The sequence below is a fragment of the Typopeltis vanoorti genome, chromosome 15, assembly GCF_054136105.1.
Source record: "Typopeltis vanoorti isolate ZY-2024b chromosome 15, IOZ_Tvanoo_1.0, whole genome shotgun sequence".
In the NCBI taxonomy this organism is placed as follows: Eukaryota; Metazoa; Arthropoda; class Arachnida; order Uropygi; family Thelyphonidae; genus Typopeltis; species Typopeltis vanoorti.
The window spans coordinates 35,775,480-35,847,568 of record NC_143563.1 but is presented as its reverse complement, the minus strand read 5'-3'; the positions used below and the strand labels follow the sequence as shown (position 1 = coordinate 35,847,568).

The 72,089-nt window shown below is 34.9% G+C and overlaps 1 protein-coding gene and 1 long non-coding RNA gene across 2 annotated transcripts; both read right to left on the bottom strand.

Annotated features, from left to right (window-relative positions):
* Positions 1 to 33,152: 33,152 nt before the first annotated feature.
* Positions 33,153 to 37,806, bottom strand: LOC150098615 (uncharacterized). The gene is made up of 2 exons (XR_016549535.1): positions 36,547 to 37,806; positions 33,153 to 33,403 (listed from the first exon to the last, which is right to left on the bottom strand). It is a non-coding gene; the product is annotated as an uncharacterized LOC150098615 (long non-coding RNA).
* Positions 37,807 to 43,940: 6,134 nt separating this feature from the next.
* On the bottom strand, positions 43,941 to 71,823 carry LOC150098614 (uncharacterized). Its single transcript, XM_090405666.1, has 2 exons — positions 71,711 to 71,823; positions 43,941 to 45,414 (listed from the first exon to the last, which is right to left on the bottom strand). The coding sequence occupies exon 2, from the start codon at positions 45,256 to 45,258 to the stop codon at positions 44,080 to 44,082; it is 1,179 nt and encodes a 392-aa protein (XP_090261792.1). The 5' UTR covers positions 45,259 to 45,414; positions 71,711 to 71,823; the 3' UTR covers positions 43,941 to 44,079.
* Between the last annotated feature and the right edge of the window lie 266 nt (positions 71,824 to 72,089).

Below are 72,089 nucleotides of genomic sequence, written 5' to 3'. Positions count from 1 at the left end.
TATTGACATCTTTCTGACAGCGAGATGTCGGAAAAATACATCGACTTCGTGTAATCGATTTCTTTGTAATTTATATATTAAAAAGGCATTTGATAAAATAAATAGAGAAAAAAGATTAATGGTCTTAAAAGATAGGCAGTGACTGAAGTAACACTGGAAGGGTCTAAGGAAAGGGTTAACATACAAGGCGAGTTAAAAGATTCGAAATAAGTTTAGAGTGAAAGGGAAGTTCGTTATCTGCAAGATCGTTTAACTTGATACTTCAATATATTATAACAATCACTGAATATAAAAGGCTATACTGTTAATAAATCTGTACAGATTTGGGCAGATGTAGATGATATTGCAATCAGTAGTCGTACCAAAAAGATTTAGAAAATAAATTTAAATACAAAAGAAATTGACTTAAAAATTAATGAACTGAAAATGAAATATACGCAATATGGATGAAATAGAAATAGAATGGCCTCTAAATTTATTATAGGAAGCTATGATAAATTTAGTGGCTATAATTTTGAATCAGTAAATTTAGATATCCCCTAATAAACAATAACGAATAACAGCAGAAGAAACAAATAATAGAATAATAGCTGGAAATAAATGCTACCACAAACATAAAGGATTATTGGGTAATAAAGTTGTAGATAAGAATTCTAAACGGAAAATTTATCCACCGATTGTTAGACCGGTAATAACATATGGATGTGAATCATGGACACTACCCCAAAGAGAAGAGAGCAGGTTAAGGATTTTTGAAAGGAAAATAATGAGAAAAATTTATGGACTTAAAGAGAAGAATGACAATTGGAGAATGATAATAAAAACAGTGAAATTAACGAATCAATAAAGGGAGAAGATAGAGTTATAAAGGAACAAAGAATAGCATGGATAGGCCACTTACAAAGAATGGAAGAAATTAGAGGAATAAAAAAATTTAAATTGAAAATAATTGGACAAAGAAGAAGAGGAAGACCTAAAAAGAGATGGCTAGATGGGGTTGAGAAAGAAATTGAAATTCTTAAAGTTAAGGATTAGAAAAGTACTGCTCTGAAAAAAGTGGAATGGAAAATATTGTGAAGCAGGCCAAAACCTATAAAGGGTTGTAGAGCTAAAGGAAGAATAAGAAGAGGAATTATAATATCGAAAATAATTTACTGAAAACTATACAGGGGCCATTAGATAATAGTGACTGTTGCACTAAATTGTATATTGAGGCGATTAATGAAATATATTGAAATTAATAAAAACCTTTAAGTAAATAAACGATTTAATGCATTCTGTAGCTTATATAATGACTTCAAAAGTCGCCCACTCGATGCTGCAGGGAATGGATTTAAAATGGCAGACGATGTAATGTTGATATCGAAATTATTTTTGGAAAGATGTTAAGAATCCAGAGGATGAGAGTGAAACGTAGTAGAGTGTATAATGAAGTTATCGTTACATTTTATGCAAACACAAACGATTTTGTTTTAATAAAGGCTTCTTCATTAATACTTTGTTAAGTCAAAATAAATAAATAAACAATTTAAGGATTGTACTCATAAATTTAAGTTAGAAACAATAAAACCAAAAAAACAATACTAGGTTCTTGGAATAAAAATGAAAAGTTTATGCAGGTAGTTGAACAATGTTTTTGTTAAACCATATTTACAAATTGACCAAATTTTATTCATCACTTCATAAATTTATTAATTAGAAAGCACGATTCGATACTTACTTCAAGTATTGGCAATGATATTAATTCGAATTATATGTCAAGAATTCCTACTTTATTAGAACTGTTAGATAGACAAATTAGAGTTTATTTTGATTCGAGTATTATCTTAAAAGAACATTTTTTAGAACAAAAATATTGTAGAACTTGAAGAGAAATATTATTAGAATCTTAGATGACAACATCGAGAATTTTAACCAAGATCTTTAAGAGATGTTGGATATCTCATACAGATCTCGTAAATGGGATATTAGTTTTCAGAAGAACTGAAATATATTTCAAGCGTTTGCGGAATTTTAAAAGGAAAATTCCACAAATTTTAATTTTAAATAAACAAAAGTGGAGAATGGAGAATTTGCACAAAAAGTGAAAAATATTCACTTTTTGCGCAAATGGATACTCTACATAAGATTATTTAATTTTTATATAAATCTTCATTTTTAGATAAAATTCTGAATTTTTGGAAATTTGAAACTCTGCATTTGTCCGACTGTGTTGCACTGTAATATTCTAGACTACATCGGAACTGTAAGACCTCCCTATCTTTGATGCATATAAGAAACTTTTGATACGTTTTGATCATCATGGGGATATATTTCAGAGAATTTTCCTTCAAGATAAATATTATTTTTTAATATATTATCGTGTATTGGTTAATTTACTGAGAACTTATTTATTTTCATCATTATTTATTAAATCCACGGCTAGCTAAGTAAGGAACGATCCTGATCTGTATTAGTAAACATAACCAGATTCCTTGACAAGAGAAACAAAATGGGTACGAAGTATTTTTTACCTGGAAACTAGAATGCAACTCATTAGCAAATAAAGCAGTTTAATAGTATTAACGCTGCATAATAGTGATTGTAAAGGAAGTTTTGCTGTTAATAATACTTACATGTATATATTAGAATAATTTCTTTACCTCTAATGAAAATGACGCAGAAAAGGAATTCCACTTAAGGACATTCTGATATCACAAGTGCGTTTTATAACTTTCTCGAACACCGATAGCGCTACTCTGATCACATGTTTACATATGCGCAGTAGTTGGGATTAAATGACTACAGTTTATCTGAAAATTGCCTAATGATTCATTTTCCGCTTGTTGTGGCTCTTCACTGAGATATGAAAGTGATATAAATATTAAGTTCAATGTGCTCCTCTTTATTTGGTTTATTATCATTAAGTATTTCAACTATTTAGGCCTATTCCTTTCTCCTGTTGATTGGTACGTGTCTTTTTTGCACTATATTACATAAATGCTCATTTTTGCCTCATTAGTTGCTTTTTAAAACCAATAAATGAAATGTCCATATTGTATTCCATTCTTTTTCTATTACTAATTATATTGAAACAGTTCGATCTACACATGAATGACCTTTCTTAAAACAATTCCGTGCTTTGAGAATAAAGTTGTTGTAATAACACTTTGTAAACCTTTCATTTAATATTTTGCTAAAGGGATTCAGAATGCTTGTATCTAATTTTAGAATCAAAGTTTGTTACAATTTCATACACAGCAATTATATTTTTCTTTGCTTGTTGAATAAAATTTATTTACAAATAATAACAGCCTGTTTCTAAATCTTAATCCGGCTTATTTACAGAATTCTGTATTACGTTATCGTCTCTGGTTGATCTTCCAATTTTTGTTAAGTTAAACTAGTTTGTTATTATTTGTTATTTTTATATATTTCAAATTGTATTATGCGTTATCCATATTTTTGTATAATTATCATCCCTTCATAATTCTAATTAAAAATTACTCCTTATATTTACTATATCTCTAATATCTAATTAAAATGCTCCGAAATTTTGCGTGAATTATATCTCATTTTTCATATCGAGTCTCTCTCTCTCTCTCTCTGTTACCTAGAGTTGTTATTTCTTTGTATTATATTTTGTTTTCCGACAGTTTACCGCTTAATTCATTTCTAACTTGTGCCCATTTTTTATCATCATCATCATATTCATCAAATTCCTAACATGTACCCTCGACGGGGGGGGGGTGTACAGGATATGATAGTACTACATGAAAAATTTACATCATTATTAATTTCCTATCTACAATTTTCCTCCAAATCAGTCTGTTACTTGTCAAGACCCTAACATTATCAGATCTTATATTTTTACCTTCCAAGACACGTTTACTTTATCAATACACCCAGGAACAAGGCTACCACTTCGGCGAACTGGGCAACCGCCTACAGCGCAAGCCATGAAAGGGCGCAAAACTTCAAGTTATGCTTTATTCATACTTTACTAAAATATCAAAATTAAATAGTGATTTATGATTTAGGTATCGATTCTTTTCCTTATCCTTCCCACATCACACTATTTTACTATTTAACTCTTGGTTTTTTCTCGTTCCTTACTAAATGATTTGAACTTACCACTATTTAAAATTCAGTTAAAATAAATATTTTAACACGTTAACATTTTGAAATATTTAACTTCGATATTTTATAACTTTTTTTTTGTAAATGAATTATAACAGAGAACTTAAAAGGAAATGGTAGAAAATTTTACAAAATTGAAGGCAAGAAAAATTAAAATTTGATTTTCATACATTATTCACATTGGATATTACTCTGTATATTATTAATAAAGTATGCCAAAATCCTTTTTATTTTGATATTTAAATTTTCGTTTTAAAAAATATCCAACTTGTGAAATAAGGGGTGCACTTGTAAACTTTGCCTAGGGCGCAAAATAACCTGGCACCAACAGTGAATACATCTATACATTGGTCTTCCTCTGGTTCGTTTTCTGCCAACCTGACATGGAACACTTGTTTTGCTAATCTCTACTTTCCCATTCCGTATAAGTGACTATACCACCTGAGATTAGCTCTGTTAACAATGTCAAGTTCTTTCCTAATATCTTCGTTTTTAGTATGATATTGCCATTAATACAATCTGTTCACGCCCTTAATCTTTCTCAAGATTCTCATATCCGGTATCTAGTCTTTAGTACAGTTTTTTACTTATAATTTAGCTCTCTGATCCAAACGTTAAAACTGGTTTGAACACTGTCTTGTATATCCGCTAATTTAGTGTTCCGACTAATTTCTCTCTCATTCCAAATGAAGTTATTCAATTGACTTCCCACCATACCAGCTTTGTTGATTCTGTTGTCTACTTCCAGATTTAGTTTACCATCTTCGCCAAAAATCCTACCTAATATAACAAATAAAATAAATAAATAGATAATAAATAACAGAGGGGATAATATATATCCTTTTCTAACAACAGATTTAACATTAAACCATCTTCCTGTACTTCCTTCAATTCTAACTGCTGACTTACAACTCAAATAAAGACTAAGTATTGCTTGATATAATGCCCCATTGACACCATATAACTGTAGCGTATTGAATAGCTTCTCACTTGGCACATTGTGATATGCCTTTTCCAGATCGATAAAACTTAAATACAGATCTTTGTTATATTTCCATGCTTTCTCGACTATTTGTCGTAAAGTGAAAATCTGATCCTGACAGCCTCTATTTGGCCTGAATCCAGCTTGTTCTTCACCAAGCCTTCCTTCTACAATTCTTCTCAACCGTTTCTCAAGTATACCTGCATAAATCTTACCACGAACATTTAGTAGAGAAATACCTCTGAAAATCTATCTTGCATTCAGTTTTATTTCCCTTATGGGTGCTGTGAGAGCTCTACCCAATCATCTGGAATTCACCGCTATATCCAGACCTTCTGATCTATGCAGTCAGTCACTATAAGAAATTTATACCTCCTTTCGTGAGCATTTCTGGTCGAATATCATTTACTCCAGCTGTCGTTCCGCATTTCAAGCCTTTTATGGCCTTTTCTACTTCAGGTATGGATATGTATTCCTGATTGCATTCCTGGTCAGTGTTTTTTACCACTGTACTGTCACTAATGGTTTCATTTAGCAATTTTTTGAAGTAATTATTCCATAGAGCAAGGATATACTTGCTTGAAAGGATTTATCATCTCTAATTCCTTTTAAAGCACTCTTTCCTCCATTTCTTAGCTTTTTCAAGAGCCTCCAGAATATTTTTCCACCTTCTTGATATTTATTTTCTATATTATTACCAAAGTCTTTTGACTTTGAACAATGACTTTTATTTGTCTCTGTATTCTCTGAGAGCACAAGCTGACATATTTGTCGGGAACGTTTGATATGCTTTCTTCTTTTCCTTCACTGCCTCATTAACTTCCTGTGTCCATCACAGAGTTCTGATTTTTCTATCCTTGCAGACTACCTCCCCAGATTCCTCTATGGCTGAATCAATCAATGTTTTCTTCAAGATTTGTCACTGAATGTCCGAGGTTTGTTTCCTGTTCTCAAATTCTTTCATTTTGTCTTGAATAATGTTTGTGTTTTTTAGTCTACATATCTGAGAGCTGCTCAACGTTTATTCGCATCAAACGTTTCTTACATACTCTTCTTTTCAATATGTAATTCAAGTTTATCGTTTTATCTTGCTTAAGACTAAATAGTGATCACTTCCAGTTTCAAATCCTCTGTACACTCTGGTGTCCTGCACCAGGGAGAAAACATCACTATCAACAATAACATAGTCAATGAGACTTTTCTTATTCCTTGCCTCTTCTCTCCATGTGAATTCATTTTCATGATTATTTATTGGAATTCCTTTTCTCATATTTTCAATCTTTTCTTTTCATATTTTACTTTTCTTGGTATTTCCCAGACGTTCTTTTATATTCTGGTTTGTGTTGATTTTAAATTATCCCATTCTGTTTCTACTTGGTATTTTTTCTATTATACCTAAGCATTGGTGAATTCTTTCTTCATATAGCTACCGTATCTTTGTATCATTAATAACATTGTTCTATAATGAATGTTATTTTTGTATGATCATTAAGTGTAGTCCTTTAGGAGGTAGTCTTTATTTTATTTTGATCAATAAGTAATCAAAGAGACTGTTTCATCGCCTCTATGTATGCCATCATCTAAAATATTTTAATTAAACTAATCTATAACTGATTACATGGCTAAGCAAGTTAATTTACGTATCTTCATTTTTATAGGAGGATTTCACTATTTTAGTATTATTATGTATTACACAATATATGTAATCTTAATTTTTTTTATTAATTCTTGTTAGAGTATTTTCTTCATGGATTTCAATATATGATTATAAATGTAATGTTTTCCTATAATCGTGTATAAATCTCTTGCTAATATCGCAGTTATTTTTGATTATCATGTTATATATATTTTATAATTGTTAGTAAAATTAAATGCTATGAGATTATCTTCCTTGTGGAAGATTCTTTTTAAATCGAACTTGATTCTTTTTCTATTACGAGTTTCCGACCAGTTCTCGTCACTGTTTTAATCGTAATTATTATAACTTATGCATTGGCAGAGTTACACACTCAATGAATTTAGTTTTTACTGGAGGTTTCTGTCTTCTCTTTCGTAAGAACCAACAGTAGGAATCTGGTGTCGCGAATCTCCGTCCAAAGTGCAAATAGGAAAAAAATGAGTAAACAGTCTCGTTGGAGAGGGAAAGCGTTTCCATTTATGGCATTTAAGGTTAAAACTCTTTCAATCATTTCTAGGTTACATAAATAATTTCACGAGAAATAGTCTTTTGAAAGTAAATATGCGCTTTGTTGGTTTCGATGCACTGTGCTCCTTCCGAATAACTTTGAAATGTAGGGAAATATTATTATTAAGTAGGGATAGAGTAACCGATGTAATTTTAAAATATGTATTTGTGATGCGGTAAAATAAAGTAAATGCATTTGAAGTAGGTTGGATTAGGCCAATACATATCTTTTATATTTCTCATGTTAATGACAGGAAATGACGTAATAAAAGAACTGGCTAATCAAGCAAGGTCATCTTAGTATATAAACCATCACCACTTCCGGCAGTACCTTCTCATACTTCCTATACTTGTTATTATTATAATAAATAATGTTTAATATATAAAAATTATTGTTATTTATTTTTACCTGTTATGATTATTATTATTCACTCGTATTATTATTATTATTATTCACTTAACAGAGTTCACAGAGAAACAAGAAACATGAGATATAATAATGAATTCTTTGACTTGCAAATGGTTCTAATTCGGGTCCCAGATATGAAGTTTGGAGATGATGGTACGGTCCAGTTATTCCTGGTTTGGGCTGGAACTTGTGCTGCTGGTGGCTGCAATATTTAAATCCGTGAGTTATCTGAACATTCTGGACAATGCAATTCTCCCTGCTTTGTGGCGTCTTTATAATCACTGTCTCGTTCAGAAACACGTCTTGGCATGAGGCTACTGTTGAAACGGAGTGCTTTGCGAACGTGAATGGCACCACACTTCACTAGAGCCTTGATCACTACCCAATGAACATGTGTGGGATGGAACTGGAGAGTTGGGTGAAGTCAACGGACATTTGCCACAGAACAGCACAGGACCTCATTACATGCGTACATGAAGAATGGTCTAAAACTCTTGATCGCTATCGTGCCCATCTGGAAAGTATGCCCCGTAAGATTGCCGCAATCATCGCTGCTAAAGGAGACCCTGCATCTTATAATGTGGGTACCACGTCTGTTTATTTCTCACACTATGTTATATGTTGACCTCTTTTCAAGCAGTATGATAAGTAACGAAGGAATTTCAATTAATATTGCTTCTGAGTGTTATAAATCATTTTTTGTCATACTTCAATACTAATTCCCTCAAACACAAGTACAAATTCCAGTTTATCCTTGTAGTCTGTGCTTGCAACTGTTCTCTGATTCTCAGTTTATACTTTTTTACGACTTATATTTCATAAACAATTCCTGCTTGATTTCCTTAATCATTATTTTACGTTTTCTGTTGACTCTTTGTATGCAATTTGCTATTTCTGTTCAACAAATATTCGTTAACACAAGCATATATCAGACAATCAAATTTTGTGGCGCTGTCCATAAATCCAAAAGATTTGCTCTTCGAGTTCAATCCATTAAATGATACGTAAGCCCTTATCTCTATAGAATTCCAAAAACCGAATTCCTTTATTCCAATATGTTATATCCCATAAGCAGTCGTCTATGGTACCATAATTGAATCTCCGAGAAAGATCATTCACATTCCTCACAAGTTACTTTGTTTAAACATTTTCTGCTCATCAACGATCTAATGATTCTATTTTTGCAATTTGTTTTATTATTTTAGGTATAGATCACTTTCGTCTTAAAAATCCGACGAGAAAGGTGTTAAATCTTTTCTTGAGTGATGACAGGGATCTGCGAAAGAAGAATGGATAATAATTGCTAGGAAAAGCGTGAAGTTGCATCAGTTCTAACGACCAATTTCTAAAAGTGAAAGAAGAGAACCAGATTAGGAAAAAACATGAGGGATTTCGAAGTAAACAGCCTACCAGTTAATTCACTTCAGTTCACAACAAACAGAATTATAATTCACTTGAAAAGGTTATAGAAAAAGATTTAAGTGTGAATTAGTATGCACCTAAGTATATGATCAGTCTGGTAAATGCATTGTTTTAAAGACGATTAAGTAATCCACGTATTCACTGTGATGTGACTAGAGGAGTAGAAACAGATGACATATTACAATGACATGCAGAGTAAATTTTTATAAATTTCTCTAAAGGTTATTCCGAATCAGTAGCTACCAACATGTAATTCTATACTGCATGAGCATAAGCAGATTAAAGATTTATTTTTTCTGATGGAGTAAAGAATCACACACACCAGGAACTTTACTGAGATAACATCTCTTTTACCAGGATTAAACCTAAGTACCTCATAAAATGAAGAATTCACTAAAAGATGGATACTAACAAAAATAATAAATTTACGCTGTGGATCTGATTAACACCATTAACTGGAATCTCTATCGATACCAGAAAAATAATTTGAAAAACCAATGATAGATTCGTTTGTTTGTGTGAAGTAGAACCATCATTGCAAATGTTATTATATATGAAATTAAAATATATTTCTCATTCCGCACTATATGGAAAGAGAAAGTGATCAAACCCGACTATAATCTGCTCCGTCATTTAGATTTCCTAAGAACATGGCTGAGGAAAACTATCCAGTAGATGAAGCAGGTTGAGGTTATCAAAGCTTTAAAAATAAATACCCTATCCGTTTATTAATGTTGTTCCCAAATTTCATGAATTCTTCGTATTAAGGATCTTATAAATTTCCTTAGTTGTTATTCATGCGAAGGCCTGAACGTAGGATTCAAATTAAGCGATGATAATTATAATATTGAACTCCGCCTGCAGTATTCCATTGGTGGATTGAGTAACGCATCGATACCGTTGCCGGTCTCAAGCCCTGATAAAGGACGAGGGTTTGCTAAAGGGCTAAAAATCCATTATAAGTAAAAATATTTCGTTGAGAAGGCTAAACAATATGAAAACGGACTGACTCTACGAAAACGATGCATGCAAAGGAAAAGGTTGACGAGAAATATTATAAAATTAGGAACATGGAATGTCAGGACGTTATTACAGGCTGGTAAAATACAAAATATAGCAGAAGAATAATTGAAATATGGTATGGATATCACAGGCATGTCCGCACTGTTAGCCTAGTGGCTTTGCGCTTTGCAACCATATGCCGGGGGAAGGAGTGTCCTAGGTTCGATTCCCGTCGGAGACGTGAGGAGCTTAAGGATCTTCCTCAGCCAAGTTAGCCGGTCTTGGGCATGGGCAGCAGGGTTTTTTCGCCAGTTTATCTGAGGTTTTTCATCCCTCAAACAGGCAAACCAGCCTCGTGAACACACACGGATAGAGTCAGGAATACTTAGAGGCATGGGGTGACCATCCAATCCTCGTACTTCGGTTACGAAATCCAAACACGCTTGGAAACATAATAAGTTATACTTTAGTGGACCCATAAAACAAGGAGAACATGGCTTATTAACAAATAAAGGTCTATATATCAATATTAGGATTTAGAACAACAAATGAGATAATATCTAAAATATGTGCAATAACAAATAAACTTAGAATAATGAGTACATGTTTTCAACATAAGAAGTTGCATTTGGGGACCTGTATTATTCCAACAACCAAAGAGAATGTAATCAAATAGATCATGTCCTGATTTCGAAAAGATCGATAATTTCGGTGAATAATGTTCGAGTATATAGAGGAGCAATTTTAACCAATTTTAACTAACATATGATCATATGTTAGTTAAAATTAAATTTATATACAGAATATCAAATGAAGTCCAAACGAAAACAGAAAAGATAAAGAAATGGAACACTGACACATTGCAAAATAGAGATATAATAATAAATGTCAAAATAAAATAAAATACAATATTAAAACAATAGAAAGAATATAGAGGAAAAGTGGGGATTGATCCAACAACAATCATAAATGCAGCTGAAGAAAGGGATGGTATAGGAAAAATAGAAATGAATGGTTCGATGAAGAACGTAAGGAAATAATTGAACTGAAAAACAAAACGAGGAACAATTATTTAAAAGGAACACAAGATATAACAGAGAAGAATATGAAGAGGAAATGAAACATTCAAATAAAATTTGTAAAATAAATTAAATGGAACAAATAGTGCACTGTAATGAGAAAAGAGAAACTAGAAAATTTTATAATGAATTCATAATGAAAGAACAATTCAGATTCCACCCGAGAATCTAAGAATAGTCCGCCAGGTAGCGTCGTAAAATATGGATTATTCCAAATAGTGCTGTTTTTTTTAGGTCATATGGGGTCACTTCGTTGATGTTTAATTGCTGTAAATAGTTGGACAGCTTCTTTGAAGTTGCAACAAGGGCACCGATAACTATTGGAATGACTTTGGTGTGTTTAAGCCACAGTCGGCCAACTCAGATTGCCAGATCTCGATATTTTGTAATTTTTTTCAATTCTTTGTTGTTAATGTTGTTATCACTAGGTACTGCAATATCGATAATCCAAACCTGTCGATGTTCTATAATTGTGATGTCAGGTCTATTTTGTTCCAAATGCCGAACAGCTTGTATTCTAAAGTCCCACAGAATTTTTGTTGTTTCGTTTTCCAATACTGTCTCTATTTTATGCTGCCACCAGTGATCAGAAGTAGGAAAGCCATATTTTTTGCATACATGCCAATGAACTATTTTGGCCACTTGATCATGGCGGTATTTATAGTCAGCTTGAGCTATTTTGCTGCAGGCACTGATTAGATGTTTGACTGTCTCATCTTTCTGATCGCATCATCTGCATTTGCTGTTATTATTGATGTTGAAAATTTTTGCTTTGATTGCATTAGTTTGTAATGCCTGTTCTTGAGCTGCTAGAATAAATCCTTCTGTTTCTTTTTAATGTATCCGTGTTGTAGCCATTGCCACGTCTTCTTCACATCAGTTCTGTCCTTAGTATCTCGAAGAAATTGGCTATGCAAGGGTTTATTTTTCCAGCGCACATATCGGTTATCTTGCTGTTCCTTTTTGTAATCGGATTTGTTTCCTGTTGCTTTTAGAAGGCCCTCGTGTGTAATTGCTTGAAGCATTGGCTCAGAACTATTGTGGATTTAACTTCTTAAACTAATTTCTTCTTCTTCCACGGTCTGTCTCACATGCAGCAGACCGCGTCCACCTACGGATCACTCGTGTAGCCCAAGAATTCATTGCCCTAATTGTGTTTAATCCATTTAGTTTTGTTTTCATAATATATATAACTCTATTGATGTATTCTGATGCTGCCTGTTGTTTAACTTTCGAGTGGAGAATATCATTGGCTTCTAATATTCCGAGGTATTTATAGTGTTCGTCAGCTGAAATTGCTTTTATATATTTCTCTTGAACAAAATTAAAATGGCTAGTGTCGTTAATTTTTCCTGGTTAAATAGATAAACTTTATCTAAACCGAATTCCATTTTGATGTCCTGACTAAAAATAAGGACTGTGTTCAGTAAAGAGTCTATTTGCTGGACCGATTTTCCATATAGCTTCAAGTCATCCATATACAGCAGATGGGAAATTTTAATATTGCATTTAGGAATTTCATATCCAAGTTTTGTTTTCTTCAGAATCATCGACAAAGTTATCAAAGGAATGTTGAAGAGCAATGGTGACAAGGAATCACCTTGGAAAATTCCACGTTTAATGCTGATATCTCCAAAATCGTTCATTATTCACTATTAACACTTTCATTGTCAATCACGCGATATCGCGTAATGCGAATTCTCACCAAACGGCCGATCACGCGTTATCGCGTGGCCGTCGCTAACTAAATAAAAAAATTAAAAAAATTTGGCCACCACACGAAATTCCAATTTTCAGCTTGGCAATGAAAGTGTTAATGTTGTTTTCCATGATTTCATAGCAGTAGCCAGAAACGAACATATGTTTTTGCTGATTCCCAATATTTTTAGTGATTTACGATCTAGGAGTGTGGGAGGGAATCGAATTCTTTCTTGTAATCTATCCATGCCATGTTGAAATTAGTTTTTCGTCTTTTTGAGCTTCTGAGAATCATTTTATTAATAAGGATCTGGTCTTTTGTTCCTCTAGATTTTTGAAAATTGCCTTTTTGTTCAATCGGATAAATCTGATTATCTGATAAGTAACGGTATATGGAATTTGCTATGAATGCAGTGAACAGCTTAAGCATAGTTGGTAGGCATGTTACTGGACGATAGTTACTTGGGTCTGCACCCTTATCCGTATCTTTCATGAAAAGAAAGTTGCGCCAAGATATCATCCAGTCTTACACTGAGCCTGACTGCAACAAATAATTAAATTGTCTGCCATTCGTTCATGTAGATTGGTTAAGCAAAATCCATGTAGTTGGTCTTTGCCAGGCCAGGTGCAATCCAGTTTTTTAATTTTCTTACTTATGCGGTGACCATTTCTTTAGTGATCATGGCATTATGCATTTGTTTTTATTTCTATTTCCTTAATCCATGAGGCATCTTTATTGTGTTCAATAGGATTATCCCAGATTGACTTCCAAAATTTGAGTGTTTCTTCTCTTTCTATTGAATGATTCGAATGGAAATACAATACATTTGTATTTCTCTGGAGAGACTGAAAGAAATGACGTTGGTGCTGTCAAAATTGCATATTTTCCAGCTATTGGTTTTTCTCGCTTCATAGCTTTTAATTTTCTGTGCAGTCTCTAGAATTCTTTGTTTTAGCGCTTCGGTAACTTCAGTAATTGTTATGTTGGCCAAATTATATGTGTTAATCAGTTTGTTTTTGATGTTATTATTTTTCAGCCGTCCTTCTTTAAAACACTTTAAGTTGCTTTATTATTATTATTATTATTATTATTATTATTATTATTAAAAAACCTCTAGGGAGTCAGAGACTTATCGAGGGAAGCCACACATATTACACACTCCAGCTATCATACTTATTCCTGAACTCATTCACGCTGTTTTCACACCCACAACATCCAATGGCAATCCATTCCAACCACTCACACCCTCTGAGACAAAAATCTAGCCCTCAGCTTCCAAGGATGCTCTCTGGTCCTTTTTCCACCCTCATAAATTGAAAAATTCCATCAATTGAAAGAATGTATTGCCCTTTCGGAAGTTCGGAAAGTCTCAATCATATCTCCCCTCTTTCTCCTGTTTGTTAGTATCTGCAGACTACAAACTCTCAATGTGTCTTCATAATCAGCATTCCGCAATCCTGATATCAGTTTTAACACTCGCCTTTGTACTCTCTCCAATATATCACACAAAACCAGGAGACCAGACCTGCGAACAATAGTCCAAGTGAGGTCTTATCAAGGCTTTGTAAAGAGGCAAATGACATCCTTATCTTTACATGTGAACGTTCATTTCGGCATTACAATTATCTTTTGAGTTGTATTTGCAATTTCGGCCACATGGCGCCTAAACTTCAAATTCCTATCTGCTAACACTCCAAGATCCCTAGCCTCATCAGTTTCTTCTATCCTAATCCCGCCAATATAATACGACATTGGATATATAATCATGACGAAGTGAATGACATTACCTTTACTCACATTGAACTAACACCCATTTTCCCATGCCCACAATTCCAGCCTATTCCAACCATTCTGAAAGTACTGCATATCAGTAGCATTCCTTATCCTACATAGCTTTGCATCATCAGCAAATAGCTGTATGTCGCTTTTCAAATCCTTCCCAATAGCATTAATGTATAGATTGAATAACACTGGACCAAGCACTGATGCTTGTGGTACACCACTCGTTACCTTAAACCTTGCAGACTCTGATCCCCCATATACCACTTATTGATATCTGTCAGTTAGCCGTCTGTTATCTATGCTAATATTATATAACCCAAACCCATTTTCTCAAATTTATGCAACAGTCTAATGTCAAATACGTATTAAAGATAAATTTCATAACATTACATTTATAAATATGTTTGCGCTGATTATTATTATTATTGTTATTATTATTATTATTATTATCAAGACATTCCAAGTTATCGTGTGTGTGTGTGTGTGGGTGTGTGTGTGTGTGTGTGTGTGTGTGGGTGCGTGCGTGCGCATTGAGAATATATATATATAACAGAAGGAAAGCAGAAAGAATTACTAGTAGTTGGTCTTATATATATAAAACAGAAGGAAAGCAGAAAGAATTAAGAAAGGGAATACTAAAAAGCTTTGACGAATAAAGAGACTGTGAATTATGCAAAGAAAAAACAGAGGACATTAAAGAAATTGAAAATCAAAATAATATGGAAGATAAACGGAAGATAATTAAAAAACAATTATAAATGCAGCTCAAGAAATAATAGGAAATATAAAAGAACCGAAAAGGAATGGTTCCATGATGAATGCAGGAAAACAAATAGAAATTAAACATAAATCAAGAAAGAAATATACACAAAGAAAAGAGAAAGGAAAGCAATTAAAATATGGAATCAAAAGAAAAAAGAGATGATGATGATGAGAAAAGAGAATTAAGAAATGAATATAAAAAACAAAGAGATAAGAAAATATTATAAATAAATGAAATCCCATTACAAAATTTTAATCCTCAAATAACAGGATGTAGGAATAAAGAAGAGGAAAAATAAGTCACGCAGAAATGGAAAAGTATATTGAAGTCTTATGAGAAAAAGAAATTAATGATGATGAAGATGAATTTGAACGAATTAAGAATAAATGAAGAAAAATAAAATAACCAATTTATGAAGAAGTAGTCAAAATTACAAAACAGGAAAAAAAACTTTAAAGCACCGGATGTAGATGGAATAAGAAGGGAGATTATCAAGAATGCGGGAAAACCATCAGGGAGAAAAATCTGGCAATTAACAATTGAAATACCAGATGAAGAAAATTACCAGAGGAATGGAAACTAGCAGTGATTCAACCAACATATAAAAATGGAGATAAACTGAATTGCACTAAATAGAGGAATCACATTGCTAAATGTGATTCCTCTTGATAAAATTTTATCAAGTTTAATAAATAGTAGATCAGAACCACATACTGAAGAAAGTTTAGTAAATTGGAATATAGCAAAGAATTATATTATATAATTTCTATATTGACTTTAAACAGGCATTTGATAAAATAAATTGACAAAAAATTATTATTAATCTTAAAAGATTGGGAATCCTACAAAAAGTGATTATAATGATTGAAATGACGTTAGAACGGGCTAAGGTAAGGGTTAAAATACAAAGTGAGTTAACAGAATCATTCGAAATAAGGTTGGAGTGAGATAAGGAGATGTGCTGTCTGCAAGTTTGTTTATTTTGACGCTTGAATGCATAATAAGAAGACTCAATATAAGAGAATATATTACTAATAATTCTGTAGAGATTTATGCATACGCAGATGATATTGCAATAATTAATAGTACCAAAGAAGATTTAGAAAATAAGTTCAGAGAATTAGATTTAAATGCAAAAGAAGTGGGCTTCGAAATTAATGCACAAAAAATAAATATATGCAACACGAAAGAAATTAAATTTATTTATTTCATTATATATATATATATATATATATATATATATATATGGGAAATATATGGGAAATAATTGGAATAAAAGAAGAGGAAGACCTTAAAAGAGATGATTAGATGAAGTTCAGACAGCCTTTGGAATTCTTAAAGTCAAGAGTTGGAAGAGTGCTGCACCAAATAAAGTGGAAGGAAAAATATTGTGAAACACGTCAAAGTCAATAAAGGGTTGCGCAGCTAAGAGAAGAAGAAGAATTATAATACTGAAAATAATTTACTGAAAACTGCACAGGACCCATTACATACTAGTGATTGTTGCACTAAAATGTATATTCAGGAGACTATTGCAATGTACTGAAATTATTAAAAAAACCTTTAAGTAAATAAATAACTACCGGTCATTTTGTAGCTTATATAATGACTTGAAAAGTGGCCCACTCGATCCAGTAGGGAATGATTTAAAATGAGAGATGATGTAATTATGATATCGAAACAACTTAAGGAAAAATGTTAAGAATCCAGTAGATGATAATGAAACCTACTAGAAAGAACGCTGATTTTACATTTTATGCAAATACAAACTATTGTGTGTTTACGTCTTAATTCAGTAATTCTCTATTTGATCAAACTAAATAAATAAACAGTTTAAGGAATAGTAATCACAAATTTAAGTTATAAACAGTAAAAGGAAAACAGGACTTATTTCTTGGAAGATACATGAAATATATATGCAGGGAGGAGAAGAACCTTTCTGTAAAACCGTAGTTACAAACTGACCAAATTATATTCATGACTTCATAAAATCATTCTTTTTTAAATTAGGAAGCTTGATTCGATACTTACACCAAGTATTTTCAAAAACATTAATTGGAATTATATGTGAAGAGGTCCTACTTTATTAGAACTAATAGATGGGCAATTTAGAGTATATTTTGATTAGAGAATTATCTCAAAAGAACACCTTTGAGAAAAAAAATATTGCAGAACATGAAGAGAAATATTATTAGAAACGTAGATGAGAAATTCACCTTAGCAAATTTAGAATATAAAACTTAGCAAAAAAAAAAAAAAAAAACGGAAATACTTTCTTAACTCATGACTGAAGTGAAAAAATACGAAAAATAAAAGTTACATTTCTCTATCCTATCATGATGATCTTAAAAATACGCACCATATACCAGGACTCGTTTATTAACTACGATACTTAATTTGAGTTTTAAGATTATTCCCACCAGAGTGATGTCTAAATTAAGTATTAGGAGGAAAATGAGCAGAGTTGTTTTTCTGTGATATTTAGGTGGAATTTCTTAGTTCTCAACGCCAACTTGATTCATTATTTTATGCAATTAAAATTACTTGTATTCGAAAGACTTGATTAAAGAAAATAAACAAAATATTCAACAAAATTTATATCAATTTTGTATCAATTCACGGGGACTGGTTTACATTTAATGAATCAATCTTTAATAGATATTGTACTCTGACATACATTGGAGACTGCACTTTCAATTTATAGACATACTGAGGTGGCCTCATAGCCTTAGTTGTTTCGTCCATAATTTCCAACAATTAACAGCTAGCCATTTACTTAAGTTTTTTGAACGGAAGTTCAAGTTGGGATTCGTACATTTTACAAAACAGAAAGAGTAATGAAAAAATAGATAAAAAAACTAAACACTAATTTGGACCATAAACCTCATCTGTTATCGTATGTTTTCACATTTTTTCTTATATCGAAAATTATGAACTATATTTCAACCTTTTTTTCCTGTACCATTTTTACTGCGTTCTGTAGTTATTTTGTATGCCATTACCAACTTCACATTTGTCGACTAGCAAGAGTAAAATATCAATCAGTTTCTTTCATATATTGATGACAAACTTTATATTTCATTTTTCAAAAACGGACAAACTAGCCAAAGAACAAACTCAACTAACCCACTGAATCTATCCACTTCCTAAGCTTAGTTTCAGCAAAGATTCCAATCAATCTTAATCGTTATTTCAATGTCAATATGGTGTCAACAGTTTCGCGACTTGTCAAAGCAGGTTTAACCACAAAAATCACTGAGAAATATAGTATCACAGCTCTCTCCCTTAAAAAAAAATATTTTCCAAAATGTATTTTCTGGGATTGGACTTCTAATTCTATTCACATAGTATTGGGATTAAAACTTAAGAGTTTTTAAGTAGGCAAAAAAACTTGCCATCCGAGTTCTGAGCTGTTCTGCTTGGTGGCAAGGGAACCTGTCACTGAGCAGAGCCAGCTGAGTTAAATGATCACTCAGGTCGCTCATTGTTGAATGAAGTGAAAGAGGCTAAAAGTGTTAAAGAGAAACAAACAGTTCATTAAATCAGATCTTAAACAGATCTTCATTGCGCATGATCCCTTGGTTCAAGGGATCATGCGCAATGAAGAATTCAGTGCAATTCAGCGCAATTGAAAGAATTCAGCGCAATTGAAAGAATTCAGCAGCTAAATATGCTATTAATGTCATTGCCGTCTTCATAATTTACATCATAACTTCATTCGCTTTATCTATGGAACCCCTGTCGTGGTCATCTTCTCGTATCCTTTGGCATGATTTATGCTCCTCCTTCTCATGGGAAGATTATTGATTCCTTTCTCCCGACACAAACACTTGCTCGGACAGAAAAATACCAAACGAATGCCTTACTGGAATGAATGCTTCATCACTACCTCCACTCTGCTTAAAATCCCAGACTGTTAGCTCATTTCTGGCATAAAATCCTCACCTGATCAAGAAACGTATGAACACATTTTTCGTTCTTTCTTTTGAACAGAATGTTATAGATTTCTTTGATATCTTGCACTTGGTTTTGATAAAAAATATTAGAACAATTTGTCTTTCTCTCCAACCAATCAATCGTAGTAAAGGAGAAGAATCAGAGTACAGAAAATGACAATACAAGAACACACCATCTGTGGTTGCAACTTCTTCTCTTGGACGTTATAAAGAATAACGTATAATATATTATTCTAAGATCTTCCATTCCATCCTGGTGGAAGAATGGATGGAAGAGCCGAACTGGTGGCTCAGGACAGGGATATCTGGAATAAACGGGTCACAGCGTAGAGCAGAAATGGCAACGAATGCGTGTTCGTTCTCGAGTACAATTTTCAATATTTAATTGAGAGCAATCCATCATCAAAAATTTCCATTATTCAATGCTCTGACAGTTTTAAAGGAAAAAGTGATGGGAGAGGAGTGGCGCATGCACTCGTTCTGATACATGTGGAGGTGGTTTGCTTTGTTTCTTCATACAGAAGTTTGAAGAAAAGAAAGATGGGTAACTTTCTCGCAGACTTGCAGGCGATGTGAAAATGATGGCATCGTGAAAAATCCACACTTGAAGAGCGACCTTATTGGTTACAGAATGTCAGGTATAATTATTTTTTAACGTGTGTTCCTAACCAAGAAAGGTTATTATAAATCTGTAAAACATTTTTTGTACTCTATGGACTAAGAATGTTTTGGCCCTTTTTAAAATAAATTTTTTGTTTATTTTTTACAGTCCGGAAACCCTATTATAGAGACCAAATATCGAACTTTTTCAAGTCACTTCAGACGTCCAATAACCGGGTAGGTGCGGTCACACCGGGCGATGAAATTCATCTTCCACCTAAACACAATTACAAACAGTCTTATTCATGGTGGAATTCGAACCCTAAACCTGCTAGTTGAAGAGCGGGTTCGCTAATAACTCGATCAATCAGACCTGGAAAATTCTACTCCAAGATGATAACTTTGAGAAGAATTTCTTGATAAATGTAAAGTGAATATTCAGATAAACGGAGGTGATTTTACTTCAGTTCATTCCCAGTGACTTTTACAATCGAGTGCAGTTCACTGTGGATTATTAAGTGGCATAATTGCCACTGGAGATTCTGAGACAATCCCTCTGGATAGAGATTTCACATTCTCACTCCAAATAGAATTAATCGAATAAGTTGCAATCGTAATAATGATTGCGTAAATCTCTGTATTGTTTATACGTCCTCTAACAGGATAAGAAAAATTATGTTTTAAGAAGTCTCGTTTTATGTATTTCGGAGATTTTCTTCCACTTTCATTTCATTCGGAGGCATAAAAAAATCTCAAATTTTGGTTTACCTTTAAATGAGTTTAACTAGAAGACAGGAATGGAAAAACGTTAATAATTGGACATACAGTCTCTTTGGGAAAAATTATAAATTTTAAGTATAATTTCTGGGAAATTCCCATGCTACTCCTCTTAAACACTATTAATATAATTAACGGCTATTTTAGCCTTTTTTTTGTTTAGGAGTGTCCCTTATATTTAATACATTGGCTAACATAACTCAAAAGGGGTATATATATATATAATTTAGGACATTACGGGCGAGTGTAGAAGGCAATTATGGCAGAATAAAAAATGTGGAAAAATTATGTACATACCTTGATTTTGGTTTAAAGATGCCTTCTAAATCCAAGCTCTTCTGGAAGGGGGGAAGAGAGGGAAAGAACATGGGGATGTACTTGGGACACGGGAAATAAGTTTGGGAACCCGGGTTACAATTAATAATATATATATAAATATATATATATATATTATTTTGTTGTGGGGAGAGGGAGGGGGGAAAGAAGGGGAAGGGTATCCTTATGTGGAAACTGGGGCAAGGGTTTACGGGGTGTGGACCATTTCGGTCATCGTCTGACCATCGTCGGAACTTTGTGGGAATCCCACATTTTTTATTCTGCCATAATTACCTTCTACACTCGCCCATAATGCCCTAAAATATATATATACCCCTCTTGAGTTATGTTAGCCAATGTATTAAATATAAGGGACACTCCTAAACAAAAACAGGCTAAAATAGCCGTTAATTATATTAATTATAAATTTTATTTCTGGAAAGCGATTCAAAATCTTCAGAGTTGAGGCTTCTGAGGACAACTTGAAAAACGATGATGTGACACATCACTCTGGAACCTGGAAAGAAATGTATAAAATCAGCATACATATTGAAACAGATATATACAAATATATGCTATAACTAAAAAAAAAAAACGAGCTCCTGTGATGACAAATGAGTCATTAAGTATTTATCATACTTAATGACTCATTTATCATACTTAATGACTCCTGTGATGACAAATGAGTCGTTAAGTATGATAAATATACACTGAGAGGGCTGTTAATTTGAAACACCTTCAGACTTGGTAGATTGATCTCACGATGATTTAAATATGTCGAGATGAGAGTTATGACAAGTTTTCATCTTCTTAAATTCAGAGTATACTTTCTAACAAGTTCGTTAATATTGTATCTCGGTTGAATCATTCCGAATAAAAATATCAACCAACTATTTTGATCTTAAGGATGACTAATTATAAAATTGTCACCAAGCAAGCTCAATATCAAGTTTATTCTTAATGAATGTTTTATGTATTGTTTAATTGTGATATAATTTATTTAATTAAACGTATAACCATCAGGGGATATCCATATCTACTTCTGCATATTTTTCCTTATAAACATAATAGGATTTATTTAAAATAAAGAGCCAATAGGCTTCATTTCGGCGATGTAAAACATTATTTAAATTAAGGGGATATTAAATCCCACATTGTTTTAAAACCGAATAAGAAACTCCAAGATCGGAATCAAAGAGTTTCATGCCGAATATAGTAACTATAAAAGTATCGGCGACTACTAGAGTAGGCTAACAAAGGTGGAGAAAGTTGTTCTGATCGCTATTCTCAAGTATTTCCCATAATGTAAAACCCATCTCCTAGGAGATGTATGATGTTATACATTATGGTGGGAGGTCACTACCCAGACCGGTTTCGATCTTCATTGAGATCTCATCAGTTAGTAGCTAGACCAAAATAATACTAAGGGTATAGCGAAAAGTATACTTATATACTCTGCTATAGGAGTTGTCAAAAAGGTGCACCCATAATTTATTTAAATTTGAGTAGTGACCTCCCACCATAATGTATAACATCATACATCTCCTAGGAGATGGGTTTTACATTATGGGGAATATTAAGAATAGCGATCAGAACAACGTTCTTCACCTTTGCTACGAGGTTGCCCTAGTTGGTACTACGTACTAGGACTAATTGCTTTAGCTTACGCTACTAGTCGCCGATACTTTTATAGTTACTATATTCGGTATGAAACTCTTTGAGTTTCTTATTAGGTTTTAAAACAATGTGGGATATAATATCCCCTTAATTTAAATAACAGGATTTATTTTTTAGATTACTACACGCCACCAAATTGTTCAGTTTTCTCCATTAAATTTATTATGTAGATATTGAGTGAAATGGAAGTACATCAGCTTCCAGATAACTGGGAGTAGTTTCCTAGAGTCGTCAAGGAGTGAAGTTCATAGGAGTCGAATATTTCAGGATTGACGTTGCGTTCCTTGTTATTTAATATATTCATAAATGGGTAAGGTTGAATCACCTTGTAAAATTTTGTAATACGAAAGCGTAAAAAATTCTAAAACGAAGTTAGTAATGGATCAATCTACCTACGGTGGTTGCCACCGTACGTAGACTGATCCATTAAAACATGATGATGAAAATATCATATAATACAATAAAACATACATGTACCATCATTTTGTATTTTGGTTTAAGCCAATAAGAATACAATTTGGTCAGCTAAATCCCAAATTGCCAGCCCATACTCGTTCGTTCAGTATCCAAGTAGATACCCAACGGGGTGCACCAAGAGAAGGTGAGGATTGGACATTAGGTCAGAAGCCCTGGTCGGTTCTCCGCATTCCTTTAAAGGCTATGTGGAGGTCTCCTGTCAGTTATACAGCTTTGACCCTTAAGCACCCCTCACACCTTAAGTAACCTTTGAGGGTACGTGGCTGGAATTTGATGACGATGATAAAACATACATAAATAAAACATATATAATAATGATAATAATATCATCATAATAATATCAATGTTGTTATTTGCAACAGCATTATTGTAATTAATAAAATAATTTTAAATTATTTATTAATATTATTAAATAATTTATTTATAATTTATGATATCCTATCCAAATAGGATAGTTATTATTATGTATGACTGAAAACTATTAGGGGATATTTAGTTCTCGTTTACCCATGACACAAAAATACTGCGAATTATGCAACTACTCATATATTTTGATAAGATTTTCAACGGGAAATTGATTTTGGTATTATACGTAAATGAACAGAATGAAATTTATGAAACATTGCTATTTTAATTACCTGATTTTGTGTTGTCTTCAGAAGTCCTTTTTGAAATTGCACTATTATATCACCGAAGTCATCTTTGAAATTGCATCGAGACACCACAGAAATAGACTTTGGAATTGAGCTATAAGACGACCAATGCTTTCTTTGAAATTGCATTAAAATACCACAGAAGACTTCTTTGAAATTGCACTAAAATATCTCTGAAATAGTCTTTAAAGTTGCACTAGTATACTGCACAAACTTCTTTGAATTGCGCTATAAGGCGTCCGAAGCCACATTTAAAATTGCATTAAAATAATACAGAAATAGTCTTTGAATTTGCAACATTATTCCACGAAAGTCTTTGAAATCGCATTAAAAATCACAGAAATAATTTTTGAAATTATTATTATTATGCGACGCCTCGAAGCAGTCCAAAGACTCATCGAGGGAGGGCACCTACGTCTATAGCTCTCAGTCTCCACCATTTAATCCATCAACCATACTGAACCGCCGCTATGGATCGTTTTCAGTTGCACTATTATACCACAGAAATCGTCTTTAAAATTGTGCTATAAGGTCGTCCGAAACTTCTTTAAAATTGTGCTATAAGGTCGTCCGAAGCTTCTTTGAAATTGCATCAAAATAAGAGAGAAGTATTCTCAATTGCACTTTTAATTTCATAAGTTCACTGAGTGGATCTTCACTTTAAGTTACTTCACAATTAGGTAAGTATAAGATTCATAGTTTCTTGACAACGAGATAAAAACTACACCAGGACACTGTAGTTTCACTGAACACGTCCTTTTTACACAGAATGATTCTGGATGGAGATGAAGTAAATTAAGCTAATGAGAACGTCTTCAGAACTGGTAGACTCGCACTAAAACTCTTCTGCTCAGCAAAAGTGGAGACCAGACGTAAACGATTTCCACTAATTACTATCTAGAAAAGAAAACAATAATAAATATGAAATAAATATCAATATAATTGTAAATAATTGTAAAATACGTCGCTTGTAACTTATACAGTAGCAAAGAAATTAATCCGAACAAATCAAATTAACGTCAAGATTTTGTTTTAGGTTTAGTTTTTGTTTCACTTCCCAATAAGTTTTGTTTTGTTAAGCTAATTTAAGTTAAGTTAAGTTAATGACCATTACCTTAATGCCCAGCATCATACATCTCCACAAGGAAATGTGCTTTGCATTAGGGCAAAAGTCTAAGGAAAGTGATCAGATCTCACTCCACCTTTACAACGAGTTGCCTAGTGTTGCACTACGTGCAGCCGCAAACTTGAATTACTTGTCTGTTTGCTTACTTGGGAAAAAGAATTAAAAAACCAACCTAAAAAAATTGCTTGGTATCTTTAACATAATATACACCCAAAGTAAAAAACTTTCTACAAGTTTTGTTTTGTTTCGGTTTTGGTTCACTATTTCAATTGACTTCTGCGTGTTTGAACGGTCTCTACGATGTTTATTAATTCTGTTCTGTGTTTTTAATAGGGTAAACAAGTTGACATTCATAGGATTCCATTCATTTTGTGTATCTGTAAAATAGATCCATCTCCAAGAAAGCGTTCAAAATATGTACTCTTTCTCAGCACCCATGCATAACTCAAAGACAAATTGTAATGAGAATGGTGCTGGTTTGGATACTATTAATGTGCTTTTAAAGAGGTTTAGGATGACAGGTGCCTTTTCTCCTGATAGAAAAGAAACATGTGGCCGAAAGGGGAAAACTACACTTACTGAAGATCGTTTACTAGTAACGAAAAGGAAAAATTTATCGAAGATTGTCTGCTGTAGATTTAAAAGGAGACTTGGCAGCTAGTGGGTTTAATGGTTTTAGATTCTCCAGGTTAACCCTCTTCAGATGGTGGTACCTAACCTGGGTTAGGAAACCTGTTTTAGATAAATCTGGATAAAGTGGTGATTGAGAAAAGCCTCAATGAAAAGGGAATATTCTGCTGAACACTGGAATCTGTGATTCTAAAACTGATGAATACATTTTAATTGGTTGACTCGCTACTTCAAAAAAAAATGTGACATCAACAATAACGAAATGTTTCCCTGTATCTTCCTTATATTCCCGGGAATGAGCTTTTTCACTTTATATCAGAAATCATATTTAGTTCACTAAGCGAGTGGAATAAATGATTTATAATAAATTAAGTGACAAGAATGGAAAAAATAAACTTAAATATTTATTTTTTATCATACTTAACGAATTCCGATGTATTAGCATACCAGAATTTCAGAGCTGCAAAATTATCAGCTTATTAATGTCATGTAAGATATTGACAAATATTCATAATAAACGAGGAAAAAATAATTTAAAATTAAAAAAAATATATATATATAACGATTTGTACTATTAACTCGGAATTGGGATATGTTCATATTTATATATATACTGACTAAAACCGAGACTAAAAAAAAAATTAAATTTATTTCTTCCAGATAACTGGAAGTAGTTACTTTGCTATAGTTGGGAAGGAATTAAATTGTTTGTAGCAGAATATTTCTGGATTTGGGTTACTTTACTTGTTTAATATATTCATAAATGATTCAGGAGATTGTAGCAATAATTAAAAGTAACTCAACTGAAGAGAAAGGAAGACACGATTCCGTTATACAAGCCTTTGGTCATGTCAATATTGGATTATAGCTCACAGATTTATACTCGAAACAATCCATGGTATTAAAAAATGATTCACCAAATATAAAGTTCGTATCAGGATAACTGTGGGTCTGCTGATTATGACATCATCAAACAGGAAGCAAGAAAAGATTTCATTGAGGTGTATAAGTGAGTTGGGAAGATATACAAGATAGACAGTAGGGGGGTTCTCGCTTACCTAAAAATTATTCGATATCATACAAAATGATAGTGAAGGAAGCGAAAACAAATTAAATCAAACTTATTTATAAATAATGCTCAATTAGTGTTGACCGTGTTGTTATTGTGTGATTCTGCATATATATGTATATATATGCATATATAAAAAAAATAATTAAAATGAGAAAACAATAAACATTACCACAAAATATAAAAAAGGTACAAAATAACTTAGGCGACTGAGACATTAGCGATGAAGGTGGCTTATATATAATGTAAACTCTATGTGGGTTGAAGAATCGGTTTTCGATGGCGTCTCGTTATGGTTCAATTGCTATTTTCCCTTTAGTCGGTCTCTGACTGAGTACATGTGCTATTAGTTTCACTCTGCATGTTGTCGTTTTCGTTTCCCAAAAATAAATCCCATCTTGAACACGTTTCATTTTAGCCTCATGCACATTCACTTAAAATGACAAATTCGGTAAGCCGCAGAATATGCGTGGTTGCCACCCTACATATTCCATTAGAAAGATGATGATGATGATGATAATGATAGCAATAATTTTATTTACAGCAATAACAATATTAAAATATTTCACGTAATATATTTTAAGCATGTTAGTATCATTAAAATAATGCTATTGCAATTAATAACATTAATTACAATAACAACATTAATGAAATTAATAAACTAATTTTAAAATACTAATGCATATTAAGAAACATTTATAAGAATTATTTTTTTGAATGTTTTGTTAAATTTGTCCAAATAGGATAAACAGAGGAGAATTTGTTGAAGTTACCTTAACGGATTATAGAAGATTAACAGTTATTATTACACATGCTTGAGACCTATTAGGTGATATTAGTTCTGTCTTAATCTCGATTCATACAAGGCACAAAGATACTGCGAATTTCTCAACCCAGGGGCGAATATTCCGGGTGTGCGGTGCTCATCCACAGAATAGTAATATCAGCGATATTATGTTTTTTCATTTTTTCTCGTTAAAGACTCCCATAAATTGTTTCCTGGCTTTGCGTGATTCCTAAAATTAAACACAATATACTTCATGAAGACGACATTATTCGATGCGTAAACAATGCATCACATTAGCGTTAATAGCCGAGGTGTGCGATCACAAAAACTGCGAGCATAAAGCACGGCTATTCTTCATTAAATCTTTATGCTTTCCATATTTAATAGGATATTAATCGATAAATTAAAGCAAGTTCAAAGTTATCCTACAATTAATCTCATTGGGCCAATTAAGATGAGGGCTAATGCGCTGTGCAGTTTTAAAACTTTCATGCAGCAATAAGAATAAAATCATGTGGACAAATTGAAGTGAATTTTGCGCCGCAGATTGCATACGACACCAACCTAAATGGACACGCGACGTCACTGAATTGCAAGTATTCATATATTTTGATAAGATTGTCAAGAGAAAATGATTTTAGTATTATATATAAATCAACAGAATAAAATATATCAAGCAATGGCATTGTAATTACCTGACGTTTTGTTTGATATACCACAGGAGTCCGCTTTGAAACTGCACTATTACATCATAGAAATCATCTTTGAAATTGCACTACAATACAAGCGGTGTCTTCTTTGAAATGTGAGTAAAATACCAGAGATGGGTTCTATGAAATTGCACTCTTATACCACAGAAATATTCTATGAAATGTCATTTAAATATCACAGAAATCTATCAAATTGCATTAAAATATCACAGAAATCGTCTTTGAATTTGTTACGATTATAATACGACAAAGTCTTCTTCAAAATTGATTTAAAACACCACAGCATATGCTTTGAAGGTCCACTGTTACACCACATAAATTCATAATTTTCGTGTTACACCACGGAAATATTCTTCCAAATTGCAATATTACACCACAGAAGTCTTCTTTTAAATTGCACTATTAACTTAAATTCACTGAGTGGGTCTTCGCAATTTCATACACAGTTAAATAAGTATAATATTCGTCGTTCCTTAACATTGACCTGAAAACAGCATTAAAAAGTCTTAGTTCCAGTCATTTTAACACAAAATGAAACCGTTCTGCTCAGCAAAAGTGGAGACCACAGGTAAAATAGTTTCACTAATTACACTCTAGAGAAGAAAGCAATAATAAATATTAAATATATATCGATATAATTATGAAATCCATCGCTCGTAACTTATACAGCAGCAAACAAGTTAATCCGAACAAGCCAAATTTTCGTCAAGTTTGGTTTATGTTTCACTTCACAATGATGTCGTTTTGGTTTTTCGGTTTAGTATTTGACTTTGAGTCATGGATGGATGCGTGTGTCTATTTGGTTTGAGTGTTGGGTGTTTTAACTTTTTCCACGATGTTTTTTTAATAGTATTTGCGTTTTTAATGTGCGTTATAAAAATCAATAGTGCATACAAGTTACACATGACATGCACAGTATTTTATTCAATTTGAGTATACATATAAAATGGATACATTCTCCAAGAAAGCGTTCAAAAATATACACACGTATCCTTGAGTCAAAGTCAAATTGCCAATGAGTGTGGTGTTGGTTTGGGTATTTTTAATGCAATTTCAAAGAGGTTTAGAAAGACGGGTACCTTTTCTCCTGACAGAATAGAAAAATATGGGCGAAAGAGGAAAATGACACTTACTGACGATCGTTTACTAGTTAGGAAAAGCAAAATGAATCCAAGATTGTCTGGTGTAGACTTAAATGGAGACTTGGCAGCTAGTGGGATTAATGTTTCTGACATGACAGTCCGTCGAAGATTGTTGGAAGCAGGACACACTGCCCACAGACTAGAAAAAGAAAGAGAAACAACTTGACGAAGGCTATGCAGAAAAATAAGCTCCATTGGGAAATGAAATCGGCAGTCAAGAAGTGGAAAGTCATATTCTTAGACAAGAGCCATTTCTTTGTCCAAGGAGAAGGAGTGCCGTATGGCAGCAAATCAGCTGGTGAGAAGACTTCTTCCGCTCACCTTTAACAAGCTCTTAAACACCAAACTAAAAAGATGTTTGGGGTTGTTTTACACATGAACTGTCCAGGATCACTTTTAGCTTTTGACCGTATGATGAAAAGTGAGCAATACATAAAAATATTGGAGCAAGGAATGGTCCCACAGATCCAGAAAGGCAAAGAACTCATTTTCCAACAGGATCTCGCTCTATGTCATCACACCTCAAAAACGTGAAAAAGTTCCTGAAAAATCACAACATCCAGTTGCTTCAGTGGCAGGTAACTTTCCTGATATTAATCCAATAGATAAGTTGTGGGCATAGTGAAAAAGACACTTGGAAAGTTAAATTGCGATACAAAGGATAACTTAATAAAATTATGCGTAAACAAGAAAAATGTGTTCCACGTTGGTAGAGTCCAGGCCTAAGCAAATTAATGAGCTTATTAGGAACAGAGGCGAATGTATCAGATATTAGGTGGAGTTGGAGCTTAACGTTTGTAGCTATTTTCTTGAAAAATTAAAATTTTCTTTAAAATGTGAGTGTTCGGATTAATGTTTAATCGTCGTGTGCTATTAAAGTTCATATAAACAACTCTCTAAAATAAAAAGTTCGGAGTAGTCTAGAAGAGGAGTTTCTACTTTTTGAGATACTACTTCAATATTCATTTTGAACAAAATATTCTGAAAAGTGAATTCATTTTAAAAAGTGTCTCAAAAAGTAATCGGCAGTTGTAAGTACTTTTTTCATTTGCATATTAGCACTTTTCAAAAATACCTAACATCGTTTTTTTTTTAAATACATATATTTCCATTGAACTGTGGGCATTATCTAGACTACCCAGAAAATCTCTCAGGTGGTAAATAGACAACACACTCCACTCGAAAGTGCCGGGAAAACAAGAATTTGGTTTCTGATAACAAGAAGGAGAAAATTAATTCTTGGAGAACTAATCACAAGAAAGAAATTAATCCGAAATGTAAGGGAATGTTATGGGTAATAAAAAAGTACTAAAGATTATTTTAAAAAATCATCCAGTGTTCCATGCAATCCGTTAGACAGATAATTGAAGGAAATATAATCGTGTCACAAGAATGCGGGGGTGTAGTTAGAATGATGTTCTCTCACGAAATCAAATTTCTTTGAAAATTTTGAATTTTAATATTATAATCAGTAATATTATTCCAAAATTATTTCAGTTACAGAAAAACAGAAATTTACTTATTGAGAGAAACTCTTTTTCATCCTTGTAGGTTTTCAAAATTGATTTTAGATATGATCTAAATGATGCTGCGAATATTTACTATCACAAGATCATAGGATGTCCTAAAGGGCTGGGCTTCCCTTTAAGGATGACACTCTGCACCTTAACCTAAAAAATATGGCATTACAGTTTACTTTGATTACCTTGATTGACCTGTGTTTCATTCAGGATTTCTTCATGGGTGCAAATTACAAAGATGACTCGAACGATCTCGATCTTGAACCTCTCTCCTCCATGTTATACCCATAGATTTCATTAATGGATCTCCCCATGTTGTAGGTGGTCTTCCTGATTTTCTCTTTATTCTTGGCAAATGAGTATTCTACATGTCCATCTTTTATCGCTGAGTGTGCCGATGTGTTCTGCACTTCTCATGTTGCTTACACATACTGCAGTTACCACATCGTTCATGTCTGATCGCTTTCTCAGTTCCGTGTTTCTAACATGTCTCATTTTGCTGATGTTACAAATCCTACATTCTGTTGCATGTTGAATTATTCTGAGAGACTCTTCTTTTTCTTGTTTTGTTCCATGCTTCTAACCCGCATATCTGTCCTGCATTAGGGAGAAAACATCGCTATCAACGACACCGTATTCAATGACTTTTCTTATTCATTGTCTCCTCACTACATGTGAATTTGTGCACATTTTTATGTTGGGATATTGTGTTAGTAAAAATCAGTTTTCATGTCCTGAGCAGACATCCAACAGGTATTTGTCATTAGTATTGATATAATTATAATTGTATGATATAATCATAATATAAGGTTGTACTCAGTTAAGAAAGGGATAGGAGCAAAGTTTCTTTTTTTCCCAGAGAGCAGTGAATGAGTGGAATAATTTGCCTTTAGGGGTAGTGAGTGCATCTAGTGTAAATGAATTTAAGGGAAGGTATGATAACTGGGTTGGGTAATTTACAGCCTTTCTCAATGAATCCTTGATTCCTGAAGGTCTAAGATAATAATAATAATAATAAACGAAATGATACAAAACAAAAGAAATCAAATAATAAATAAAAAAATAAAAAGACGATAATATAAAGCGAGTATAATATAAACAAAAATTGAGAAAATTTTAAAATTATAAAAAAAATCATTGGAAGATAATATAAATATAGTCATATCTAGAATAAGTGGCGAGTAGTAGGGTAGCCACTGATAAATAACCAGATTAAGATCAAGATAAGATAAGGAATCGTGGCGTGATTGGTTATTCATCTTATCATGACGTCACACACATTGTGTGTGTGTGACGTCATGGGTTTGAAATGTTTGGAATTTCCCTGTGGGTATATGTGTCAATGGCTTCAGTTCTTGTGATTTGGTTCACGTATGGAATTATGGGTGATGGTGCAGGTAAGGATTTGTGTTGTGATTCGTGGGGCACTTCTGACCAGATCAAGATCAAGATAAGGAATCGTGTCGTGGGTGTGCGTTGTTTTCTGATGTAGATAAGTGACGTCATTTGTTAGTTGTAAATAAGTGACGTTATTATTGTTTTGAATGGAAAGGAAGATATATTAGTGGATAAGGAATTGTGTCGTGATTGGTGGGACGTTTTAACCAGATCAAGATCAAGACAAGATAAGGAATCGTGAAGTGGATGTGTTATTATAGAGTTTGGAATGTTTGGAATTTCGCTGGGGCCCCACTTCAGTTAGGGACAGACGTGGTGTGTTGGGTTCGCATAATGTATTGTGAGTGTTATTTAGAAATAAGAATCGTGATGTTATGTGTTCGGAAATTTCTGGGGAACACATGTCTCTGTGATATCATATGTTATTTCGGTTTAGCTATGGAATTGTGGGCGATGTTTTTGAGATAAGATCTTGGAATTTTTACAAGGTGACACACACCTCTGTCATTGTCGTCATGTTTTGTCTTTGGTTGTCTATAGATGGCTGTACTAATTTTCCAATACAGTTTGGGGTATTTCTTTCCTGTTAAAGGGTGGGAATTCGTAGAGTAGAGTGGTGATGGCGGCAGTGATTAGGCTTTTCTGAATAATTCAATTGTATGCTGGTGTCCCTCAAACACACACGTTTTTTCCCCACAGCTCATTTACATTTTATTCTATATTCATATTTTATTCATAACTCATCCGAATATTTTGATTTATTTAAAATTTAAGATCTTAAAGTTCATTAAATAAATCAGTAAATTTCGTGTGAATTCACTGTGATTTCCAAAGTGATCTTACTTAAATATGCATAACACATCAACGACACCATTTGTTCATTTAAGTTTACACATTTTATTGCATAGATATTATTTACAATATAATATGCAAAAATAGGAATTTACAGATATCACCACTCTCTGTGGTGTTTTTCTTGTCGTAACATTTCTTTGAGACATGAGCGATTGGCTGACATTGATACTGCTTCCCATACTAAGATATAAATTTCACAGGTCATTAACAAAATAGCACTAGTATAAATACACTCAGTTGACGTTTTCGTGATGGTTTTTGATTTTCACCTGAAAAGAAAAAAAATCATTAATAGTGATGGAAAAGTTAGCAGATTAATATAATACTAATACAGTAGTTAGTTTTGGAAATATCAAAGCTTTACAGAAACATACAAATTTGCCACATGAAACCGTGAAAAGTTGGTTATCAACACAACCTACTTATCGAGACATAAGCCCATTAGAAGAAAGTTTAAATCCAATCAAATCAAAGTTCCGACACTTTTACACACTTTTCAATATGGTTTGGCAGATATGTCATCTCATGCAAAAGAGAATGAAGGAGTGTGTTTCCTTCTTGTGTGCATTGCTTGTTTTTCCCGATTTGCGTGGGTTCCAACCCTGAAGAAGAAATCAGCAGACGCTGTTGTTAATGATTTCGAGTCTATATTTAAAGAAGAAGTGCCGTGTTACATTAACACAGATCATGGAAAAGAGTTTTGCAACAAGAAAGTTCGTACATTGTTTAAGAATCACAATATTCATTTCTACACGACCAGGAGCGAAATGAAAGCACCCATTGCAGAAATATTTATCAGGACTTTGAAAACAAAGATCTACAAATGGATGACGTATACTAAAAGTAAAAGTTATACGAAAGTTTTACCGACCCTTGTACATACTTATAACCTCACACCACACGGCACTATCGGTATGGCTCCTTCGGAAGTTAACCTACACAATGAGGATCGTGTTTGGAAATATTTGTACGGAACCCAAGAGGAGACTACCAAACCAAAATTTCACATAGGTGTTAGTGTGGTTTTAAGTGATGATTCCCACAAATTTAGAAAAGGGTATTGGAGTAACTGGACACGAGAATTGTTCACTATTGCTCAGGTTATTAATAGAAACCCTGTAGTATATAGAGTTCGCAGTCGGGACGGAGAGGTAGTGGAGGGAACTTTCTATGAACCTCAACTGCAAAAGGCTAATATACCCAATGAACTTCCGGAAGACGTGTATCTAATCGAACAAGTACTTAAACACCGCAAACAAAAAGGAAAGCTTCACTATTTTGTTAAGTGGCTCGGTTATCCCTCATCGCATAATACTTGGATTCGTAGCGAAGACGTTTTACTTAACCCTTCCCAGTAACGCCAGTATGAAAATGTTTCCTACAAACACGCAAACGAAATTTCAAGTGGATTTACCACACGAGATCAGACTTAAAGGTAAATGGGAAGTTGCTCTAGCCGAAATTCATCTTCAGGGACTATTTAATAACATCGATTCCGGTTACGATGAGTTTCATATGATACGTGGAGTTGGAGGAGGAATCAGCACTATCGACAACAACATCACAGGAAATAAAGTTTTCTAAATTCTAAAGAAGGATTTTATAAAGTGCACAAGATTCCCCATGGCAGTTACAATTCACTCTGAATTTCTTCAAGCAGTATTTGATGTGAGTTCTGTGATTACTGGAAAAAAGAACCTGAACAACACCATTTCTCTGACAGTCACAAAAGTTTATAACCTTTTGTTTCCCAAGGAGGCCCCGGGGTTGGGCCTTCTACTGGGTTTTAATCAGATTGGTGTTAAACTGAAAAGCACAATCACTGATAAATATCCAGTTGATATAAAGAGGGGTGTAGCCTCATATTTTGTTTATAAACAAAGATAAACTAGTGAATATGGCAACAGACACGTATGCTTATAAGGGCTTATACTGAAAACCTACTAACTATGATAGAGATGCTAAAAACAGTCATCTGACAAATGAACTATTTGATAAAGATAATGTGGTTAATGTTAGTGATATGTTTATCAAAAGTGAATGTGTGATGCCCAGACGACAAGCTCGAATTAACCAATCGAAAAGTGTCGAGATGCTTGGGCGAATACACGCTGATATCATGCATCAAGACCGGTACTTGATCAATAACGTTACTGTTCGTTTTCGTATGGTTCGCAGTTCTCCCGAATTTTGTTTACTGACTGCAAATATTGATGCTAAGGCTAAAGTGAAAATTGAAGAGGCTACACTTTTTGTCCGCAAATTCAAAATAAATCCAAAGATTGAACTGACTCACATGTCTGTGTTAGACAAGTCAAACATGGTATATCCCATCAATCGTGTGCAAGTGTCTTATTTTTCGATTCCCAAGGGTATGTCAGATGCCATACGAGACAATCTGTATCTAGGTGAAATACCATCTAGATTAATTATAGGACTGGTCGCTAGTGATGGATTTAATGGCACTTTCAACAGAAATCCATTTAATTTTCATCATTTCAATCTGACTTTTCTTGTGGTGACAGCTGACGGTATTCAGTACCCCTCGCAACCTTTGACTCCGAACTTCAAAGAAAGGCATTACAGCAGTTGTTACATGTCACTGATCACATCACTAGGCGAATGGAACAGAGACTGTGGTAATGACATTTCTTATGAAGAATACGTAAAGGGAAACGTTCTCGATGGTTTAGACTTATCGCCAGATCAAAATGCCGTTGCCCCCGTGTCAGTCTGTTAAGAAGAGGAAGTGTGTGCCTCGAAGTTAAATTTGCTCCACCTCTTCCTGAAAACATCACAGTGGTTCTTTATGCAGAATTTGAGTGTACGTTATCCGTAACGTAGGATCGTTCTGTGTTACTGGACTATGAACACTGAACAATTAGTAAGCATACTAATTGTTCAGTGTTCATAGTCCAGTGAACACTGAACACTGAACAATTAGTAAGCATACTAGAGTTAGAACCCACCACAAGAAAAGTGGGTTTAGGAGTTTGTGCTCGTGATGAATTGCCACAACATCCGATCAGCAACGACAGTCGATGTTCGCGTGAACACAGTTCCAACTTGATTGCCAGGACAACATTGGCAATCTATCTATATCAAAGACAAAAACGGTGATTTTTTCGATAGCTTCGGTCGTCCACCCGAAAGCGATTTTGTTAACTTTCTGAATATCAACACTAATATATGGCATTATAGTAGTGTACCTGTTCAAGCTAATGATTCTGTCGCATGTGGTTTGCACTATGTATATTTTTTAATATTGAGATGTCATGGTCTTTCTATGCAAAACATTATTAGCAAATGTTACTTTAAGGATTTGTGGTTAAATGATATTGTAGTAACTTACTATGCTACAGATCATTTAATGAAAATAAAAAATAATTTAAAAAAAATGTTTTTCAGTTACCATTTATTTCTACACCAGTTTCTTATTCCCACGCAGCTTTCGGGGAGATAAAAAGACGAATTTGGTACTCCTTCTTCGAGCTCTCCTGCGGGCAGGGAGTGGACTGGAAGCATTTTCCTCACTGGGACTGGCTGATGTTGATGTTTGACGGGAATGGTTCTGGGTATTCGGTTTGTTCAGTGTAGGTTCTAGATGTGGCAGTCTATGTTCCTGATGCTCTCCTTCTGTGTGAGCCAATTGGTTTTTCAAACCTAAATACTTTTGCAGAACATTTAAATATGCTTTTACTTTTTCACCTGCATGTTTATTTCATATTTTAAAAATGGCACTCATTTCATCATCGAGAGTGTACAGTTCACGCTCCTCTGGTGATTGGAGGAGCGTAAATTATTTAAACATATTCATTTTCTAATAAGTGAACTCAATAAAGGAACAATGCTACTGCCTAATAATGGGAACAGCGCTCCCCCGTGCTGTAAAACCAGTTTTTTTCTAGTAATGAAGGGAAGCGATTTGTTACTTAGTGCTCTTATAATTTTTTTTCCTTCGTAGGCGTGACTTCTGCTTATGTTTTAGTGAAATATTTTCAGATAAAACATTTTTTCAGATTTCACAGAGTGTGGTGATTTGGCTGGAGGTGCAACCTTTTAAAGCATCATTTGCTTGTTTGGAAGAGGAATGAGATACGTACTTGATGAGATATTCATAGCCTTCGAGTCTATCAAGCATTCGGGGATAATAAACACTGTATTGGGTTCTTCTCCTGGCAAAATCCGTGACCTTAAGCGTAAAATATCAGGTGTTTCCTGTTTAAAGTCTAAAACTAAATATGAGTGGGGTTCCAGTGTAGCATCTTTATAAATCTGAACTAACACGTTCGTTTGTCCTGGAAATACTTGGGAAGCTAAATGAGAAAACTGCAAAGAGTCTCGGGGATTTTTAAAAGCAATAACATAATGGCTATTGAGAGAAATTGTCAGAAAATGTGTTTCTTTACAAAATAAATTTAGTGTCAGTAGAATGACACAGTTTACGGTGATGTGAACCTTTTATGAAAACACCAGCTATTTCCTTAGCCTGGTGAACAAAATCATCGATTATGAGTAAATTTCTCATATTTGAATCAAATTCAGGTAACTTCAAACCATTCACGAATTCTATGTTGGTAAATTTTTAAAATTTATCTTGATTTTCACTGTAACAGTAAACGATTCGCTCCGGTGGTGGTTTGATTAGCTGATTACAATGTTCTATGAGAGACAACACGAATGTTGTTTTTCCTGACTGAGTAGCTCCCGAAAATAACGCATGTAAATGGATGTATGAACATAGTGAAAATTTTGTATAATCAGAGATCATGTAAAAACATATAGATACTTGTTTTTAATATAAAAAAAAATCCTCTTCAAGATTTGTTTATCACAGTCACCATGTAATAATATCAAGACGAATTTTTTTTTATTTTTAAATTCTAAGAACAAAATCTATTGTGGAATAATAGTAACAATAACAGTGATGTGAAAACTGCACAAGAGAAGGACAACACTGCAAATTATCGTGTTGGGAAACAACCATGGATTTTCACCTACCAAGTAGAATGTTGTTCAGTTTTCTGTCCCATAGACCGCATCTTTTTCTTATGGGATATGTGAGTGTAAGGAATTACTCTTTAAAATACCCATATGAAAAAGTGCATGTGTCTGTTGACACTATGCGCTTTGCAAAAGTGTATCCAAATCTTCTTGTTACAGAGGTCGTTTTGAGTTGACAGCTCCATTTGTCTCTATGGACAGAAAATGGTACAGGAATTTGGATGCTTTGTGGCTCACCCCTTACTGCTGCTATCATAGATTCCAGATTAATATCAGTGGCCATGCGAGAATTTAAAGTAATGCCTTTGCATTTGGTCACAATCTTACCCCCCACCTGCATTCTGTAGGAATAAGATTTTAGGCCTGTGGTAACAAAACCCAACTATAAAGTCACCGTCGAGTTCATCGCCTAGCTCCCCAAGGTACCAATGGATGGTGAGTAATCGCCCAGTTCTTCACTGAAGACAGAATCGGTATCTGTGTATAAAAGCCATCTTTGCAAAGGTTCCATTACCTCATATAACTTTATCCTCATTTGTATGCAGCTACAAATGAGGAGATGACAGCATTCCCTTTCCTATTTTCAGGCTCGACGCCTTCAATAGGAGTAGGCAACCATCATCTGCTCTTCTGAAACTAGCCTGGCATCTTGGATAATTTTACTGTTATCTAAAAATAGTTCTATGAGGTCTTCATAAGAGGAAATCACCTGGGTCTGAGTTCTTAACATTCTCATACCAAGCCTTCCCCATAGGGAATTCAAACAAAGATTAGTAAGTGAACATTTACCAGGATTTTTACAAATGTGTTCACTATTTAACATAACATCTTCCTTTAGCAAAAACTCATCCAGATAAGACTGTCGGTTTTGACCTTCAGGCCATCCAGATGCTTCCTGTTTCAGCTTCAGAAAGGTACCAATGTAGTGAGCAAAGAGGTTTTCTTCACCTTCAAAGTTTTGAGAAAATGCCACACCTCGTAAAATTCTATAACTTTATAACAGCGAGCATGTGCTAAATCTAATTCTGCAGTGCACCAAAAACCTGTAAAAGATCAGTCCGTATGAGAGCATAATGGGGCCATTTCAGAAGCACACTTTCCACACAGGGGGAAGATTAATGTTTCGTTCACTGTAATGGGCAAAACGGTAAAAAGAGATTGGTAGGTGCTTTTACTTTTGCATGGCAAATACCAAAATATACCCAAGGAGAACAGTCGGAATTATCGAGAATAACTTCGGGATGCCCCATAGGAAATACTTGGCATTTCATTACCCTTGGATAAAGGCTATTGAAGTCCAAATAGCAAATAACTTCCCCTTCTGACTGAATTTTGTGATACATTTTTTTAGCAGTTAGTTCTACTGTCATGCAGAGCACCATGAGGTAAAATGGGATCTGGAATATTTAGAGCAGCAATAAAGTTTTTCAAGGCTGTGTATTCAGAAATTTCTGTATTAAATTGGCATTCCCAAATTGAGATCACGTCAGATCCTTTGCGATCCTTCATTTGCTGAAAAGGGGAAATCATGTCTGTGTTTCTGTATGGTTGGAAGGTACTTGGTCTGTAACATTTTTGGCACCAATGATAGAAGCAGCCGTAGAATTCATACAAAAAGCTTTCACATTTCCCATCGACAAAATAAGGTCCAATACAGACTTCTCCAGCAACAGAACGTGCATGTTGTATGGATATGTTGTTCTGTTGTTCTTGTCATTTGAGCCAAGCCAAAGCCTTTCGACTTTGCATGTTTTCCCCTATGTAACCTGAAGCAGGAAGTATGGCCAAAGTGTTAGGTTTCAAAAAGTTTCTGAAGAAATATTCTCAAACATACTCCTGCAATTGCATTCTCATGGAGAAACAGATCGATCTGGGTGAGCTGTACGAAGGAAGTGCGAAAAGTGTTGCAGTTATCACGCAAAACACACATGTCATCCTTCATATAAGCCAAAAGTTCCGCTTTTTTAGCTGCTTTTTGTACCAAGTCTCAAACTCTGTGTGAGTTTCTTTGTTCATAAATTGCTTTTGGAAATATGATTTTTCAGGGATGACTCCATGATAATCCAGAGAATCGGATGTGTGAAACTTATGAGGAAAGAAACCCTTAAGAACTTCTGAGAGATCGAACATCTGGTAGTTTTCTTAGAGCGACACTAATGTAGGAAAAACTATTAAGAAATATGATGTTTAAAGAGTCATTATACATAGCAAGTATCTTTGATCTATCAAACACTACACAGGGTTGGAAATGTTTTGCAAAATGATATTCCAAAATAAAATACCCATCAAAACCACGAAAATTGGGTGCAATCACGCAAAAATATTTGTATTTTGGTTTGACAGTCCAAAGGATCCTACCATCTTGGCCCATTTTCATGATATTCTTGACAGAAAACAACTCATCTAGGAACTGAACCACACAGTTTTCAACCCAGAACTCGCCTCCGTGACTACTAAAATCAGCTATATTGCAACATGACAATGGTTTTTAGCAATAGTTTTTCTGTGTCAAAAAAATCATAGAAACCTGGTTATTTGAGACCTCCGATTTCTGCACAAAACACATTTGGTTTGGGTGAACTAATTTGCAGTGGTGGCAGAAATTTTCAGGTGGACAGACATTGCTTTTATCTGTAGAGAAAGTAGCCAAACACTGCACGCAACAATGGATTTGTGAACAAATAATATTTTGTATGTGCAAATTCAGACATTTGTTGCCATAGAAAAATCTATTGCATGACTCACACAAAAGAAGGTTCTGCACACTATGATTAGCGTTTGTGCGACAGCGAATGCACACATTTTTACATCTATTCATTTACAATTTCATACATTGTTTGAATGTTTTCAAACAACTGGGGCAATAATAGTTATCCCCAAACAGAGCTGGCATGCTATGCACGAAATCATAATGATCTTCACAAAATAAAAGACAGATCTGTTTATTTGCATTCCGTCCCCAAAATACCATAGAAAAATCAGCATCTGCCGAAAAAATTACGATGTGGTATTCCGGAGTCAAGTGTTTTTGAAAGAGACCTGCTTCTGGAATACCACAAGAAGTGAGCGGAACCCCTGCAATTTTGTGGAGAGTTAAAGCCTTCTTTGTTTGTAACTTTTTACGATCTAAACACATTTGTCTGTATGTTGCAATATGATCAGTGTGTGAAGAAACACACAGAACAATTGTTCGGACCATGCAAAGATTGTCTTTGTTGTTAATTTCCACAACAGCTCTTGTTTTTCAGAAATTCATCCGAAATTCATCGTTCTTCTTTTTACATTGGTTCTTCCACCACCATTGATACAGATGTTAATCAGTATACGAGATCGATAACAAGATCATTTGCCAAAAGAAACCTCATGTTTTTTCGATTGGGTGACAGCATAAAATGCATCAACTATCTTTTGGATAGTTAGTTCAGACAGCAACATTAATGGTAAGTTAATATTACTTTCTAAATTGGATGCACTAACGCCCAATCGAACGTGAGAAAAAGTTCATGAACTCGATAAATGCTGAATGATCTCATTAAGCATATCTCAAAACATTTCAAAAAACACTCTTGTGGGAGGAGTTCAAGATCATGAAATGGAATTTGGTACTCCAACTGACAAGTTTGATATTTGATAGAATTATGTGATCAGCCCACCGAAACAGTATAAAAATCCGTGTAGAGTGAGGGGCCAGTAGTGGTAGAAGAGCTTTTAGTTTCACATTCAGAATGTAATAATTGTGGGGTTCATGGCTGCTTCCAGCCACACCAGCAAGAGGAACACCTGGATTAACACCATGACCTGTGGATTGTTGTGCATTTTCACTTACAGGTGAATCTGTTAAATCAATTTCAACAGTAACTGGTGCATGATTATGCACAATGCCGCCATAACAAACCGAATGTCTGATGATCATTATAAAAATTACTTTCTGGATTCAGAAATCTCTTTTATAAATAAATGTTAATCATCACAAAGTGATTTTGCAATTGCGACACTATGCAATCCTTTCACTAACACAATTTTACTAAACCCCACCCTCAAAATCTTTCCATATATATATATATATACCCACAATAACAATATGTGAACCCAACACACCATGTGATGTCACTGACAGAAGGGGGACCCCAGCGAAATTCCAAACATCCCAAACTCTATAATAACACACATCCACGTCATGATTCATTATCTTATCTTGATCTTGTTCTGGTTAAAAGTGTCCCACCAATCATGACACAATTCCTTATCCACTAATATATCTTTCTTTCCATTCAAAACAATAACGTCACTTATTTACAGCTAACAAATGACGTCACTTATCTTCATCTGATAACAACAAACATTCACGTCACGATTCCTTATCTTATCTTGATCTTGATCTGGATAAAAGTGTCCCACCAATCATGACACAATTCCTTATCTCTACCATCACCCATAATTCCATATGCGAACCATAACACAAGAACTGAACCCATTGACTCATATACCCACAGGGAAACTCCAGACATTCCAAACCCTAAATTTATTATAGTCTAACCAAGTGAAAAATAAACTTTCAACATCTTTCTCTAAATCCAGAGTAATTTTTAAAAAAAGGTGGCACACCTTTTAGCAACTCCTATAGGTAGAGATGACCTTGCTAATGCTTCTGCCTGGTATCTCCACTTGGGCCTGGCTCCCACTGAAGAGACCTCAATAAAGGTCGAAACTAGTCTGGGTAGTGGCCCTTCCCTTAATGCATAATACATATTATACATATCAACAAGGAGATGTATTTTGCATTATGGGAGATACTGAGATAGGAGTGATGTTAGCTTGGTCCACCTTTGCTACGAGTTTCCCGGTGTTGTACCACCTTACCCCAGTCCTGAAGATACTTTCAGTTACAAACTTTGTTTGCTCACACTTGGATAAAGGATTAAACCAAATTTATTACAGTCTAACGAAGTGAAAAATAAACTTTCAAAATACTTCTCTATGATGTCCACTAGTATCGTATAGCATATCTGATTTTCACATCCGATTGTTTATCATTTCCACATAATATAAGTGAATTTTCGCACCCAGTTGTCTATCAGTTATGCATAATTCATCTGCATTTTCGCATTCAATCGGCTATCATTTCCGCATCCGATTGGCTATTATTTTCGCATCGAATTGTCTATCAGTTGCGCATAATTTATCTGCATTTTCGCATTTAATTCTCTATCAGTTACGCATAATATATGTGAATTTTTCCATTCAATAATAAAACTCACAATGAACTGAATATGACAGGATGGCCGAGAATTTAATGCTTTCCCACGAGTTTTTGGAATTAATGTACATATTAAACTCCCTACCATACACACAAGCTTTTCCACACAATGACATTTGAATGAAACTCCGAACTTCTGTCACTTATGGTTTAACTGATATACATAGAGGAAGGTAGGTGGCTGCGATAGTTTAACTTATGATTCCTTCTTGTACTGTTCTTCTTCTTGGTTCTTTTAAAAATAGTGAAAGATTAAAAAACCTTTCAGAAAATGGACGATGACAGAAAACAATTAAATGACCACCTTCCTAGTCTAGTTACGACAGCTATGCAGAAAGAAGAAAGCTTTTTATATTAAGTAGGCAAACAGTTTTGTACTTTAGCACTTTATTTAATTAAATGGGAGGAAATAAGTAATTCAAAAACATCAGGAAATAACTTACTAACAAGCGAAAAGAGTTCTCATTAAGAGGTGTGTCTAAGTGATGCCTTTTAATGTATGAGTGCACTTTTAATATATACGTAAAAGATTCACACTGAGATACTTAAGAGTGTTGCAACTTTTATTATACTCCTGTGCATAATGTATGATAAATAAGAATAAAACAGAAGAAAATGGGGGAAAAATTCAAATCCTATCATAATAATTACTATTTGTAATAAATATATTCTTTAGACAATCTTCTACCATTTGAACAAAAGTTTGACTTTTAAATTGGAGGGCAAATCGTAGATTTTTGCTTCGACGGAGAACTCAGTGATGAAGTCTCTTATGTCTTCGCGTTGTAGGTCATCGGGATGATCTGACTCGTATTTCTTTTTTGGATGATTATCATTGAAGAAGTGCAAATTTATCTGTACACATGATTTCCCACGCCGTACGTAAACAGGAGGGTCGAAGAAGAACTGGGTATATCGTGGAAAAGGTTGTTTGTTTACCTTTCGCTGGAGTTTGTCTTCCTTCCAGGCAATTTCATTTTTCTGATAGATTTTATATTTCATAGCTTTTATTATACCAGTAGAACTCTCCAGGTCATCGATTTCCAGTTGAACTCCGCAGAAATGGACTGAGTAATGTTCACAAAAGATTTCCAGTGATAAGTATGCTGGGCGATTTTTGTATGCATTTCTTCCTCTCCGTAATTCGACCACATGATATTCCAGAAATGACCTCGGCGCACCTTGATAATAATTGAGATAGGGTAAGAATGGCATTTTCATTTGTCTTATGTTTTCCTCATTGAATAGCAATTTTCTTCTCTCACACTCCCTCCAGATCCAATCTACCACTGCATCATTCACCTTATCCTCAGATTTCATATTCAATGTACGTCTCTTCACAATGAATTCAACGATTTCTTGCTTGGAATTGAGAAACCCTTTAGTTTGTAAAACAGCTTTCGTTTCTAAGTCAATTGACTTAAGGCAGTCGTATATAAGAGCTGGTACGTTGTGTTTCTCTGCAATCTCCAGCATTTCACACACATTTAATACTGAGGGATGACAGCATTTCCTTATTTGAACTTTGCATTTTTCTTCCAGGGCATCAATGCCAAATTCTCGAGCACATGCTAAAGTTTCTGTGGCAATTTCTAGATTATCAAGATGAACCGTCTTGAAATGGATGCACTTTAGCATGGTTACAAAACCTTTTTTAGTTAAATTTGGAAGCTTTAGTTTTTGAGATAGGTCGCCAGGAGAAAAATATTGTGCGCGGAACACTGAACTCCGTGTCAATAAAACGAATGAATATATTTTAATTGGCTGCTCTCTATCTCCAAGTAAAAATGTGACATCACCATTGCGTCTCCCGTCATCGTACAGTGTCTGTAGATCTTCCTTAAGTGCCTTGACATCATCCATTTCACTTTACGTTAGAAATGCTATTTAGCTCACCAAGCGAGTGGAATAAATAATGTATTATAAATGCAGTGATAAGAATGGTAAAAATAAGCTTAAATGCTACTTATCTTTTTAGGCGTTTTCAGAAGAATTCCAATGTACACCAGGATTTGAGACCTACAAAATTATCAGCTTATTAATGTTGCGTAAAAATTGAAACAAATTCATGATGAAGGTGTGAAAAAAAATATACATAATTTGGTTTTTGCAGATAATCACATCCACGAATGGTTGTAAATCTATAAAGCATTTTTACTATGAATATGCCAAAATTCAGATAATCCAGAAATAACACAATATTTCAAATCTCTTTCAGGCTTTTGGTGAGCAAAGTGGGGGACTCACCTTCCATGAAATTATTCTACCACTGGAAGACACTCACAAACACCCATTTGCACAGTAGGAATATGGATTGTTCTTGTAAGTCAAGAAATATTGGTTACAATTGAGCAAGTTATCCATTCCGCCAAGGAGGGGGGGGGGGGAAACAGGCAGTAGTAAAACTTAGAAACAAAGCCTTAAGAACTAATTAACATTTGTTAGGTAATTGGACAACAGTTTTGCATGTTTGAAATAATAATAATAATAACATTATTATTATTATAAAAAGCCTCCATGGAGTCAAAGACTCATCGTTCTACTGTTATACACACAGTTTATCATTCCGCGCCTTCAATATATTCATCACTGTTTTTAAGCTCACCACACTCTCGGGCAATGCATTCCAATCACTCACCACTCTCCATGAAAAAAATCTGTTCATCACTCCCTTGCTCACACTCTCCTTATACAGCTTCCAAGGATGACCTCTTGTTCTCTACCTATCTTCACCCATTCTATGCAACCCCCCACCCCCCCGACATTAATCTGGTAATTACCTCTTAGCAGCTTAAATGTCTCGATCATATCCCCTCTCCTCCTTCTACGAATTTCTACAAATTGCATTTTGCCAATCTATCTTCATACTCAACATTCCAGAGACCAGAAACCATAGTCGATTGTCTCTGAACCTTTTCCAATATATCTTCATATTTTTGAAACCAGGTGACGTGACCAAATCTGCGCACAGTAATCCATATTTGGCCTGCTCAAAGGCTTATACAAGGGAACCATAAGATCGTTACTTCTACAAGTCAGTGCCTTCCACATCATTCCCATTATCATCTTGTTAGCCTCACAATATGTTTATTATTTTAATAGAAAGAGAAAATGGTGACTGATATTTTTAATATGGAGGTGCCGCTTACACAGTTCATCCATGCAAAAAATCTACTTCTCAAGCCTTGCTCACGCTCTGTTTATACAGCTTCCACCAATGACCTTTTCTTTTATCTATGTTTTTCTCCATATCACTCTGACAACCCCTCAGTAGCATATCTGCCTGAGTATTATTCCCCTTCCTTATTTCTGCAATTTCCTCAATCTGTCTAAATATTCAACACTTTAGGGAACAGAAACTGCCTTAGTCAATCGTCTTTGAATGCTTTCTAATATCTTCTGGTCCTTTTGAAAACTAGGTGCAAATCAACGCACAATAGTCCATGTGTGCCCCTAATGAAAGCGCCTTATACACTGCTTGTAAAAATGTGAACGGAACCCACATGGGCAAGATGAATTGTGCCAAATAGTCACGTGTTCTGGTATAAATTGGAGGAATATAATGCTCACAAGTCAGTGCAACTGTCCGTATGAAATGGTTGCTAGAAGAGAACTGTTTAAAAGAGACATTGAGATAGGATGCAATATTGGAAGCCTGTCTGTTCGGCGCATTGTTGAACAATTGCGCCATCTCAGGTAAATAATCAGTGATACCATACTGAGAGTAAAGCGCAGAAAGTCAACTGTAAGAGCAACCGTAGTGGGCGACCCACTACACTCGCCGAACTTACGCGACTGTAGAGTGCTGCTAAGGATGATATGTAAAGACTGCCATTCGCCAGTCGACACGTTGAATGCGGAGTTTTGGGAATCGATTGGAACACGTATCTATCTGTAAAAAAACATCCAGAAGAGAGGTTTACCACATGGTAGAAACGCAATATGCAAGCCCCATATTACCAGAGACATGGAAGCTTGGAAAGTTGTGTTATGTAGCGATGAATCAAGTTACGCCGTCTGTCGAGAAGATGGAGGACTCTGGATGTGGTAATTGTCAGCAGAACTCTCTTACGAGAGTGCGTTACCACCAACTATGAAATTCGGAGGTGGCGGTATGGTCCTGTTTTTCCTGGTTTAGCCTAGGACATCTGTGTGTGGTGGAATGAATATTGTATTTCGAAAGGTATCTGACCATTCTAGACATGCAATGTTTCCTACTTTGTGGAGTTTCTACGGAACTGACCACTGTATGTTCCAGAAAGACACTGCATCATATCAGTAGGCTGCTGCTGTAACTGCGTGGATTGTGAACATGAACGGTATCACACTTGACTGGCTTCCACAGAACCCTGATCTCAAACCTTACTCTGAATGTATCTGAATATCTTTGGGTTGGACTGCATCGTTGGGTGCGGTCAAGGGGTGTCCTCCCACAATATTCTAGGATCCCATTGAAAGAATGGTCCAAATTTCCCATTGATCATTATCCTACGCCTGTGGAAAGTATCCCACGCAGGATTGGTAAACTGATGTAGCGAAAGGAGGTCCTACATCATATTAACGAGGATGCTATGGCTGTTTGTTCCTAATACTAGGATGTCTGTTGACGTCTTTTTCTGCATCGTTGGTATAATCCGTTGTGCTATCTTCACGATTACAACAACGTGTCTCTGAAGTCTTAGGCCATTTTATACAAACACGCCCAGCTCCCTCATCTCCACTTCTACCTCCCAGATATTACCACCAACATATACTCTGCATCTGATTTTTGCTTCCAAAATTTTGAAACTTTACACCTTGCAACATGAAAGTGGTAACCTCAGCTATTTGCCCATTCAGCCAGTGCATTCAAGTCCTCTTGCAAAGTCACGAGATTGGCTTCATTCCTCATTATTCTCCCCAACTGAATATCACCATGCAACAAATAATCGAACAATATTTGCATCTTACATTTTAGTACTCATAAAGATCTATTAATCAGGAATTTACAAAATTTGCAGTAGATGATTTAATATTGAACTCATTTTTAGCCATGAACTCTAACGTCTTTTACATTCAATTCATTTTTCATTAGTGCATTTCATGTTTCGATTTCAACTCATTCATCGTGGAGCACCAAAAAAAAAACAGAAGTTCGTAGCAGTGCTATCATGTTTCAGAACCGGTTATTTCTCAACCATTCTAGATTAAAAATCGACATCACTGGATCTAAGAAATTTTCACTTGTAGCGTGAAATCATTTAATACCGAGCAACTGAAACCAAAGCTAATTTTAAGGGTACTTTCCGAAAGGTTGCTGCATTTGCTCTGTCGAAATGAAATTTTATGAAATTTGGTATTTGGAAGGCTGACAAATATTTTGCAACTATCTCAATTTTGCGATCCAATAGGACTGGTTCAATGATTAGTATTTGACAAATTCAAATCTAAAAGCTTTGATCCTTGGGTTCATTCCACTGCATGATGTCTAAGACATCATCCCTCTAGAATTCTGGAAATCGAATTCCTTTATTACCATATTATTTCCTATAAGCAGTCTGAGTTATCAGAATTGCAGTCTCCCATAATGATCATCCACATTCCACCCAAGTTAATTTGCCTTATGATTTCCTGTTCATCACTCATCTAATGATTTTATTTCAGCTATGTAGGATTTTTAATCTAATTGAAGACATTTTTCATTTAATTTTATTTTTATTAAAGATGATTTTTTAAATTTCGGCTATAGTTTATTTTTTTTATTTTAATTAAAGATGGTTTAGTATTTCATTTATAGTATACTTTTTACATCAGGTATAGCCTATTTTATTTCTTAATAAATGGATGAGAAGGAAGTCATACCTTGATGAGTAAGGAAAGATATTTGAGAAACAAGAATGAAGAATAATTGCTAGGGGAAAACAGGAAGATGCTTTTTATCAGAATTCTAATGAGCAAATTCTAAAAGTGGAAGTAGATAACCAGATTAGGAAGCAAAACCTAAAATCAACTCAAGCTGTTATGAATAATATATCTGCAATATAATATTCAAATGAAAATTTACCTTAAGATTTAGATGTCTACAAATTACCATCGTAAATGAATAATCCTGATGAGGCTGATGCTTTCAAAAGGATTTAATAAAGAGAACCATTTAAGTGATGTTGTGCAAACCTGAAGGAACTACCAAAACAGAATATAAATATCGAAGAACATTGGTGCCAATTAAAGGAAATAATATTAAAATTGGCAGAAAATACAACAGGTTACACAGAAAGATAAAGTAAAAAGGATTAGTAATTTAATAAGCCGAAAGGCTAATTAAAAATAATTAAATAAAAAGGATTAGATCTCGAAAGAAGTAAAAAATTTAAGAGATAAAAGGAAAAGCATGAAACTAAAACAGAACTATAACAGAAATGAGTACAGTAATTCCTCGATTAATGCGTCCCCGATTAGTGCATTTTCGATTAGTGCGTCATTTTTTTTCGATACCAAATTCGATTAGTGCGCCTATACACATCTCAAAAATAAATGTTACAGATTTTAAAAATTTTCTACCTATACGTTTTTATGGCTAATGTTTAAAAAAAATCACTCACAGAATGAAATAATTTAGTTACAAATTTAAAACATTTTACGAAGCTATTTTTAATGGCATACTACACTACTTCCATGTACACTATGTTCCAAATTTTTACCGCGAAAATTTATGTCGTCTGCTATAGCACGCCCACAGATTCGAGACCCTTCGACACTTCTGCGCATGTCACAAAAAGGAGAATCCATTCCGTCTTCTGGGATGAGTTGTTTATTATTACACGTCGGAAAATTAACTTTTCTTTTATGATCATTGTAGTTTTTAAAGTGGCAACTATTTTGCTTGTGTAACAGTTGGGAAATTTTATCTATAAAGCACGAGATTTCGCCTGATGGCGATCAATTCGTACGTCCTTCATTTCTTTCTCCCCTTCAATGATAACGTTCAAGAGTTAATTAAATCTCATTCTGAAGAATTGAGTGCTTCCAACATGCTAAATTTAGATGCACAGCGGGAAGATCCGAAGAATATGAAGAAAATTTAACCACTGATAGTCAGCCAAAAGAGATTTCACAGAAACAATTTGAAAATATTTTTCGTACAATCAAAGTTTTTAAGCAGCAATGCTTTGAGGCTGACCCTGATGAAGAGAGAAGCAGTAAAATTTGCAGAAGAGTAGAAGAGGCAATAGGGCCATACCGTCGGTTGTATGAAAAAAATAAACAAAATGCCCACGAAACTACGTTAGTTCAATTCTTTGTTAAGAAGTAGAATAATAAAATTTATATTCTGAATATGTTTTATTGTCTTTCGGCTTCGTGGTTTTCCTTTAACTAGGCCCTGAGACATACTTTAATTCTTTTATAAAAAATTAAGGTTCAAAAAAGAAATTTGAGGAACGAATTATACTTTTTCCCATAAGTTATTATTTTCGATTAGTGCGTTTTCGATTAATGCGCATGTTTTAAAGAACGCATTAGGCGCACTAATCGAGGGATTGCTGTATAATCGATTAACCAAAAATTTAGAAAACTAGTTAAAAGAGAAAAGAATAATTGGTTAGAAAAAAAATGCAAAATGGCAGAGAAGCTATCAAAAGAAAATAACCTCCATGGATTACATAAACAAATGAGTACGACACGGACAACCAAAATGATAATGATCAAAAACAAAGAGGAACTGATTGAAAGGAAAACAAAAAGAATGGTCAGATGGGAAGAATACTTTAAAGACTTATATAATAAAAACAGCTCCCAGGATATTCCAATTCCAGCCACTAAAATGAAAATGGAAACAAATATCTTTACCAAAGAAATAAGAGAACACAGCATAGAAAAATGTTTATATCTTTAAAACTAGGAAAGCACCTGACATTGATCAAATACACGTAGAATTCCTAAAAGCAGGAAAGAAACAACTTTTGGAACCATTAAAAACATTATTCGAAAGGTTTACAAAAATGAACCACTGCCTACTGATTGGACGAAATCAGTCATAACTCTTATATACAAAAAAGGAGATAAAACAGAATGCAATTACAGAGATGAGGCACAATTGATCAACTATTCACCTTAAGACAGCGAATAGAAAAGACACTAGAGTACAACCAAAGTCGCTACATAAATTTCATAGACTTTCGTCAGGCATTTGATTCAATCCGTTGAAGAGAACTATGGAAAACTATGGAAGATTTTGGAATTCCCAACAAAACTATAAGGATAATAAAGAATCTGTATGAGAAATTTGAAAGTGCAGTACGAATGGGGACACCTTAACCAATTGGTTCTACACAGAGAGCGGAGTGAGACAGGGATGCAATCTGTCACTAGACCTGTTCAATCTTACACTGGAAGAAGCAATTAGTAAGGCCTTAAACAATGAAGACGGAATCAAAATATGCCGGAAAAATGTAACAAATTGAAAATTTGCAGACGCAGATTGTACTAGTTGCGCACAGAAAAAATCTACAGCGAATTTTTGATAAACTAAAGGAGTGACTAAAACTTGGATTAAACATAAATATAGACCAAACAAAAAATATGCAAATAGCAAAAATAAGCACCAATCTGAAAATTGAAATTGATAGTAGGAATTTAGAGCATGTAGAAAACTTCACTTCGAGGAGTTATTGAGTACAATGGTGAAATAAAAAAAATATAAACAGACGAACCGGCAGCAAAATACGAGTAACAAAAGTAACAATCTATGAAACAATGGTACTCCCAATACCTTTCTATGGAAGCGAATGCTGGAATCTCAAAAAGGCTGAAGATAAAAAAATTATTAAGTACTGAAATGGGTTGGCTAAGAAGATTATTTGGAGTATCTCTGCTGGATAGATTGACAAACGAAGACATAAGGAAACGACTAAACAAGAAATAACAATAATAGACAAAATCCAAGAAAGCAGACTGCGATGGTTTGGCCATGTGACCAGAATGGGAACAGAAAGACTACCAACTAAAGTCCTGAATAGAACGATGGAAGGTAAAAGATCCAAAGGGTGGCTCAGAATTAGATGGATAGACAAAATAAAAGAGGACCTGAAAGCAAATCACAACAAGCGACACCGAACTGGAAAGAATTGTTCGGACTCCCCAGGGACAGACAGAAGTGAAAAGAGTTCACTTGGCCTCATCATCATCCACAGAGATGATGGAAGAGAGAAGAAGAAGAAGTGCATGCATGTGAACGAACTACAAATACGAGTAGTGTTTACAGAGAAAAAAGCTTTAAACGGAAGCAAATAAGCATGTGAAATTAATCGAGAAAGATTAATCTCTGAGCTGGATAAGTTAACAAATAAACTGCTACAAAGTAAAACTGAGAAGCTATATAACGAGTGTACAAAAATTAGATCTGGTATAAACACACACAACTTACATACAAAAAATACTAGCTGTGGTGGTGGTGGGCAGTAGATGGCGTTGATGTAGGTGATGGGTAGTAGAGGTTACAACGTGTGTAGCAGTGGAGACGGAGAGTTGTACAATAGGTGACCTCCCGCGATGAGTCTTCGGACTCTTCGGAGGTGTTACAAATAATAATAATATTAACAAAATATTAATTTTCTAAACAAAACAATATTAACAAAATAATAAAAACAAAACTTATATTTTGACAAGACCAATTAGTATAGAGTAAGAACAGAAAATGGGAATTATACTCTATCAGAATTAAATAATTTTCTCATAAGGGTTTTCGAAATAAACGACCTATCAATTAAATGAATTCAGTTCACAACAAAGAGAATTATAACTCACTGAGAAATAGATTTAAGTGTGAACTACAGAAATTTTTATTGGAAGAACCAAAAGTATATGATGAGAGTGGTAAATATATTGTACGTATTTCAATAGGAGTAAATAATACACATATTCATCGTGATATTACCAGTAGAGTATGAGTATGATACAATGATATACATATTAATGGCTTTATAAATTGCACTAAAGATTACACCACACATCAGAAGCTACCAATATGGTATTCTATAGTACATGTGCTCGTGTCCTATAGAATAACATATTGCTATTAACAACAATAACTAGTGTAGTATAGCATAAAAAGATCTTCTTCTATATATTCTAGAATAACAATATATTAAGTTACAGTATTTGTGTACCATTGCAACGTCTTGAGTCAGCTGCGTTATTGTAATATATCTAGTGTTATTTGTCTATATTGTAATATCTTTATTCTAATTCAATTTAGCAGTATGCACTTTTTCTCTCGTAACCTTTCTTACTTATTCTATTGCATACTATGTTCATCCACCTTTCGTGTTTATTAGTCATATGATGTGAAAAAAAGGAAAATTTATTTGTTGAGACTGTGCCACCAGTATTTCTATATCGGCACAAGTGGCGCAGTCTCAATAAATAAATTTTCCTTTTTTTTATAGGCATACGACTAGTAAACACGAGAGGTGGATGAACACAGTAAAACGTCCGGAAGATTTCTCTCTCCCTCTCTCTCTCTCTCATACTAGCATAAATTTCTTCAATAAAGTTTACATGAACAGTCGAGGTTAGTAAGTACTTAAACTACACTTTTAATGCCTTAGTTGTTTCCCGATCATAAGACTGATTTCATTTAGGAACAGTGAATTGTAACTTAAAAGATCAGGTGCCACTCTATTGACATATAATTGAAACGCATTTATTCACATTAACAAAGTACATTAATTAAATGATAGGAAGATCACTCTCTCTACCTATCCTTTAGACTTTTAGCATAAAGAAACAAACTTTCCCTTTTCAATACTAAATGACTATACAATATAATTACTCAATTACTTCTCTGCTTATTACCTCTCTGCCTTCTCTGCTCTACCTCCGTAGCGCAATTGGAAGAACGACGGTACATTGCGCCCTTCGATTGGAATAGGCCTAAGTTCGATTCTCGTCGCGACGGGAGGAATCTTTATCTGGTCGATTTCAATCGATGGTGAGTTAGCCGATCTCATACGGAGGTAGCAGGGTTTTTTCTCCCGGGAACTCGGGTTTTTCATCCCGCATACATACAAATCGGCCCTTCAGAACACACGCAATTTACAGACAAAAATTACTAGTTGTGGTGGTGTTGGAGGTGGGCGGTAGATGGCGTTGATTCGTAGTAGAGGTAAGGTGTAGAGATAGTGGAAGATGTCCTCCCGCGATGAGTCTTCGGACTCCTTGGAGGTATCAGGAATAATAATAATAATAATTATACCAAATTATTGAAACTAATTTACTCTCAAAGTGGTTAGCTAGCTATGCCAAGTTATCTCACAAATTATATTCCAATTAAGAACAAATCAGAGGCATCTCTTATAGATACTTCTTATTACTATTTCTTATCAGTCCATCTATAGCATATTTCCGAGATTACAAAAGGAATATACAATAAAAGATGGAACAAACGTACAGAGGCTCTTTTTCACACACTCTTCCAAAGGTCCTGCACTAAAGTCTCTATTCTTTTTCTTTCATCTTGGGCCTTAGGTTTCATTCTGGAGAGTCTTGTTTCAGGGGGTGTTTCATGTAGATATTGGCGGGATTTGGACTGCAAATTTCCTAGTACTCGAAAAGCTAAGGCAAGAGGTTTCAGCATACAGGCTTGAAGATCGCTGTGTGGCTTTTGGCTTCGGTTGACCTCCCATGGCAAAAGGACATCCGATTGACACTTGGCTCAGGTATTTACATAGGCTGTTCTCTCGTCATTCCCATTCTTTTCCTCCGGTGCGGGTTTGCCATAATGTCTGGTGCTCTGGATCTCTGCCAACTATCGATGATGCCCCAATGTTCTCTGTCGATGACTGCCGACTCTGATAACTATGGCTCTCCTCTCCTCTTCTAATGATGTTTGGCTCAGTCCCTTTTTATCTTGCATTCTCCAGGACCTTGCACCAAGGGTTGCAACTCCTGAAGAATTCGGCATGACTCCTTGATCTTTTGATAAGACTGACCCGTTCTTTATTCTCGTCTGTGCACTCCTTTAATCCTATCTCGTCGGGCAGTGGAAACTTGTCTTAACCTAGTGGATCTCATTGAAGGTGTTTATGCACAGAGCTCGCAAGCAACTTTCTCCTACACTGACATCATTAACAACTTTCGTTTGCCCTTATACATAGCTATTATACAAAGTTCCAATGACAAAGCATTGCCTTTTTTTTATTTTTTTTATTTTAGGAATTTGTTAAAGCAGTAAATACACTCAGTTCCCATAGAGTTCTTTACATTAATATTAAGCATAAAATACATAGAGAGAAACAAGGTTATTTTTAGATCTTTCTCACGAGACCTTACCTCTTAAAATTGATGTAAAACTTTGGTATTTCTAAGCTACATCGTGGTTTATAAAGGCCACTCTTTCATGAAAAACGTTTAATCCATGAACGTGGGAAAATTTTTTTCTTTAATCTGTTTCTTTGTCGTGTCTCATGCATTCTCTGGGTAGGATAATACTCAGATTTGTCATTTAATATTGAGCAGGGAACGCCATCAGTCTGACCTATGGGCTCTTCTTGGTGCAACTGATGTTTTGATTCATTATCGTCAATATCCCCTGGGCGTATATTTCCCTTCCAACCTCTTGCTCTCTTTCTATTTCCCCTGTTATCTGGGGGGTAACCTATACTAGAATTTACTTCTAATGTGGTTCACTTCTGTTCCATTCGCAGCAGTTTTATTTGTGGCCTCTAACTTCACTTTTCATTTGCTGATATCTTGACATTCAAGATGTGTAAGGTCTCTCCCACTTTTACCTGTTCAATATCTCTAACAGTTGGGGGATGAAGCAAAGTAATTTCCCTGTCTTTCTCATCAATAAATCTATTTTTCCTTGCTTCCCCCTTTCCTAACAGGGAATGGTTGTTCCATGTGTTCCTCTCATCAACAGTGTCACCAGCATGATGCCTTTGACTACCTCTGCCAGGCAACCTGGTTAAATCACAAAATGGAAATCTCCCTTTTAGTGAAATCACAAGAGAACTTATGTGACTCTAAAAAGTCTGTTCCAAGAATTACCTTTGCTATAGTTTGAGAGGATTCCGGGAGAATTAACAATTCTGGTGAAACGTTTAACTTAAAATCCAGCAACCACATGTTCCCCTTCACTTTCTCCGGGGTATAAATGGTGGGGTTTGTTATTCCCTTCAATATGACTGGTGTTCTTAGCTTAGTGATACCTTCGAATACTCGGGATTGCAATTTCCTGAAGAGATCCAGTTATCACTGAAACCTGGGAATCAGGGTCCAAAAAACTCTGCACTTTAGCCCTCTTATTTCCCCCCTTATTACTGTCATGGCATTTTCATGCTGATTCCTAAAGTTTCTTGGCCACTTGTTAGTCTCTGTGTGGGATGAGGGTGAGTCATGACCACATTAGATTCACAATACATCCTTCTATTTGAGTCTCTTCTACTGCTATAGGAATTTTTGGCAATGCGCCCAAATTTATTGCAGCTGAAGCACTGTGGTACTTTCCTCCTGTTTTTTCCCTTTCAGTACACTCTTGTTCAGAACCCAGCTGTTCCGTGAAGGTTTTTGTTTGAACTACCCTAACCGATTTAGAACGGAGTCAAGTTTACCTATTAGGGCTGTTGTAGTCTTTCTACCTCTTTTTTGATATAAAAGTGTATTTGTTCCATATTAATAGACTATGCGACAGTCAATCTGATGTTGACTATGGATCTAACTTTGGAAAACTGAGATATCAGGGTATCCTTGAATGTATTGTATTCCAGAGTGTCTCTCGGTATGGGAGAGGAATACAAAAAATTCTTGGCCCTGCCAATCAATTTATTCCCAAAAGTTATTAGAAGCTGGAAGTCTGACCAGTTTCCAACGTATCTTAGCTCCTCTACAAACTTGAAAAAGGACAACACATCATCATGGTCTTCTCCAGAGAATTGAGGGATGATGACACGAGGTGAGAATTTACTGTTCTAAAGAATTCTACATTCCCATCGTGTTAGAAATAGTGGCTCCCAAGTTACCACTGTTCACATTCATGGTTCTTAAAAATTTTTCTTACACTATATATATATATATATATATGTGTGTGTGTGTGTGTGTGTGTGTGTGTGTGTGTACTTTCTATTTATTTGCCTACTATTCTTTATTTACAAGACTGTCCCAATTACTATTTCTTATTTTAACAACTGTGGATTTTTATCCTGTCGAATGCACCATTCTAATGGCTTGAGTCAGCTGTGTTATTGTAATATATCTAGTGTTATTTGCATATATTGTAATATCTTTATTCTAATTCTGTTTTAGCAATACGTGTTTTTTCTCTCGTAACCTTTCCTACTCATTCTATTGCATACTATGTTTATTCCACTTTTCGTGTTTACTAGTCTTAAGCCTATGAAAGAAAGGAAAATTTATTTATTGAGACTGTGCCACCAATATTTCTATATTGGCACAAGACACAGTAAAATGTCTGGTAGATATCTCTCTATATCTCTTTCTCTCTCTTACTAGCATAAAATTCATCAATAAAGTTTAAATTAACAGTCGTGGGTCTTACGTACATAAACTGCACTTCAAATGCCTTAGTTTTTTCCAGCTCATAAGACCGATTTCATTCAGGAACAGTGAACTGTAACTTAAAAGATCAGGTGCCACTCTATTGACATATAATTGAAACGCATTTATTTACATTAATAACAAACTACATTAATTAAATGATAGGGAGGTTTCTCTCTCTACCTACCCTATAGACTTTTAGCATGAAGAAACAAACATTCCTTTTTCAATACTAAATGACTGTACGATATAATTACTTCTCTGCTTATTAAATCAAATTACAGAAACTAATTTACTCACAAAAAGGTTAGCAAGCTATGCCAAGTTATCTCACAAGCAATATTCCAATTAATAACAAATCCGAGGACTCTCTTATAGATACTTGTTATTACTATTTCTTATCAGTTCATCTATAACATGTTTCGTAGATTACAAAAGGATTATACAATAAAAGATGGAACAAACTTACAGAGGCTCTTTTTCACACACTCTTCCAAAGGTCTATGTCTAAAGTCTCTATGCTTTTTGTTTCATCTTGGTCCTTAGGTTTCTCTCTGGAGAGTCTTGTTTCAGGGGGTATTTCATCTGGATTTGGACTGCAAATTTCCCGGTACTCGTAAAGTTCTGGCAAGAGGTTTCAGCATACAGGTTTGAAGATCACTCTGTGGCTTTTGGCTTCGGTTGACCTCCCTTGGCAAAACGACATCTGACTGACACTTTGCTCAGGTGTTTACATAGGCTGTTCTCTCGTCATTCCCATTTTTTTCCTCTGATGTGGGTTTACCATAATGCCTGGTCCTCTGGATCTCTGGCAACTGCCGATGATGCCCCATGGTGCTCTGCCAATGATTGCCCACTCTGATAACTGTGCCTCTCCTCTCCTAATGATGTTCGGCTCAGTCCCGTTTTATTTCGCATTCTCCACGACCTTGCACCGAGGGTTGCAATCCCTGAAGAATTCGGCATGATTCCTTGATCTTTTGATAAGACTGACCCGTTCTTTATTCTCGTCTGTGCACTCCATTAATCCTATCTCGTCGGGCAGTGGAAACTTGTCTTAACCAATTGGATCTCATTGAAGGTGTTTATGCACAGAGCTTCAAAGATACTAATTTTGAAGGTGTTTATGCACAGAGCTCGCAAGCAACTTACTCATACACTGACATCATAAACAACTTTCTTGTGCCCTTATCCATAGCTATTATACAAAGTTCCAGTGACAAAGCATTGCTTTTTTTTTTCTTTTTCATTTTAGGAATTTGTTAAAACAGTAAATACAGTCAGATCCCATAGTTATTTACATTAATATTTAGCATAAAATATATATAGAGAAACAACGTTATCTTTGTATCTTTCTCACGAGACTTGACCTCTGTAAAAATTGATGTAAAACGCTTTGGAATTTCTAAGCTACATTGTGGTTTATAAAGGCCCACCCTTTCATGAAAAAAGTTTAATCCATGAACGTGGGTAAAAAGTTTTTCTTTAATCTATTTCTTTGTCGTGTCTCATGCATTCTCTCGGTAGGATAATACTCAGATTTGTCATTTAATTTTGAGCAGGGAACCCCATCAGCCTGACCTGTGGGCTCTTCTTGGTGCAACTGATGCTGTGAATCATTATCGTCAATATCCCTTGGGCATCTATTTCCCTTCCAACCACTTGCTCTCTTTCTATTTCTCCTGTTATCTGGGGGGGGGGGTAAACTATACTATAATTTAATTCTAATGTGTTCACTTCTATTTAATTTGCAGCAGTTTTATTTGTGGCCTCTAACTTCACTTTCTCATTTGCTGATATCTTGTACATTCAAGATGTGTAAGGTCTCTTTCCCCTTTTACCTGTTCAATATCTCTAACAGTTGGGGGATGAAGCAAAGTAATTTCCCTGTCTTTCTCATCTATTTTTCCTTGCTTCCCCCTTTCCTAACTGGGAATGGTTGTTCCATGTGTTGCTCTCATCAACATTTTCTCCAGCATGATGCCTTCGACTACCTCTGCCTGGCAACCTGGTTAAATCACAAAATGGAAATCTCCCTTTTAGTGAAATCACAAGAGAACTTATGTGCCTCTCAAAAGTCTGTTCCAAGAACTACCTTTGCTGTAGTTTGAGAGGATTCCGGGAGAATTAACAATTCTGGTGAAACGTTTAACGTAAAATCCAGCAACCACATGTTGCCCTTCACTTCCTCCGGAGTATAAATGGTGGGGTTTGTTATTCCCTTCAATACGACTGGTGTTCTTAGCTTAGTGATACTTTCGGATACTCGGGATTGCAATTTCCTGAACAGAGATCCGGTTATCACTGAATCCTGGGAACCAGGGTCCAATAAAATTCTGCACTTTAGCCCTCTTATTTCCCCCCTTATTACTGTCATGGCATTTTCATGCTGATTCCTAAAGTTTCTTGGCCACTTACTAGTCTCTGTGTGGGATGATGGTGAGTCATGACCACATTAGATTCCGAATACATCCTTCTATTTAAGTGTCTTCTACTGCTATAGCAATTTTTGGCAAGGTGCCCAAATTTATTGCATCTATAGCACTGTGGTACTTTCCTCCTGTTTTTGTTCCATTCAGTACACTCTTGTTCAGAGGCAAGCTGTTCCTTGATGGTTTTTGTTTGAACTCCTCTAACTGATTTTGAATGGAGTCAAGTTTATCTATCAAGGGCTGTTGTACCTCTTTTTTGATATAAGAGTGTATTTCTTCCATATTAATAGACTATGCGACAGTTAATCTGGTGTGGTCTATGTTATTTATTTCTGTGACCTTATTTTCCTTTTTACCTCTCTTCTATTGGTCAACGTTTTTCTTTAGGATTCCTTGGATTTTTCTCTTTCGTAACCTCAGTTTTTGTATCTGACACTTCTGTAATGTTGTTTATCTGGCTGGCACTAGATACAGGATGAATATCGCCTAGCCTTTCTTCTTTTTCTTTTTTGGCCTGATAGCATTCTTCTAAATTACTTAACTTCCTTTGTATGCTGTCTCCATATATTCTTCTCTTACTCCTAACCTGAATTGGTTGAAGACTGCCCAATCAAGATGGCTCTTTTTCTACCTGGACATGCTCAAGCTATTCGCTAAGGTGAGCAACCTATTGTAATACTCAGTGATATTCTTTTTTCACAGCTTTGGACCCACGCTTCTAACTTTGGAAAACTGAGATATCAGGGTATCCTTGAATTTATTGTATTCCAAAGTGCCTCTCAGTATGGGAGAGGAATACAAAAAATTCTTGGCCCTGCCAATCAATTTATTCCCTAAAATTATTAGAAGCTGGAAGTCTGACCAGTTTCCGACGTATCTTAGCTCCTCTACAAACTTGAAAAACGACAACACATCATCATCATCGTCCTCTGCAGAGAATTGAGGGATGATGAGGCCAGGTGAGGATTTACTGTTCTAAAGAATTGTACATTGCCCATCGTGTTAGTAATAGTGGCTCCTAACGTATCGCTATTAACATTCATGGTTCTTAAATCATATGTGAACTAAGGAATACAATCCTGGAAAAATAGCTGAATTCGAATCCAACCTTGTTCACTTAAAAATTAGGTGGCAAGAAAATCTTACCAAATTGGTAGAAAAAAGAGCCAACATTGCACATCATAGAACAAGTGAACCTTTTAAAAACTGGAAACCAACAAACAGAATAATGAAAAATTCACCAATGCATGAAATCATAGAAAATAAAATTCCCTTGGATTTTCCAAATAAAATAGCCAACTACCCAGCATTTCCTCAAAATCAAGACAGGAAAAATATAGTCATCAACTCTGAAATAGGGAAACATGAAAAAAATGCCTAGAAAATACTGAAATCTTGAGATCATTAGCCCTTTCAAACATAATGAAATATGGACCTGACTCGATAAAGATCTACACAGATGACTCCGAAAATCCAAATGGCAATTCTGGGAATGGCAAAGTCATCTATGGCTCTCCTAATATAGAAGTAAAAACAACTAACAGTATTGGATGCAACTCATTCCATGCAGAATTAATAGCAATCGACACAGCACTGCAATATTTCGACAAACAAAACCCGAAGGAGTTTATACTTTTCACAGATTCCTTAGCAGCCCTTCAAGCTATTAAGAACTGCTACATTAGCCATCAAGAAATACTTAGAGACATAGCAAAAAACATAAACAAACTACATAAGGATTCAGAAATAATCTTCCAATGGATTCCATCCCATGTGGGATTAAAGGGAAATGAAACTGCAGATAAAGTAGCAAAAATGGCCGCAACATTAGGTGATACCACAGATTTCGATCTTTTTAAAATCACCAAAAAAGAAAACATAAAAAGAACAATTCTTCAGGACATGACTCACCACTGGTACTTAGCAGAAAATCCAGCTACCATCAACTCCAAGTTTAATCGCAGTGCCACTACCATGATCTCTTTACTCAAGAGACCGGCCACACAAGACCAACCAATCAAGTTTAGCAATGGCATAAAAGTCTTCCCCACCTGCCAAATATGTAATATCGAGGAAGCATCATCAATGCATTTGCTAAACTGTATGAACATTTCCAAATTTGAACTCTATAACAACCCAGAAAAGGTGCTGAATAAAATACATGAACTTGACCTCTATGATCTGGTGTAGTAATGCCATGGAATAATAATTAAAAAAAATGGTTCTTAAAAAATTTTCTTACACAACATATATGTACACTTTCTATTCATTTGCATTCTTTATTTACAAAACTATTCCAATCTCCTATTTCTTATTTTACAACTGTGGAAATTATCCTGTCGACTGCACCATTGCAATGTCTTGAGTCAACTGCGTTATTGTAATATATCTAGTGTTATTTGCGTATATTGTAATATCTTTACTCTAATTCTATTTAGCAGTACGTGCTTTTTCTGTCATAACCTTTCTTACTCATTCTATTGAATACTATGTTTATCCACCTTTTGTGTTTACTAGTCATAAGCCTATGAAAAAAGAGGAAAATTAATTTATTGAGACTGTGCCACCAGTATTTCTATATCGGCACAAGACTCAGTAAAATGTCTGGTAGATTTCTCTCTATCTCTCTCTTACTAGCATAAAATTCATCAATAAAGTTTAAATTAACAGTCGTGGGTCTTACGTACATAAACTACACTTCTACTAATGCCTTAGTTTTTTCCAGCTCATAAGACCGACTTCATTTAGGAACAGTGCATTGTAAATTAAAAGATCAGGTGCCACTCTATTGACATATAATTGAAACGCATTTATTTACATTAATAACAAACTACATTAATTAAATGATAGGGAGGTTTCTCTCTCTACCTATCCTATAGACTTTTAGCATGAAGAAACAAACATTCCTTTTTCAATACTAAATGACTGTACGATATAATTACTTCTCTGCTTATTAAATCAAATTACAGAAACTAATTTACTCACAAAAAGGTTAGCAAGCTATGCCAAGTTATCTCACAAGCTATATTCCAATTAATAACAAATCACAGTACTCTCTTACAGATACTTATTATTACTATTTCTTATCAGTTCTTCTATAACATGTTTCTTTTATTGTATATTCCTTTTGTAATCTAGGAAACAAACTTACAGAGGCTCTTTTTCACACACTCTTCCAAAGGTCTATGTCTAAAGTCTCTATGCTTTTTGTTTCATCTTGGTCCTTAGATTTCTTTCTGGAGAGTGTTGCTTCAGGGGGCGTTTCATCTGGATATTGGCATAATTTGGACTGCAAATGTCCCGGTACTCGAAAAGCTCAGGCAAGAGGTTTCAGCATACAGGCTTGAATATCACAGTGTGGCTTTTGGTTTTGTTTGACCTCCCTTGGCAAAACGACAACTGACTGACATTTGGCTCAGGTATTTACATAGGCTGTTCACTCGTCATTCCCATTTTTTTCCTCTGGTGTTTGCCATAATGTCTGGTCCTCTGGATCTCTGGCAACTGCCAGTGATGCCCCATGGTTCTCTGCTGATCACTGCCCACTCTGATAACTGTGCCTCTCCTCTCCTCTTCTCTTGATGTTTGCCTTTTTATTTCGCATTCTCCAGGACCTTGCACCAAGGGTTGCAACCCCTGAAGAATTCGGCATGACTCCTTGATCTTTTAATAAGACTGAGCTTCTTTATTCTCCTCTGTGCACTCTTTTAATCCTATCTCGTCGGTCCGTGGAAACTTTTCTTAACCTAGTGGATCTCTTTGAAGGTGTTTATACAGAGAGCTCGCCAGCATCTTTCTCATACACTGACATAAACAACTTTCTTGTGCCCTGATACACAGCTATTATACAAAGTTCCAATGTCAAAGCATTACCTTTGTTTTTTATTTTTCATTTTAGGAATTTGTTAAAGCAGTAAATACAATAAGTTCCCATCGGGTTATTTACATCAGTGCTTCCCAAACTTCTGGATGTCAGGGCCCCCTTTGGAAAAATTAAAATACTTCACAGCCTCCCTCGAAAAAAATCGTAATATAGATATATATTATATTATTTATTTTATTTATATTCAATACAAAACATACACAGCGAATATTGCAAAAATCAAATGCAAATATTACATTTTAGCATCTTACATACACATTTGACATGGCACTTTATCTCATATTTTATATAGATAACTGGACAATGAGACTTATTTGTGCCTATGGTCCCACAGAAGGTTCTACTAAGGTAGAAGTGGAGGAATTTTTTGAGGCTTTAGAAAAAGCAACTGACACAATGAAAAATGAAAAGTTGGTCCTTGTTGGGGATCTAAATAGCAGAGTAGGAAATGATTGTGAGACATACAAAAATATTTTGGGAAAATTTGGAGAAAAGAGCAAAGCTAATAATAATGGCAAGTATCTGTTGGATTTCTGCTCAGGACATGGACTGGTTATTACTAACACCATGTTCCAACATAAAAATGTGCACAAATTCACATGGAGAGAAGAGGCAAGGAATAAGAAAAGTCTCATTGACTATGTTATTGTTGATAGTGATGTTTTCTCCCTGGTGCAGGACACCAGAGTGTACAGAGGATTTGAAATTGGAAGTGATCACTATTTAGTCTTGAGCAGGATAAAATTGAATTTCATATTGAAAAGAATAACATGTAAGAAAGTTTTAAAGCGAATAAAAGTTGAGCAGCTCTCAGATGTGAGCTGTAGACTAAAATACACAAAGATTATTGAAGGAAAAATGAAAGAGTTTGAGAACAGGAATCAAACTTTGGAGATTCAGTGGCAAACACTGAAGAAAACATTGATTGATTCTGCCAGAGAGGCATGTGGTGAGGTTGTTTGTAAGGATAAAAAAATCAGAACTCCTTGGTGGACACAGGAGGTTAAAGAGGCAGTGAAGGAAAAGAAGAAAGCATACCAAAAGTTCCTGTCAAATAAGTCAGCTTGTGCTCTTAGAGAATATAGAGACAAATGCAAGAATGCTAAACACTCTGTAAAACTAGCTAAACAAAAGTCATGGGAGGACTTTGGCAAGAATATAGAAAATAAATATCAAGAAGGTGGCAAAATATTCTGGAGGTTGTTGAAGAAGCTTAAGAATGGAGGAAAGAGTGCTGTAAAAGGAATTAGAGATGATAAAGGTGACATGAAAACGGGAGAAAAAGATATCCTTGAAGTATGGAGTAATTACTTTGAAAAACTGCTAAATGAAACAAGCAGTGATAACAGCACAGTGGTAAAAAACACTGACCAGGCATGCAGTCAGGAATACATATCCATACTTGAAGTAGAAAAAGCCATCAAAGGCTTGAAATGTGGAAAGGCAGCAGGAGTAGATGATATTCGACCAGAAATGCTGAAGTATGGTGGTATAAGAGTCTTACAGTGGCTGCACTGCATAGTTCAGAAAGCCTGGACAGAGGGACGAATTCCCGATGATTGGAGTAGAGCTCTCATAGTACCCATATATAAAAAGGGAAATAAAACTGCATGTGAGAATTACAGAGGTATTTCCCTACTTAGTGTTCCTGGCAAGATCTATGCAAGTATACTTGAGAAACGGTTGAGAAGAATTGTGGAAGAAAAGCTTGGTGAAGAACAAGCTGGATTCAGGCCAAATAGAGGCTGTCAGGATCAGATCTTCACTTTACGACAAATAGTCGAGAAAGCATGGGAATATAACAAAGATCTGTATTTAAGTTTTGTCGATCTGGAAAAGGCATATGACAAGGTGCCAAGAGAGAAGCTATTCAATACGCTGCAGTTATATGGTGTCAATGGAACATTATATCAAGCAATACTTAGTCTTTATTTGAGTTGCAAGTCAGCAGTTAGAATTGAAGGAAGTACAGGAAGATGGTTTAATGTTAAATCTGGTGTGAGACAAGGATGTACATTGTCCCCTCTGTTATTAATTATCTATATGGATCACATTATGAAGGAAAGTGGTATTAAACATGATATCAAAATTGGAGATGTTAATGTCAGCTCTTTGCTTTATGCGGATGATGTTATACTTCTAAATAAATCCGCTACAAGTCTGCAAGATTCTCTGACTAAATTGAATAGCTCTTGTAATAGATATGGTATGAAGGTCAGCAATAAAAAGACAAAGACAATGAAAATAGGCAGAATCATTGAAAATGTCAACTGTGTTGTGAATGGAGAACCTGTGGAACAAGTAAAACATTTCAGCTATTTAGGCACGATTTTTAGTGAAGATGGTAAATTAAATATAGAAATAGACAGCAGAATCAGCAAAGCTGGTATGGTGGGAAGTCAATTGAATAAATTCATATGGAATAAGAGAGAAATTAGTCGGAACACTAAATTAGCTGTATACAAGACAGTGTTCAAACCAGTTTTAACTTATGGATCTGAGAGCTGGGTCAGAAGTAAAACACTTGACCAAAGACTAGAGACTGCAGATATGAGAGTCCTGAGAAAGATTATAGGCGTGAACAGATGGCATCAATGGCAGTATCATATTAAAAACGAGGATATTATAAAAGAACTTGACATTGTCAGCATCCAGGAATGCGTTAGCAGAGCTAATCTCAGGTGGTATGGTCACTTAAACAGAATGGGCGAGGAAAGATTAGCAAAACAAGTGTTCTCTGCCAGGTTGGCAGGAAAACGACCGAGAGGAAGACCAAGATATAGGTGGATTGATACGGTACAAAGTGCTTTAGACGATAGAAATATAAGATCTGATAATATTGGAGTGTTGACAAGTAACAGACTGATTTGGAGGAAAATTGTAGATAGGAAATTAATAATGATGTAATTTTTTTCATGCAGTACTATCATTTCCTGTACACCCCTTGAGGGTACATGGCAGGAATTTGATGATGATGATGATGATATATTGTTATTGTACATTTACAATACAACCACATGAAACGTAAAACGCCCAGTTCTCCAATCTATTCAAATCATCCTGTAAAATTTTGATCGACTAAAATCTTGATCCAAATTATAAAGCTGGAATTAGTAACATTTCTTTATGATATAATAAATACAAAGTTGTATCCAGTACAACAAGTTCACTACAACAGCATCCAGAAGCAGATATTCAAATCAACCAGTGTTTTCCAGTACTTGTTAAGAGTGATATTTAAAATGTATTAAGAGGAACCATCATTGTAAATACGATTATATATAAAATTAGAAATATATTGGTTATTCCATGGTGTAGAGAAGAAGAAAATGATCAAACCAAAAGTATAATCTATTCGGTAATTGAGATTTCTTAAAAACATTTCTGAAGATCATCATCATCATCATCAAATTCCTGCCATGCACCCTCAAGGGGTGTACAGGATATGACAGTACTACATGAAAAAATTACATCATTACTAACTTCCTATCTACAATTTTCCTCCAAATCAGTCTGTTACTTGTCAAGACTCCAACATTATCGGATCTTATATTTCTATCGTCTAAGCACTTTGTACCGTATCAATCCACCTATATCTTGGTCTTCCTCTGGGTCGTTTTCCTGAAAACCTGGCAGAGAACACTTGTTTTGCTAATCTTTCCTCTCCCATTCTATTTAAGTGACCATACCATCTGAGATTAGCTCGGCTAACGCATTCCTGGATGCTGACAATGTCAAGTTCTTTCCTAATATCCTCATTTTTAATATGATATTGCCATTGATGCCATCTGTTCACGCCTCTAATCTTTCTCAGGACTCTCATATCTGCGGTCTCTAGTCTTTGGTCAAGTGTTTTACTTCTGACCCAGCTCTCAGATCCATAAGTTAAAATTGGTTTGAACACAGTCTTGTATACAGCTAATTTAGTGTTCCGACTAATTTCTTTTTTATTCCATATGAATTTATTCAATTGACTTCCCACGATACCAGCTTTGCTGATTCTGTTGTCTATTTCTATATTTAGTTTACCATCTTCAGTAAAAATTGTGCCTAAGTAGCTGAAATGTTTTACTTGTTCCACAGGTTCTCCATGCACAACACAGTTGACATTTTCCATGATTCTGCCTATTTTCATTGTCTTTGTCTTTTTATTGCTGACCTTCATACCATATCTATTACAACAGCTATTCAATTTAGTCAGAGAATCTTGCAGACTTGTAGCGGATTTATTTAGAAGTATAACATCATCCGCATAAAGCAAAGAGCTGACATTAACATCTGCAATTTTGATATCAGGTTTAATACCACATTCCTTCATAATGTGATCCATATAGATAATGAATAACAGAGGGGATAATGTACATCCTTGTCTCACACCAGATTTAACATTAAACCATCTTCCTGTACTTCCTTTAATTCTAACTGCTGACTCACAACTCAAATAAAGACTAAGTATTGCTTGATATAATGCCCCATTGACACCATATAACTGCAGCGTATTGAATAGCTTCTCTCTTGGCACCTTGTCATATGCCTTTTCCAAATCGACAAAACTTAAATACAGATCTTTGTTATATTCCCATGCTTTCTCGACTATTTGTCGTAAAGTGAAGATCTGATCCTGACAGCCTCTATTTGGCCTGAATCCAGCTTGTTCTTCACCAAGCTTTTCTTCCACAATTCTTTTCAACCGTTTCTCAAGTATACTTGCATAGATCTTGCCAGGAACACTCAGTAGAGAAATACCTCTGTAATTCTCACATTCAGTTTTATTTCCCTTTTTATATATGGGTACTATGAGAGCTCTACTCCAATCATCGGGAATTCGTCCCTCTGTCCAGGCTTTCTGAACTATGCAGTGCAGCCACTGTAAGACTCTTATACCACCATACTTCAGCATTTCTGGTCGAATATCATCTACTCCTGCTGCCTTTCCACATTTCAAGCCTTTGATGGCTTTTTCTACTTCAAGTATGGATATGTATTCCTGACTGCATGCCTGGTCAGTGTTTTTTATCACTGTGCTGTCATCCCTGCTTGTTTCATTTAGCAGTTTTTCAAAGTAATTACTCCATACTTCAAGGATATCTTTTTCTCCTGTTTTCATTTCACCTTTATCATCTCTAATTCCTTTTACAGCACTCTTTCCTCCATTCCTAAGCTTCTTCAACAACCTCCAGAATATTTTGCCACCTTCTTGATATTTATTTTCTATATTCTTGCCAAAGTCCTCCCATAACTTTTGTTTAGCTAGTTTTACACACTGTTTAGCTTTCTTACATTTGTCTCTGTATTCTGTAAGAGTAAAAGCTGACTTATTTGCCAGGAACTTTTGATATGCTTTCTTCTTTTCCTTCACTGCCTCTTTAACTTCCTGTGTCCACCAGGGAGTTCTGATTTTTTTATCCTTGCACACAACCTCACCACATGCCTCTCTGGCAGAATCAATCAATGTTTCCTTCAGAGTTTGCCACTGAATCTCCAAGGTTTGATTCCTGTTCTCAAACTCTTTCATTTTCTTTTCAATAATATTTCTGTATTTTAGTCTACAGTTCACATCTGAGAGCTGATCAACTTTTATTCGCTTTAAAACTTTCTTACATGTTATTCTTTTCAATATGAAATTCAATTTTATCCTGCTCAAGACTAAATAGTGATCACTTCCAATTTCAAATCCTCCGTACACTCTGGTGTCCTGCACCAGGGAGAAAACATCACTATCAACAATAACATAGTCAATGAGACTTTTCTTATTCCTAGCCTCTTCTCTCCATGTGAATTTGTGCACATTTTTATGTTGGAACATGGTGTTAGTAATAACCAGTCCATGTCCTGAGCAGAAATCCAACAGATATTTGCCATTATTATTAGCTTTGCTCTTTTCTCCAAATTTTCCCAAAATATTTTTGTATGTCTCACAATCATTTCCTACTCTACTATTTAGATCCCCAACAAGGACCAACTTTTCCTTTTTCATTGTGTCAGTTGCTTTTTCTAAAGCCTCAAAAAATTCCTCCACTTCTACCTTAGTAGAACCTTCTGTGGGACCATAGGCACAAATAAGTCTCATTGTTCAGTTCCCCATTCTCATATTTGCCCACATTACTCTACTTGAGACTGACTGCCATTCAAGAAGATAATTTCTGAAGATAAATAACGAAAATATCTAGTAGATGAAGCAGGTTGAGGTTATCAGAACTTTAAAAATAAACACCCTTCCGATTCTTTAGTGGTGTTACAAAATTTTCAAATCTTCATATTAAGGGTCTTATATAGTTCACCAGTTGATACTAATACATCTTGAAAGTAGGATTTAAACTAAATATTGGTGATAATTATGATATTGAAAATAGTTTACTGAAACTGCACAGAAGCCATTAGATAATAGTGACTATTTTACTAAAATGTATATTAAGGTGATTCTTTAAGTAAATAGATAATTTTGTATTCGTTTAGTAATAAACGAATACAAATCAATTAAGTTACTTCCTACATGAAAGTGACTTAATTGATCCAGTAGGAAATAGATTTAAAATAACAGATCATATAATTATGATACCGAAATTTATGGAAAAATGTTAAGAATCCAGTGGACGATAACGACATCTACTAGAAAGCATGCTGATGTTATAGATACATTTCAGCGCCGGAACGGATAATCCATATTTTTTGAATTAATCCAATTTTTAATACCAAAAATTTATCCAATGGTATTTTATTCACAGACTCTTCGCTTTTGTCTTTTGCTTAAAACTCCCCTTCCCTTAAAAAGCAAACATGCCGCGTGTACTCGTCCTCATATGCACGCAAGCGACCGATCGTAACGACAGCCACATCGGGAAACCACGGCAGCTATGCTAGCCGCCGACGGCGACGGAGAGAGAGAGAGAGAGATATACGAGCGTCACCACAACGTCATTCTAATGTAACTTCCGCTTCATCCCCCTTCCGGTGACGTCATTTCCGGTAGCGAACGAAGACGAGGTACCCGCTCACGCATTAATGCGTCCGCTGCGGTCTCCCATAGGCTACCATGTTAAAGAACCAGCCGTTTGAAAGGAAAGAGTCCGATATTCGAAATGGATTAATTCCCAAACCAGAAACAAGCCCTAATTGTAATAAGTTGCGCTATTCTCACTGAAAGGTAACCAATTGCATGACATGCTAATATCGGAATTTAGCTTCGAGACAATCATTATCACGCTTTGTCGTTGTACAATGAGTTATTAGGAATAATAGTGATCGTAATTAGTTGTCACCACGAGTTTTATTTGACAAGACAACAGTACAGTAACGAGGGTATGAAGCCACGCCCTGGGCACTGACTGCAAGACAATGGCTATGAGCTCTTGACCTAGAAACCTAGCGGTAAAACACAACTATAAGCAAATAAACAGCTTGAGAGCTATAACATTGCATTAAAACTGATTATTACAGTAGAGCTGTTGTTAATAATAATACTTACATGTATATATAGAAGAACAATTTCTTTACCTATACTGAAAATAATTCAGAAAATGAGAGCCGCAACAAACGCCATTCCTTCATCCACAAGTTTGGTTTACGAAGATCGATACCGCTACATGCGCAGTAAGCAAACAATTACGTCATCAGTAGAGTAACACGTGGGGATTTATTCCCAACTGAGTTATGATAAAGTCATAATTAATTATTAATTAATTAATTATTATTATAATTATTATGCTTATTTTTTTTTTATTACACAAATTTCACTTCCGTAAAGCAGAGCTAGTAAAGATAATGCATGATAAACTTTTAATTCATTGTCATATACCAGTTTGATTTTAAGCACAGAATTTATTGAGCTGTTATGTTGAATTTTT

Coding starts and splice junctions, on each gene's coding strand:
- LOC150098614 (XM_090405666.1), bottom strand. CDS start 45,258: ATGGATGATGTCAAGGCACTTAAGGAAGATCTACAGACACTGTACGAT.